The sequence below is a fragment of the Grampus griseus genome (genome assembly GCF_964374135.1).
Source record: "Grampus griseus genome assembly, chromosome: X".
Classification (NCBI taxonomy): Eukaryota; Metazoa; Chordata; class Mammalia; order Artiodactyla; family Delphinidae; genus Grampus; species Grampus griseus.
The window spans coordinates 89283684-89355772 of record NC_138999.1 but is presented as its reverse complement, the minus strand read 5'-3'; the positions used below and the strand labels follow the sequence as shown (position 1 = coordinate 89355772).

Here is a 72089-nt window from a genome sequence, read left to right as displayed (position 1 = left end):
AGAGCATGAGATTGAAAAGGCCACTGTGTAATCAGATCTGAACAGAGACAAAATATGAACATTATGTAAATCATAGCAATGACCAAACTCTACCCCCCCCCCAATTCTGGCTAATACGAGTGACTGCTGCTTCTTTAATTACATCTTTATCTTTGTTTTAATCTTCCATCTTTTTAGATAAGATTTATTGAGATATTCAATTATAGAATTACTCCTGATTCCTGACAGCATCCAATCCAGAGCAAATCCTCACTTCTTTAAACCCTCTCCAAAATCACTGAAGTCCAAATCCTGAAGCACCCCATGATTCCTCATGGTGTGCATTCTCTTTTCACTGCAATAACACATACATTATCGCAATTTTATCCCACAGGAAGAAATTACTATCATCACCATTTTGCAGATAATGAAACTAAGACTCTGAGAATTTAAATAACTTTCCCAGGACTACCCAGGTAGTAAGCAGGGAAACCCACACAAGAACCCACAACTTGTTCTTTGCAGTATGTCATGCTGCTTTTAAAAGATATATGTATATGTATAGCTGATTCACTTTGTTATAAAGCAGAAACTAATACACCATTGTAAAGCAATTATACTCCAATAAAGATATTAAAAAATTAAAAGATTGCTTGAACGGGGATTCTATTAGTTTCCTGGCAATTTCTCTAAAGAAAATTCCATTTTCCAAAAGGCTACATCTTACTTTTAGTTGACATATTGGTATATGAACCCCTCCCTGGCTATTCTCAGCCACTTTGAATGCTCTCATTAACTTGCACACAGTAGTTGCTCACTAAATTGTGTGTGTGTGTGTTGTGTGTGTGTGTGTGTGTTGTGGTTGGATAGGTTGTGATGTATTTTAATGTGTCCTGTGATTTGTCCTGGGGCCTGCACCTGGTTACTTGAATCACCCATCCATTTCTACACAGAAAAAAACCAAACAAACTTCTTTCTTTGGGTCCCTTCCAGGCTTGGGGGCTGAGGAGCTTGCAGGCTGACCCAGCCAGCCTGGTGAGGCTTCTAACTCAGTGCGGGGTTGTGAGGGCATGTGAAGGGAGGAGCCAGAGCTGCCACTGTGGGGCTTCTGACAATTTAGAGCTGACAGTGGCAATGGCAAGGGCATTAGTCTCCCAGCAGGGATGAAGTGAATTCTTCCTGCTTTCAGCCTCCTGCCCACCTCATGTTGGGTGCAGTGGGTGGAAGAGAGGTTTCAGAAGGGATGTAAGATATGGCTTCTGCTCTGGGGAGCTTACCTTAGCCTCCCCCAGCAAGAATACCTCCTGCTTCCTCTTCTCCCCCTCCCATCCAGTGCCATGTGTTGAGTTGCTAAAGGAAGCACTCTTGCAGGGAGCTGCAGATGTGCTGGCTGTTGTGGGCATGAGGCACAGCCCTGAAAACCCACAGATGGAGAAGCGTGCATGTTCATTGACCTAAGCATGTCTGCTTTCCGATAATTACCAGTCAAGAAAATCCCAAGGGATGGTGAGGAGGGAGGAGAGGAAGGAGGCAAGGAACAAAGTTCTAGCCATTTTTATGCATCAGGGGTTTAGGGACAGTGATCTGAAAGGTGTATTACGGGAGCAGGGGAGTTTGCCTGGAGGCTGCATCTGCTTAAAGGTACTTTATTTGGATTATACTTTCATTGGGGATGGCATGGTGAGCAGGTGGCAGCTTACAGCAGCATCAGTAGAGCTGAAGCTGCTCCAAGTCATCCCTGCTTTCAGGTGTGATGAAAGGAGCTCCTTCCCTGGGCCAGCAGGCAAGAGAAGAAGCCAGAGAGATGGGATCAACGAGAAGGGTCTGGAGTCTTGAGAAAAGGTGAGCAGGAGGCAAAGTGTTTCAGAGGCAGTGGCTCCTTCCTGAGAATCAGGACAGTGGCTGTTTATGAACTGCCCAAGACCATTGTTCATGGTTGGTCTTTATTAGATAATCAGAGAATTTTTTCCCATATCAACTCACAGATTTAAGAGGGGAATAGAATCATTGGAGTGATCCATGGCATTCTTGAGATTGGATCCTCTGAACTTTGACCTGGAAGGTTAGAGTGGGGGGCTGACTTGGTCCATCTGGACATCCATCGGCTTGTTTATCCTACAGCCACCAGAGCCACCAGCCCAGTTTCTGCTCCTCCTCTTAGAAAGCCCCAGCTCCCACAAAAACACAATGGCTCTTTCCCAGTCCCCAGCAGCCCAGCTGACACAGGCTGGCATTTTAAAAAAAGAACCTCCCTTCACCCCTGCTCCAAATAGGAGATAATGAATAGGAAAGAAAGTATCAATAACACCAAATGGAAATATCCTCAAAGCACTGACACTGTTCATTGGAGTAGCTTACTGGAAGGAGAGTGGAGTTTCCCAAAGCACGTTTCAGAGAACGCCAGTTCCACTCAGTGCTGAAGGGTGGCTCTGAGGAGGAATCTGCTTGTGAAAGGCTGGGTTACCCAAACTTAAAAATAAAAAATGTTTCTACTTAGAGACTTCTCAGAATCTCCAATATACTAATGTGCATTATGGCCTCTAAAAGATGGAGGGAATAGAGTTTGCCGCTGGATGCCATTTATCATATGCTTACTGTGTGCTAGGCTCTGAGCTAAGTGCTTCACATGTATTAATCCTCATGTAACCCTCATCACATAAGATAGATGCTACTGTTCTCATCATTCTAGAGGTAAAGTAACTGAGCCACACAGAGTTTAAGTAACTTCATCGAAGGTCACAAGCTATAATTAGCAGATTTGATACTTTGGGGAATTGCACTATAGCATATCAGATCTGTGTGGCAGAGACTGTACAGATGCTCGCCAAACGCATTTCCTCTTCTTAAGGGTCCACCACCAAATTACATCACCCAGGCTCCCTTGCAATGGGGTGGTCAGTACTTACCTTTGGAATGTGAGCAGAAATGATGTGTGTCCCCTCTAGGCTGAGACAGGTAAGAATGGGTGTGCCTCCTCCACCTTCTCGCTTTTCCCTCACCTCTCGGCAGAATGCAGAGGATCCAGTAAAGGACTCCAGAGACATAAAGGTGGCCAAGCCACACTACAAAATGAGCTTGGGTCGCTGGATGTCTGTGTAGATAAGAGCCTCCCAGCCCAGCCCACACCCACTCCTTCCAAGCAGCATTGACTGTGACATGGATAAAAAATAATTGTTGATTGCATTAAACCACTGAGATTTGGGGGTTGTTTGTTACAATATTTATCCTATCCTATCTGGACTAATACAATCAAGAAATTCTTTTTCCCTGGAGTGTTTCCTGGGACAAAGATTCTGAGAAGTTGACACTGAGGAGCATCTGTGTAGTATAATGAGCACCAGCTTCAAAGTCAGACAGAACTAGATTCAAATCTCAGTTCTGTACAAGCTATGCCACTCTGGGCAAGTCACTTAACTCTTCTGAGCTTCTGTTGCCTAATTTAAAAGTGGACATAATAATGCCAAACTCAGAGTCATTGTGCAGATTAAGTGAGATCATGAACAGAAAAGTGTATGACACACAGTAGGTGCTTGTTAAAAGGTAGCTATTATCATTTCAGGAAAGCCCTGGCACTCTGTCTGGCACATAATAATAAGGACCTAAGAGGGAGAGGACTGGGGTTGGCTGCATGAACACAGCCTGAAGGGGGCTAGTGTGCCACAGCTAGCCGGTAAGGAGTCCGGGAAAAAGTCTGGAACTGCCTAAGAGGCAAGAGACCATTGTTTCAGGGTGTGCGAGGAGGGGGGATTCAGAGCACCACCTAAACAAGCTCCAGAGACGGGAATGAGCAGCGACTATCAGCACGGACACCAGAGACGGGCATGAGACGCTAAGGCTACTGCTGCCGCCACCAAGAAGCCTGTGTGCAAGCACAGGTCACTCTCCACACCTCCCCTCCCGGGAGCCTGTGCAGCCCGCCACTGCCAGGGTACCGTGATCCAGGGACAACTTCCCCGGGAGAACACATGTCGTGCCTCAGGCTGTTGCAACATCATGCCGGCCTCTGCCGCCGCAGGCTCGCCCCGCATCCGTACCCCTCCCTCCCCCCGGCCTGAGTGAGCCAGAGCCCCCGAATCAGCTGCTTCTTTAACCGCGCGTCCTGTCTGGACAGGGAACAGACGCCCTCAGGCGACCTAATGCAGAGGCAGGGCCAACTCCGAAGCTGAACCCCGGGAGCTGTGCGAACAAAGAAGAGAAAGGGAAATCTCTCCATGCAGCCACAGGAGCAGCTGGTTAAATGTCCACAATCAAATTGATGTACCGTGCATCTGTGGAATACCTGGATAGACAACGAATCATCCCAAAACTGAGGTGGTGGACTTTGGGAGCAATTGTAGACATGGGGTTTGCTTTCTCTATCTAATTTGTTTCTGGTTTTATGTTTATCTTAGTTTAGTACTTAGAGTTTATTATCACTGGTAGATTTGTTTATTGATTTCGTTGCTCTCTTATATATATATATATATATATATATATATATATATATATACTTTTCCCTTTTCTCCTTTTGTGAGTGTGTATGATTCTTTGTCTGATTTTTTCTGTATACCTTTGTTTTTACCATTTGTCCTAGGGTTCTGTCTGTCCACTTATTTTTGTTTTTCTGTTTTTAGTATAGTTTTTAGTGCTTGTTATCATTGGTGGATTTATTTTTTGGTTTGGTTGCTCTCTTCTTTCCTTCTTTCTTTTTTTATTACTCTTTTATTTTTAATAATATTTGTTTTATTTTTTATTTTAATAACTTTATTTTTCTTTCTTACTTTTTCTCCCTTTTCTTCTTAGCCGTGTGGTTGACAGCATCTTGGTGCTCTGTCAGGGTGTCAGGCCTGAGCCTCTGAGGTGCGAGAGCTGAGTTCAGGACACTGGTCCACCAGAGACCACCCAGCCCCACATAATATCAAACGGCAAAAGCTTTCTCAGAGATCTCCATCTCACTGCTAAGACCCAGCTCCACTCAACGAACAGCAAGCTACAGTGCTGGACAAACTATTCCAAACAACTAGCAAGACAGAAACATAACCCCACCCATTAGCAGAGAGGCTGCCTAAAATCATAATAAGTTCACAGACACCCCTACACACACCATCGGACATGGTCCTGCCCAGCAGAAAGACAAGGTACAGCTTCATCCACCAGAACACAGACACCAGTCCCCTCCACCAGGAAGCCTACAAAACCCACTGAACCAAACTTACCCACTGGGGGCAGACGCCAAAAACAATGGGAACTACAATCCTGAAGGCTGCAAAAAGGAGATCCCAAACACAGTAACTTAAGCAAAATGAAAAGACAGAGAAATACACAGAAGATGAAGGAGCAAGGTAAAAACCCACCAACCCAAACAAATGAAGAGGAAATAGGCAGTCTACCTGAAAAAGAATTCAGAGTAATGATAGTAAAGATGATCTAAAATCTTGGAAATAGAATGGAGAAAATGCAAGAAATGTTTCACAAGGACCTAGAAGAACTAAAGAGCAAACAAACAATGATGAAAAACACAATAAATGAAATTAAAAATTCTCTAGAAGGAATCAATAGCAGAATAACTGAGGCAGAAGAATGGATAAGTGACCTGGAAGATAAAATAGTGGAAATAATTACCACAGCATAGAATAAAGAAAAAAGAATGAAAACAATTGAGGACAGTCTCAGAGACCTCTGGGGCAATGTTAAACTCACCAACATTCAAATTATAGGGGTCCCAGAAGAAGAAGAGAAAAAAAAAAGGGACTGAGAAAATATTTGAAGAGTTAGAGTTGAAAACTTCCCTAATATGGGAAAGGAAATAGTCAATCAAGTCCAGGAAGCACAGAGAGTCCCATACAAGATAAATCCAAGGAGAAACACATCAAGACACATGGTAATAAAACTGTCAAAAATTAAATACAATGAAAAAATATTAAAAAGCAGCAAGGGAAAAGCAACAAATAGCATACAAGGGAATCCCCATAAGCTTAACAGCTGATCTTTCAGCAGAAACTCTGAAAGTCAGAAGGGAGTGGCAAGACATATTTAAAGTGATGAAAGAGAAAAACCTACAACCAAGATTACTCCACACAGCAAGGATCTCATTCAGATTCAACCGAGAAATTAAAATCTTTACAGACAAGCAAAAGCTAAGAGAATTCACCACCACCAAACCAGCTTTACAACAAATCCTAAAGGAACTTCTCTAGGCAGGAAACACAAGAGAAGGAAAAGACCTACAATAACAAACCCCAAACAATTAAGAAAATGGTAATAGGAACACACATATCGATAACTACCTTAAATGTAAATGGATTAAATGCTCCAACCAAAAGACATAGACTGGATAAATGGATAAAAAAACAAGACCCACATATATACTGTCTAGAAGAGACCCACTTCAGACCTAGGGACACATACAGACTGAAAGTGAGGGGATGGAAAAAGATATTCCATGCAAATAGAAATCAAAAGAAAGATGGAGGAGGAATACTAATATCAGACAAAATAGACTTTAAAGCAAAGACTATTTCAAGAGACAAAGAAGGACACTACATAATGATCAAGGGATCAATCCAAGAAGAAGATATAAAAATTGTAAATATTTATGCACCCAAAATAGGAGTACCTCAATATATAAGGCAAATACTAACAGCCATAAAATGGGAAATTGATAGTAACACAGTCATAGTAGGGGACTTTAACACCCCACTTTCACCAATGGACAGATCATCCAAAATGAAAATAAAGAAGGAAACACATGCTTTAAATGACACATTAAACAAAATGGACTTAACTGATATTTATAGGACATTCCATCCAAAAACAACTGAATACACTTTCTGCTCAAGTGCTCATGGAACATTCTCCAAGATAGATTATATCTTGGGTCACAAATCAAGCCTTGGTAAATTTAAGAAAATTGAAATCATATCAAGTATCTTTTCCGACCACAACGCTATAAGACTAGATATCAATTACAGGATAAAAACTGTACAAAATACAAACACATGGAGGCGAAACCATACGCTACTAAATAACCAAAAGATCACTGAAGAAATCAAAGAGGAAATTTTAAAAATACCTAGAAACAAATGACAATGAAAACAAGACAACCCAAAACCTATGGGATGCAGTAAAAGCAGTTCTAAGAGGGAAGTTTATAGCAATACAACCAATCCTATGTCAAGAAACAAAAACAATCTCAAATAAACAACTTAACCTTACACTTAAAGCAATGAGAGAAAGAAGAACAAAAAAAACCAAAGTTAGCAGAAGGAAAGAAATCATGAAGATCCAATCAGAAATAAATGAAAGAGAAATGAAGGAAACAATAGCAAAGATCAATAAAACTAGAAGCTGGTTCTCTGAGAAGATAAGAAAAAAACAATAAACCATTAGCTCGACTCGTCAAGAAAAAAAGGGAGAAGACTCAAATCAATACAATTAGAAATGAAAAAGGAGAAGTAACAACTGACACTGCAGAAATACAAAGAATCATGAGAGATTATTACAAGCAACTATATGCCAATAAAATGGACAACCTGGAAAAAATGGACAAATTCTTAGAAAAGCACAATCTTCCAAGACTGAACAAGGATGAAATAGAAAATATAAACAGACCAAACATAGGCACTGAAATTGAAATTATGAGTAAAAATCTTCCAACAAACAAAAGCCCAAGACCAGATGGCTTCACAGGCGAATTCTATCAAACATTTAGGGAAGAGCTAACACCTATGCTTCTCAAAGTCTTCCAAAATATAGCAGAGGGAGGAACACTCCCAAACTCACTCTACGAGGCCACCATCACCCTGATACCAAAACCAGACAAAGATGTCACAAAAAAAGAAAACTACAGGCCAATATCACTGATGAACATACATGCAAAAATCCTCAACAAAATACTAACAAACCAAATCTAACAGCACATTAAAAGGATCATACACCATAATCAATTGGGGTTTATGCCAGGAATGCTAGGATTCTTCAATATACACAAATCAATCAATGTGATAAACTATATTAATGAATTGAAGGAGAAAAACCATATGATCATCTCAATAGATTCAGAAAAAACTTTAGACAAAATTCAACACCCATTTATGATAAAAACCCTCCAGAAAGTAGGCATGGAGGGAACTTACCTCAAAATAATAAAGGTCATATATGACAAACCCACAGCCAACATCGTTCTCAATGGTGAAAAACTGAAATCATTTCCACCAAGATCAGGAATAAGACAAGGCTGTCCACTCTCACCACTATTATTCAACATAGATTTGGAAGTTATAGCCACAGCAATCAGAGAAGAAAAAGAAATAAATGGAATCCTAATCGGAAAAGAAGAAGTAAAGCTGTCACTGTTTGCAGATGACATGATACTATACATAGAGAATCCTAAAGATGCTACCAGAAAACTACTAGAGCTAATCAATGAATTTGGTAAAGTAGCAGCATACAAAATTAATGCACAGAAATCTCTGGCATTCCTATACACTAATGATGAAAAATCTGAAAGAGAAATTAAGGAAACACTCCCATTTACCATTGCAACAAAAAGAATAAAATACCTAGGAACACTCCTACCAAAGGAGACAAAAGACCTGTATGCAGAAAACTATAAGAGACTGATGAAGGAAATTAAAGATGATACAAACAGATGGAGAGATATACCATGTTCTTGGATTGGAAGAATCAACTTTGTGAAAATGACTATACTACCCAAAGCAATCTACAGATTCAATGCAATCCCTATCAAACTACCCATGGCATTTTTCACAGAACTAGAACAAATAATTTCACAATTTGTATGGAAACACAAAAAAAAAAACCCAAATAGCCAAAGCAATCTTGAGAACGAAAAACGGAGCTGGAGGAATCAGGCTCCCAGACTTCAGACTACACTACAAAGCTACAGTAATCAAGACATTATGTCACTGGCACAAAAACAGGAATATAGATCAATGGAACAGGATAGAAAGCCCAGAGGTAAACCCATGCACATATGGTCACCTTATTTTTGATAAAGGAGGCAAGAATATACATTGGAGAAAAGGCAGCCTCTTCAGTAAGTGGTGTTGGGAAAACTGGAGACCTACATGGAAAATTATGAAATTTGAACACTTCCTAACACCATACATAAAAATAAACTCAAAATGGATTAAAGACCTAAATGTAAGGCCAGACACTCTAAAACTCTTAGAGGAAAACATAGGCAGAATACTCTATGACATAAATCACAGCAAGATCCTTTTTGACCTACCTCCTAGAGAAATGGGAATAAAAACAAAAATAAACAAATGGGACCTAACGAAACTTAAAAGCTTTTGCACAGCAAGTGAAAACATAAACAAGACGAAAAGACAACCCTCAGAATGGGAGAAAATATTTGCAAATGAAGCAACTGACAAAGGATTAATCTCCAAAATTTACAAGCAGCTCATGCAGCTCATTATAAAAAAACAAACAACCCAATCCAAAAATGGGCAGAAGACCTAAATCGACATTTCTCCAAAGAAGATATAAATTGCCTACAAGCACAGGAAAGGATGCTCAACCTCACTAATCATTAGAGAAATGCAAATCAAAACTACAATGAGGTATCACCTCACACCGGTCAGCATGGCCATCATCAAAACATCTACAAACAGTAAACACTGGAGAGGGTGTGGAGAAAAGGGAACCCTCTTGCACTGTTGGTGGGAATGTAAATTGATACACCCACTATGGAGAACAGTATGGAGGTTCCTACAGAAAGTAAAAATAGAAGTACCATATGACCCAGCAATCCCACTACTGGGCATATACTCTGAGAAAACCATAATTCAAAAAGAGTCATGTACCACAATGTTCATTGCAGCTCTATTTACAATAGCCAGGACATGGAAGCAACCTAAGTGTCCATCGACAGATGAATGGATAAAGAAGATGTGGCACGTGTATACAGTGGGATATTACTCAGCCATGAAAAGAAACGAAATTGAGTTATTTGTAGTGAGGTGGATGGACCTAGAGGGTGTCATACAGAGTGAAGTAAGTCAAAAAGAGGAAGACAAATACCGTATGCTAGCACATATATATGGAATCTAAAAAAAAAATAAATAATGGTCCTGAAGAACCTAGGGGCAGCACAGGAATAAAGACGCAGACGTAGAGAATGGACTTGAGGACACGGGGAGGGGGAAGGGTAAGCTGGGATGAAGAAAGAGAGTAGCATTGACATATATACACTACCAAATGTAAAATAGATAGCTAGTGGGAAGCAGCTGCATAGCACAGGGAGATCAGCTGGGTGCTTTGTGTCCACCTAGATGGGTGGGATAGAGAAGGAGGGAGACGCAAGAAGGAGGCAATATGGGGATATATGTATATGTATAGCTGATTCACTTTGTTATAAAGCAGAAACTAACACACCATTGTAAAGCAATTATACTCCAATAAAGATGTTAAAGAAAAAAAGAAATACTCTATAATAAATATTCAGTTACTAAGAGAAAAAAATAATAATAAGGACCTAATAAAGAGTAGCTCCCTTCTCTTTAATTCCTTCCCACATCCCCATAGCCTAAGGGCTGGCTTGACTTGGCAAACACCTTGTTGGGATTTCTACCCTCCCAGTTCCCTCCTAACCCTTGTCTTCTTGGCAGCTCCTCCCTTTACCACACCTTCCGGAGCTGGTCCATGCCCCATTCTCATCCTATCCCGGACAACCCACCAAACGGCCAAGCGAAATGACTCTCTACTGAAGACCTGCGTCTTTAAAAGGTTTTGTGGAGTGAATAGTGTCCCTCTTCCCAAATCAAGCCCTCAGCTCCAAGCTCCTCTAGCATCCTCTGAGCTGACTCTGATGGCTGGGGTGTGCCAGGGCTATGCTGCCACCCTCCACTTCCAATGTCCAATCTAATGCTACCTTCAGTGTACTGGGACCAAACGTGAATTCTTCAAGTGTCTTGCAAATGGGCAAGCCCAGGGAAGACCTGAATTTGCAACAGCTGCAGAGAGAAGGCTAGGGGCAGTGAGGAGGGAGTGCCCACTTCACAGAGAATTCTGGCAGTGAGGGGATCCTTGACTTGTGGTGATATGCGACCACTCCAGGCAGTGATCCAGAAAATTGAATTCACATCTGCTCACCTCTTTCTGGAGCAGACAGAACAAATGGTTCTTGCTTCCTGTCCATATCAAGCACCCTCCTAATTCCCCCCAAAAAAGAGGAAAAAAATCCAGCTATTTTTAATTCTCTGCTTCTTCAAAGTTGGCCTAGATCTCTCAACTGTTTTTCCTCTTCCCTCTGTGCTGGCCTTTTCTTTGATTTGAGACTCTCTTATTCCGTTAGACTGATCAACCTCCTGAGATAACGTCTTTGGAGGGTTGCGTTAGTGGGTGTCCGTGGGGACCGTGCTCTTGCTGGGGACATGGAGAGCCTTCCCTCAGCCCCTGCAAGCCATGACCTCCTCCTGGGCTCCCTCTAGTGTTTCTTGTTGTTCTTGACTACGAGCCTCACGGGCACCTATGCCTCCCCTCAATCTAGACCATCTGTCCCCTGTGTGAAGTAGACCAGTGGGCCTTAAGTCCGCAAAGAATGACAGTGTTGGAACTAACAAAGGCAGCACTTGCAGAAGTCTTCAAGGCTTCAAGCTGATTACACTGGGCTGAGGCTGAGCCAGGGATCCCTGGAGAGAAACCTTTAGAAGATTCCATGGCACCTCATCAGGGGAGGCATCTAATAGGAATCCCTGACAGCTCGGGAGTTGGGACCAAATCCTCCTGCTTATTGCCTAGACTAAAACAACAACAATAGCAATTGGATGGGGGTGGGGGGAACAACACATTCCCAAAGGGCAGACATGCTCCAGCCTTAGGAGGGCACGGCTGGCTGAGGGATGGTCCATGATTCACCTCATCCTGCCTTGACTGCAGGTGGAGAATAGGAAAGGGAAAATAATAATTACAACTAATAGAGTGAGTGAAGCCAGTTCTAAAATACCCCATTTGTATGATTCCATTTATATGATATGTCTAGAATAAGCAAATCTACAGAGACAAAAGGTAGATTAGTGGATGCTGGGAGCTGGAGGGAAAGGAAATGGGGAGTTACTGCCAGTGGGTACAGGATTTCTTTTGGGGATGATGAAAATGTTCTGGAGTTAGTGGTGATGATTTCACAACTTGGTGAATATACTAAAAACCACTGAACTGTATATTTTAAAAGAGTAAATGTTATGATATGTGAATTATATCTCAATAAAACCGTTAAATTTTAAAAACTAATTACAGCTAATAGTTACTGAGTGCTTTAGTGTATATCCAGCCCTGTTCTAACTGCTTTATAGACAATAACGTGTTGAATCTGTAAAGAAAAAGACCCTATAAGGAAGATCTTATTATTGTCCTCATTTTAGGCGGAAGGCAACTGAGGCATAGAGAAGTTACACAGCGGGTAGGATAAGAACCGAGGTTTGAACCTAGACAATCTGCCTTCCAATCCCATGCTCCTAACCAGTATGCATACTGCCTGGCTAGTGTGCTGCTGTGTGGATTAGCCCTCTCCCCTGCCTTTAGCCTCCTAAGTTACTCCCTCTCCTCTCAGACCGATTGCCTATGCTTGGGGCTTCATCTACTCCAGAGAAAATCCTAATGATTTTCCCTAGTAAGGCCCTGGGCCAGTATGACCTTAGGGCACAGAGCAGGGAGCCCCTTGCAGTAATCTGAGAAGGGCCAGGAAAGGAAAGGAGGGAGAATAGCTAAATTCCATGTCTGGAGAAGGAGGCAGCTAGTGAAGTAACTGGAAAGCTGGAAAGCCAGAGAGCATCCCCTCCCCTCCTCCTGTCCCCAAGCAATACAACTGCTCCCCCAGCCCCTCACACACACACACACACACACACACACACACACACACACACTCTCACATGCACAGACATCTGTGCTCAATTATTCCAGCAGAAGGGCAGAGCAGGGCTGCCAGAGAAGAGATTGCTTGTTAGTGAGGGAGCTTGGCAAACGTGCCCTCCAGCTTTGTTTTTGAAAGCAGCCTGAGTGTTGGGGGCTGGGTGACCTGCAGAACTCCTGAGGCTCAGAGAGCACCCCTAGTGAGGGCAGATGCTGAGGAGACACTCAGCTGTTGTGCAGGATTGGTTTATTCAAGACTCTGTGGCTAGCCTCCTGGACTCCAAATCAAGTCCTAAGGCTCTATTCTGGAACCTTCCTAAGGCAGACTCAATAGGGTTATGCAGAGGAAGCCTCGTTCCCTGTTGACTCTGCTTATCCTGCAGGACTCCCTCCGTCTTCTCAACCAGTGGGCTATGAGGACACGCTCAGGCCCCGTCAGCTCCCGAGACTTCGAGTCCTCTGTGTAAAAGTACAGTCCTGGTGCCTGGCCCTTCAGTTCCCTGACAATAAGCCTGAAGACATATAGCAAAGCTTCCCACGATGCTTCTCTCCCAACAGCAAACCACCCTGTGTCGTTAGAAGCCGTCCACTTCACATCATCACACATCTCTGGAGTTGCCACCTACTCTTCTTACTTTTCTACCTTCACAGGCACATGGTCTCACATGTACTTACACGACTCAGTTTACTCATCTGTCAAATGAAGGCGATACTGCCCAGCAATCTCCTAGAAGTTTTGAGAATCTGATGAGATACAGTTCCAAATGATCTCATAAAGTACAAAAAGGCTGCACGTGCTAGGAGACAACATTCGTCTCACCCACCAGCCTGTGAGCGTCTCATCTACCTGATTGTTCCTTTCCTAGTGCCCAGCAGAGTATTCTGCACATAGTAAATTACCCAATAAAATGGTGCTTCACGAATTCAAGCTATGCCTAGGAGCGTAGCATTTTAGGGCTGCAAATGACAAACCTCTGTTCCATGAGCTGTTTCCCAGACTAAGCCGGGGACCAAGACTTTCCCATTTCCCCAACAGCAGCAATAGGTGACACCAGGTGAAGCCAATGTCACTCATTTTTCTTCAGAGGGGTCCAGTGGGAGTAGGGTTGTGCTGGGCTGTAAGGAGATTGGAGCAAGGCACAATCTTTCTGCCATTTCATGGCAAGGAGCAGGGGGAAGGCAATACCTGGGACCAGTGCTGTGGTGATAGACGGTGAAAAGGGGACAGCAGCAGACATGGAGACTGGGCTCTGGCTCTGTGTTCGTTTCAAACCATTTCAGACCCAGTCAATGTGAACACAGTGAAGGAAGAAGACTGCATGGGACCATTTCACGCTAGTAGCAGGCAGATGGCCTAAGACTTGAGAGAGTAGAAATAATCACAGACCCACAGACCTGGAGGGGTGGGACCTTTGAAGCCACCTCCTTCATTTTACACTTGAAGCCCAGAAACCTGAAGTCATTCATCCAAGGTCACAGAACCAGAGAAGTTCACAGCCATGACTGCAAACAGGCAGCTCGACTCACAGACCAGTGTTTGTTCTAATCCCCATCTTCCTACAAAGGGGAATAGTTCTTTATCCTTTCATATCCCTCAACCCATTTGATCTTCATGGCAATCCAAGGAGTCAGGAAGGACAAGGGCTGTCATTCCCATTTGGTACCAGAGGAGACTGAGGCCCAGAGAGGTTTTTGCATTAATAGCCACAAATATTGGTGACACGGCCTAGTACTCCTGACAAAGGCAGCTGAGTGATTAAGGGCACTGCAGCTAGAGTCAGACAAACCTGGCTTTGAGTCTTAGCTCCACATATTACTGTCCCTGAAACTTTGGGGTAGTTATCTATCCTTTTGGGGCTTCAGTTTTCTCAACTATAAACTGGGGAATGTTAATAGTACTAACCTCAGAGGCACAGGTAATTAATGCTCTATAACTCTTAATAATTCTTCTTTTCTCTCTGTGCCATGCCCCCCGCCTCAGTGCCTCTCTCTTCAGGAGGAGTCCAGTGGGAAGAAGAGGAGGGGCAGTTTATAACAAAAGCCGAGAAAGTGAGCTTTGGAACACATGACGACAGTGCTTCCCTATCACCTGGCCCCAGCCCCTCCTTCCTCCCTCCTCCCACCAAGGACACTAGATAAAAGAATACTCTTTTATGAATGGATAAAGAAGATGTGGTACATATAAAAAATGGAATATTACTCAGCCATAAAAAGAAATGAAATTGAGTTATTTGTAGTGAGGTGGATGGGCCTAGAGTCTGTCATACAGAGTGAAGTAAGTCAGAAAGAGAAAGACAAATACCGTATGCTAACACATATATATGGAATCTAAGAAAAAAAATGTCATGAAGAACCTAGGGGTAAGACGGGAATAAAGACACAGACTTACTAGAGAATGGACTTGAGGATATGGGGAGGGGGAAGGGTAAGCTGTGACAAAGTGAGAGAGTGGCATGGACATATATACACTACCAAACGTAAAATAGATAGCTAGTGGGAAGCAGCCGCATAGCCCAGGGACATCAGCTCGGTGCTTTGTGACAGCCTAGAGGGGTGGGATAGGGAGGGTGGGAGGGAGGGAGACGCAAGAGGGAAGAGATATGGAAACATATGTATATGTATAACTGATTCACTTTGTTATAAAGCAGAAACTAACACACCATTGTAAAGCAATTATACTCCAATAAAGATGTTAAAAAAATACTCTGAGTGGACTGGCACTCCCCATGCCATTTGTGTTCCTGGGCAGGCAGCCTGCAAAATCTTTAAATGCAAATTAAAAAAAATAAATCAGCAAATCCCAATTGCCTGACCTTGGAAGTAAAGAGACAGACAGGTAAACAACAGATGTAGAGGAATGAGCCAGGAGGACTGTGGGTCCCACAGCTTGGGGGTGGGGGAGGAGGTGAAGGTGAAGATAAAATGAAGGCAAGGAGATAAGTACATAAATACAGATGCTCACCACATGTCTGAGCCTCTTTTCTCCCAGACAGACAGCCAAGCAGCTTTGTGGCCTGGTAGGACCAGGCCTCCATCTCCCTTAGCACCACCAAAACCAAGGTCATTGCCAAGTCCTGACACTGGCCCAGTGAGAATCCCAGGAAGCAGGATCTTGGTTCAGAAGAGAAGAATGGTAAACAATTGCTCTTTCAAGAAGCCCTTCCCCTTTATGCCCTCATGTATACTTGTGTGTTCCTTTCCCATCTATACCATTCGCCAGGTTCTTAGAACACTGGCCTGGTTCTGTCCTGGGCCCTCTACCAAGGAAAGTCATCCCTCAGCTACAAAATAGGTCAGAGCCAGACTGGAGACTTCAGGCTTTCCTGTCTGGTTGCTTCCACTGTCACGACTCAAGTCTCACAGGTTGCTCTTCCTAAACCATACCCTTGGGAACGAGGGTTTTCCCATTCCTTCTCTTACTTCTCTTCTTTGGCAGCAGGTCCCTGAAGGTTACTATAGTCAGAACTGGCCCTGTTCAGGCTGAGCCAGGCTGGGCTAAACTGATAGGCCTCCAGCAGAAATTTAGCGTGAGGCAAGTGAAAAGCAGGTTTTCCAAGTACCTCTCTGCTAGGGACCCTTCAGCTCAGCATGTGGGCTAAGTCTCTTCAACAGTATCACTGCCTTTGGTTTTGTTTCCTGTGTCCCTATACAGGGAATGCAGTATCCTCAAACCACCTGTCAGGTTGTCTCAGCCCTCAGGTTCCTGAGCTATGGAGCCCATTTCTCAGAGCAGCCAGGGGGTCTCTGGACAGGTGTAGTGTTGGATCAGTCAGCAGAAGAGCTAAAGCTTCTCCCCACCCTTGAGCAAACAGGGAGGCTAGTCTCAGTGGATCCAAGACTGCCAAGCTGGCAATGCAGTTGATTGGGCTCCTTGGGTCAAGTTCTCAATACAAAGATGGTGAGATTGTGGACATGAAGAGAAAAGGGAGCTCACATCCCAATGAATAACATTCAGGATGTGGAGGCCTCTTGCTGGTTTCTAACCACGTGTCCTCATTTCACTTTTGCTGCCCTCCAGCAGGGGCACCTCCTCCAGGTGGACCAACTGGCATCCATGGACAGATCCAAATGCCCGGGTGTTTGGCTTCTGGGTTCTTAGTACTCCCTACTCACAGCCACTTCTCTCTCAAAGAAGAAAAAAGAATCAGGAGAAATGAAACTCACATTTACTGAGCAAGTATTGGTTGCCAGACACTGTCTTGGGTACTTTCCTATACCTTATCCAATTTCTTTCTTTCTATTTTCTATTTTTTTTTTTTTTGGTGGGGAGGGGGAGTTGTACGTCAGATGCAAAGAATGGCATTGCTTGGAATTTTGTTAGAGTCACACTATCAGTTCATGCATGGCCCACTTTGTTTTATTTTATTTCTACTTTTTATTAATCTTACTTTTTATTGAAGTATAGTTGACTTACAATGTTGTGTTAGTTTCAGATGTACAGCAAAGTGATTCAGTATATACATATATATATCAGTATATATGTATATATACGTATTCTTTTTCAGATTCTTTTCCATTATAGGTTATTACAAGATATTGAATATAGTTCCCTGTGCTACACAATATATTGGTCCTTGTTTATTTATTCATCTTACTTTATTTCTTTCCCTCTTTATCGTCTTTCCCAGTGCCATTTCTTTTCCTGATGAACACCCACTCTCTTTTTTCTTATGTGTTTGATTTACATAAGTAATATTATCTGTACATCTTTTTTCTGCTTCTTTATTTCACACAATATCACAATTATAGAGAAATAATTATGTTGATATCTATGGATCTAGTGTGATCATTTTGATTACTGAATAGTATTCCAAGATTTGCATATTTGTTCCCCTGTTGATGAACATTTAGGTTGTTTCTAATTCTGCAATATTGCAATGGACATTTTCATACAAGCCACTTTGTGTACCTGTGAGAGAAGTTCTTGTGGGATATACATCCAGAAGTAGAATTGCTCTGTCATAGGGTATGTACAAATTTTCTAAATATTTGCAAATTCCTCTACAAAATAGCTGTATCCATTTACATAATTCCCTGTTTCCCTACATTGTTATTAACACTTGTTATTAGCTTACTCTTTTTAAATGTTTTGCACTCTGATGGATATAAAAGAATATCTTGTTGCTGTTTTAATTTGCCTTTTCCTAATGATAATGAGGTTGAACATTTCTTCAAATGATTACGATCCACTTATTGGAGCTTCCCCTTCTGTAAATCGCCTATTTGTACATTTGCTGTTTTCTCTATCAAATTTCCTATCTCTTTCTTGCCCTACATATTCTGGATATTAATCTGTTTTGCTCATATATATTACAAATATTTTCTCCAAATCTGTTACCTGTCTGTTCAATTTGCTCATTGTGTCCTCTGTAGAAAAGAAATCTTTATTCTTAATGGACTTTAATCAAATCCATCCACTTTTGCCTTTATGGTTTGTGCTCTCTACCCCTTAGGAAAACATTCCCACCCCCACGCTGCAAAGATATTCTCCTACATTTTCTACCAAGAGTTGTATAGTTGCTTTTTATGTTTAAATCTTCAATATCTTTAAGAGTTTATTTTGTATATGACATGAGAAAAGCATTTAATCTTATTTTTCTTTATAATAAGCCAATTTTCCCACTATTGCTACATTATGTCAGTTCTACATAGAATAGACTCTTCCTGTGGTCTTCAGTTTTGATCAGTAAGTCAAGATCCATTATCAAGCTCCTATTGTGTTCCAAAGCCCTGAAGAGGAAGTCTAGTGGAGCTTATGACACAGAACTTGCCTTTAGGAAACGTGCTATCTAGCTAGAAGAATAAAACATGGACACAGGGACCTGAGAATATGCACAAAGCAACACCTAGGTAAGGGTAAGTAAAGACCTTGGAAGCTGAGAATACAAGTTTAGAGGGTTAAAAAGGGAGCAGGTTCCCTATTCCCAGGCTAGGATGGATAAAAGTTTTGGACTAGTGGTACAGGGACAGCATTTGATGTCATCACTCTGAGATACTCATCCAATCAGGCTAGCTTTATGCAGTTGCCACAGGATGAAAGAGATAGGAACCACTAAGACTTCACCATTTGCCATGATCTGGACTTGCTGGTACACTCGGGGTTTCTTTCCCATGACCTTTTCCCTTTGTATAGCTCCCAAGCCCCAGGGTACCAATTAAGAAGGAAGCAAAGTCATTTTTGACTAGAGTCCAAGCGCCCAGTCCACAAAATCCCCCTGAATCAACTTTTCAGAGAAATGGACTGAATTGAAGGGAAACTATTTATAAAATAATAATAATAATAATACCCTCACAACCCTTCTGGAGCCCACATATTTTCCACAAATATGTTCTACCTTGGTCACCACTGGGAAAGGAGGCAGCCGACAGAGGGAGATTTTTGTGGACTGAATGCCTGGACTCTTGTCAAAGGACTTTGGGGTCAGGGAGACACCAGACAGGAGTTCCCAGACTGACAGGACTGAGCTGCCTCCATTTTTCCAGAGGCCTCCCTCTTTCCAGAGGCCTCCCTCCACCCAAACTCCTGGCATCTAAATAGTTTGTCTATGCGTTTCTTATTCTGTGGCCAGAAAACTATGGAGGCTTCAGAGAGAGTCAGCGAACCCTCCTCCCCCAGCAGTCCCCCTCTGCCTCAGGATGCCACATCATGCCACCAAGGTGTAACCTCTTGCCTTCCAAACGTGGCCCTCCCAGGAGTCTGCACTGCAAAGCACACGCCAATTATGCTCAGCAGGGCAGCCTGTATTTAGTGTGGCCCGCATCAGGAGCTGATTTTGCTTCTAGTAATCTCCTTCTGCTTTAGTGCTTTGAGACTTTGGTGGGGTGGGTGGGAGGGAAAGAGGGGTAGGGGAAGAAAAGCCAACAGAACTCATCAAAAGCAACAAACAATAAAGTGCAAGCTCCTAACTCCTTAATCCCCTCAGGGACCAGTCCTCACCATAGCAACCAGTAAGTCTCCAGGCCTCCTCAGTCTCCAGTCCAGTTGTTAGTGAAGAGTGGAGGCTGGCTGCTTCGGCTGGGATGATTGCAATACTAGGCAAATTAAACTGGTCCTGAGGAGATGTGGAAGTTGAAGGAGGGGGCGGCGGCAGAGAGAGGAGAAGGAACACTGAGGTGAGGAATGGCAGGTTTCCATCAGGCAGCATCTCTCAGGAACTCTCTCGGGAAGGTGGAGAGGACCTCCAGTGCCAACTTGGATTAACCCTCAGAGGTCCTGGGTGAAGGCTGGCTCACCCCACTCTCTTCCCCCTTCCCCTCAGGCAAGTCTCTGCAGTCTGAGGGATACTTCAGGTGGGTGGATACCAGTCAGCTCTTTGTAGCCCAAAGTGATACACTCCTTCTTTGGCCAAAAGCAGAAAGAGGAGCTAGGAAGTAAAAGTCGGCAGGGTTCCCACTTTTACCTCGCCCAGGAGGTAGCTGGTCATTTGTGAGAGTCTCTCTCCCGAGAGGAACAGGAGGCATGCTCCTCAGGAAAGATTCCTGGCAATTCAGCTCCTCTGACCAATAACTCTGCCACCCCAGGCCTCCCAAAGGCACCATTGCTATAGCCTTCTTTTGGTTCACTCTGTCCACTAAAGGGCACTGACCCCCATGGATAGACAGCCATCTGCCAAGAAGGGAGTCTTCAAGTCTTATCAGAGTCTCTATACCTCCCGCTGGCAACTGCCTTGGCAACTACTTTCCTAAGAAACTGAGGCTGGAGCTGGGTATGGGGCTGGAATAGAGTCACTGACACACATAATGAGCTGGGCCTGGACTAGGAAATCAGACCCAAGGCTAATCCCCAGGCAGCTCACACTGGCCCTACCCCACAGCAATATGGATGAATTCTTAGTTCTTTTCCTAAATGCATGCTTTGACAAGGAAAGGGGAGGCAGTAAGTTGGGGAGGAAAGACTCAGGGAAGGCCCTTAGGTGTTTTGCTCATGTCCACCACTAGTGAAGGGTTGCTTCCTCAATTTGTTCCTAGTGGGTTTGATTTCCCTTATTGCAAATGGAACTGAATACTCTTTCCTCTTTAAAAACACTACCTTGGGGCTTCCCTGGTAGCACAGTGGTTAAGAATCCACCTGCCAATGTAGGGGACATGGGTTGGAGCCCTGGTCCGGGAAGATCCCACATGCCACGGAGCAACTAAGCCCGCGTGCCACAACTACTGAGCCTGCGTGCCACAACTACTGAAGTCCACGTGCCTAGAGCCTGTGCTCTGCAATGAGAAGCCATCGCAGTGAGAAGCCCGCGCACCACAACGAAGAGTAGCCCCCACTCGCTGCAACTAGAGGAAAAAAAAAAGCCCACGCACAGAAACGAAGACCCAACGCAGCCAAAAAATTAATTAATTTTTTTAAAAAAACCACTACCTTCCTTCCTCTCTATGTGCCCCTGTGCCTGATACCATCTGCACACTCTTTCCATTCCCTTAGTGAGGGGCAGAGTCCCAGAGTGTGAAAATATAATCATCTTCCCTTTAGCCTCAACCTCCAAGACCTTAACACCTTAGACTTACTAATTTCTGAGTCAGGATGGAGTCTTGATTCCACTCACACGCTCACTCAGCATTTATTGAAAGTCACTAGACTAATGTCCATAAGGGCAGAGGTCATGTCTGATTTTGCTCATCAGTGTGTCTCCAGTGGCTGCTTGGCATGCAGTAGGTATTCACTGAAGATTTTTTTGAATGAAACCTACTATGTGTATAATCTCAGAGTCTCTTGATCACTTAAGACAACAGCAGCATCTAAAGCTTCCCTTTATTGAACAACTACTATGAGCCAGATCCTGTGTTAAGTACTTCAGACGCACACTCTAATTTAAACCTTGTGACAACACTGAGGGGTAGAAACTATTATTTAATTCCATTCCATGTATGAGAATAATGAGGCTCAAGGACATTAATTAATTTTTTCCAACTCACATGGTTAGTAAGTGGCAGAGCCTGGTACCAAACACAGGCCCCTTGGACTCCAAAGCCTGCCTCCCTATGCTGGGGTTAGGGAAGTGCCACTGAGATTAAAGTTACTATTTGGCTCCCCAAAATGCCAGTTAACTTTTCATAGAGACAGTTACTCGGCCACATACTTTATTCCCAACACTGGCAAATCAGTTTGTCTGAAGGGCCCCAGGTGAGACAGTGTGGGTTGCTAAGTGTGCCTTTCTACTTGTCAATACCCCTTACCCAAGTACAAAGTTTTATAGTTTACAAACTTATCCCTCTTATAGTCCTCACAGCAATCAGAAAAGTGAGTTCAGTTACTATTCCTCACTTTACAAGTAAGGAACCTGAGGCTCAAAGGAGGTGATACAAATTGCCTAAGATCACAGAGCCAAGAAGTAGTCTAGCTGGGGCTAAAATCCACTGTTTTCTGACTCTAAAATCTCTGAGCATAAGCCACTGGGTCTCCTTGGCACGCAAAGCATTGGAAATCTTGCTTTCTGTCATGTGCCAATTCCCACTAAAAGACTGCTGCCTTCTCTTCAGACAAAGATGATCTAGGGCACAAGTGCTGCGTCCCAAATTGCCAACTGGGAAGAAGCTTGGCATCTCTCACACACCTTCAGAAGTAGAAATGCATCACCTGGCAGGAAAACCTTTTGATGCCTTCTCCTCAAAGGTGCTGTCTAAGAATTAGCCTCCCCCCACCCCACTACCCAACAAACTAGGCAGGGATATGTGCTCAGATGCAGTGCAAGCTGTCAAGGGCTTCTGCAAGGTTTGTTTGTTTTCCCCTGGCACCGAAATGAGGACCAGGAATGCATGTCACTTCTTCCCTCCATCAGTCCTCTTTCCCCTCTGAGAACTCTTAATCATTTCTAAAGTCCAATGAATAAAGAAAACAGGCCACCACCCCTATAGATTACAGCACTGCTCTCTGGAAGTAGGCATTGGTCATAAAGAGATCACTGCTGGATGGGACAAAAGCCAACAGATTAGTGGGGATTTGCACCAGCCTAAGTAGGCTTAACTCCTAAGTGGCAAAGTGGCTTGGACAAGGATCCCTCAGAATTCAGTTAGTGACTTCTGTACAGCCTTCGTTCTCCTCCCCCTCCTCTCCCATATGGCTGTCACCCCTCCCCCATCCCTCCCAGAATAAGATGCAGTCCTTTTCTGTCTCTCCCACTGTCAGTGGACTGAAAGAATAACATTCCCTGAGCTCCCTTTGCTGAATTATTCATCTTTGCTGCCTGAGCATGACAAAACTTCTCATTAAAAGCCCTGGGTGGGGGTGACCCACCGGGCCCCAGGCCACACAGCTAGCCAGCGAGAAAGCCAAGGGGAGGAAGAGACGCAGTGGCCGGCGTGGAAGGTTCCCCCAAAGGGCCTGTGAGACGGAGTCCTTGAGACCCGGGAACTCGGGAGGGTGATGGGGCACAGGCAGGCTCTTCACTGTAGGGTGACCAGCGTGGTGGTCTGGGGTGTCAGCCTTCTCAAAAGCTTTGGACAAACACAGAAGGCCTGACCCACCATGCTTCTCAGCCCTAGAACGTCCGAGTGCTGAGCAGTCAAGGAAATACTGTCACGGAATTGAAGAGAACTCGGTCTCTGCCGTTAGCACTCTGCTTGGCTGGGTAAAGTAGGACAAGTTGTCCATCCCTATTGTACCTAGAGGGACAGAGCCATGTGGGGTAGAGAGCCGGAGTGGGGAGAGGAGACCTAATTTCTGGTTCCAGCTCTGCCATTAGCCAGCTGTGTGACCCTGGGCACACCGCTTGGCTTCTCTGTGCCTGAGTTTTCACTTGTACAAGGGAGGCAATACAGATGGTGTGGCGATTCAGGGCGTGGGCTCTGGAGCCAGGCTGCCCGGGGTTCACATCTCAGCTCTGTCTCTTCCGAGGTACGTGACAGTAACAAACCTGCTTAGCCTGACAAAGCCTCAGTCTTCTCATCTGTAAAACAGGGACAACAATAGTGCCCACCTCAAAAGATTGCTGCAAACTGTACAGCAGTCAGCACACAGCCTTGAGAGACTCTCAGTAGACGGTAGCTATGTGCATCTCATCAGATCCTCGTTCTCCAGAGTTTGATCTGTTCAAGTCACTGGGACCTGGCTTTTCATTCCAGAAGGAGCACGACATTCTGATGATGAGAACATGTGGTTTGCAAGTTGCCTGGGCCAGCCCTTCAGGATATGTCCCTATGGGTGCACACCCCATGTGATGTCCTGCAAACGCTCGTGTGGGCCTCCTCATTTTCGAGGCATCCTGGGGAACACTGCCATGGAGACCAGTGCTCGTGGGCTTACAGGACGTTTGCCCACAACTCTGAATAGGACAGAGCAAGGGCTGTGGGGGAGGAAACATAATTTCCCTCTAACCTTCTGGGTTCTTGGCTGAGACCACCCCCACCCTGTAATAAAAGACAGATTAACAGGAGAAAAAGGGACTGCTTCCCTTGGCCTCTTACCCCAGACCTGGCTGCCTTGGCTTCTGTTTGCTTTCCATTTGGGGAGTGACGGAGGATTCTGCCAAGAGCCAGGAACCTTCAGAGAAGGGCCCTGGGCCCTGTCACCTTCAAGCCCATTGATGGTGTTGTAGGCAACCTCGCCAACAGAGCAGCCAGGACTGACTCCGCAGAAGATTGCCACTCAGCACTGTCGTCCCAGCTGGGGCTGCCAGCAGTGCCTCCCCAAGCACCCACCCACCCACCCACCCATCCATCCACTGATGCATGCATTCATCCCCAAATATTTACCTGCCACGTATCCTGTGCCTGGCCCTGCACTAGGTGCTGTGGGAGCTCAGCAATGAGAACAACACAGGCCTGGACCTCAGGGAGCTTACAGTCTAGTTGGTGGGGAACTTATGAGGAGCCACACACATGGACGTGTGATTACAAATCATGAGAAACACAAAGAAATAAATAGAGAGGTGTTGTGAACACGTGTAAGATGGAGTAGGAAGCCAGGAAAGAAGTCCAAGGAGGTGATGCTTAGGCCTGACCCCGAGGGAGAGAAGGTACCAGCCAGGCAATGAGTGAGGGGAGAGGGTGCAGGAGGGCCGGGTGTGTCCCTGCCCCGGGTCAGGGTGTTTCCTAGCATTCTGCCTTTGTGGGTCAGACTCTGGGGTCTGGATGCCTGCTGGCTTTCACTTGACAAACAAACTGTGACTGCTGCCGCCGAGGCTTTTCAACACCTAGCCCTCAGACCGTGGGCATGAGAGTCTGAGAGACAACTTGATAACAGGTAGATCTCTGGGCTGCACAGCCCCCCAGAGACTTGGATTTAGCAGGTCAGGGCGGGCTCAAGAATTTGTATTTTTAACAAGGTCTCCAGCTACTTCTAACACTGGAACTTGGAGAATCTCTTTACATACAATAGCATGGGGAAAATGGTTTGGTGGCAAAAACCGAGCTATTAAGTTGTCTATGTTTATGAGCCTGGGTTAAATAGTGACTTTCTCTCAAGAGCCTTCTGTGGTCCCTGCATGTGATTGTTTAATGTCAGGCTCTGAAGAATGTGGGCTCCCTTCATCTTGGACTTCCTGAGTGGGCTTTTTCTTAGGGTTACCGCCTGTCCCGGTTTGTCTCTGACTCTCCTTGTTGTATAATTGAAAGTTCCATGTCCCAGGAAACCCCTCAGTGTTGGCAAACCAAGGCGATTGGTCACCTTATTTTCTTAGAGAAGAGCACACCTAGATTTACCTTGGAAACGAAGGAGTCACTAGGATAAGAATTCCCTCCATATCTCTCTGACAAAAGTGCTCCCTAACGTGCTAAACTTGCCTTCTCATCTATCTGCAAAGAGCCACACAGAATGCTTCTCCCTCTCTCCTCCAGCATACACCCTCTCTTCTTTTTCTTTCTGGACAAGTATCATTTCAAAAAGAAGCCATGACAACAAGCCAATAGGTCCCACAGCATATCCAGAGTGCTGGAGATGGAAACCAAAGATGCACTGAGGGCTAAGCCCTGTACTTAGAAACTAGAGCAGAAAGAAGCTATCAGCTGCCAGATTCACAGGGTAATAGAAAAAAAGATGTATAGCATCACCATGGCAGCCAGCCTCCAAAGGCCCCCAGCACCTGCTCCTTTCTATACAAGATTTCCCCAAACAGGAATATTTCTTACTTCCTTGTTTTTCTTTTCAATAAAGATGTTAATTTTATTTCCCCTCATTTGTGCTTAATGTTCTAGTAGAAAGTTAGCTTCTCCTTGGCTCTCCAGCCCCTCCCTGTCTCTCCCAAACTTTTTCTTCCCCCATCTCCCCAGCCTCCCTTTCCCTTCTGTCTATCTTCTCTGGTTTATTCTGTCTGTACTCACAGCTTCCTGTCCCACCCCTCAAGGAATATTTCTAACCATCTCTTCTCCCAGAGCTAAGCCCTCATCCAGGATATTTTCCAGCTGCAATTCTAACTGGCCTAGCAAGCACTGGTCTTTGCTCTGGGTGAGGGATAAATGGTACTCCCTCCAAAGCCCACATCCTCTGTTCTGGCACCCCTGGCTGAGGGGGCACAATGTAGCAAGACCACTTCAGCCCACAGAGCAGATGAAGGGAAAGAACTACTCCAGGGCCGAGAAGAATAATAATAGCTTATCAAGTGCTGACTGTGTGCCTGGCCCTAGGCTAGAGTGTATTATCACATTTAATCTTCATGACAACCCTGAGGGCACAGGTCTAATTTATTATCTCATTTAGCAGATGCGGAAACAGAGGCTTAGACTGGTTAAGTCACTTGTAGAGGGTCACACAGCTAGCAAGTGACAGAGCAAGGATTTAAACCTAGGCAGTCTAACGCCAAAACCTGTCCCTTCCACAACGACCTTCGGAAGAGGTTTGGGGGAGGAAGATTCTGTCCTGACTCACTCAGTGGGAATGGTCCCAGGTATACTCTTTAATCAGCATTGTTTGGAGGGGTCTGGTCAATGGAAAAGTCCTGGATAACAAACATATGTCTTTCTGCTTAGACCCAAGGGACTAGTGTGGCAGAAAGGAAAGCAAGGGAGTTGAGGAGTCCTTTTTCCATTCATCCAACACACATTTAGCAAATATTTCCCGTGAGCCAGGCTCTATTCAGCCTATCCATATGCATCTGTGTTGTTGTGGAAAGACTGTTGGGTGCTAGGAGCTCTGTTTATGAGACCTGGCTCTCCACTTTTCATCTCTGAGCCTGTTTCTGGGAATAATGATACTTGTGAGTTAATGAAAATCATGGCTCTGGAGGTGCCTGACACGAGAGCAGTCAACTTTGTAGAGGCAGAATCACTTCTACATGGGAAAGTTCCACTGAAACAAAGGTGGGTGGTGCTGAATTCTCCCACAGACAGGATGGGTCTGGGGGCGCTGGGACCCTCACCAACTCTCTTAGGAATGAGCGCTCTCAAAGCAAGGGTACCCAAGGTTGCCCACGGCATCACCTGCTTGCCCCTTGGAGCACACAGCTTCCTCTTTCCAGATCACTTACTTCTTGTGGTCAAAGGAGAGACCCAGGCCTCTGTGGAACACAGCATTTGGATCTGACACCAAACTTCTATGCTGATGAGGACTCTGGATAAAGACGCTGCTGAGCAACATTATTTTTATCATTATCGTTATTAGAGTGGGACCTTGTGTGCCCAGGCTTGCAAGGGAATTTGGCCCTGCAGAACGAGGGTTAAAGAAATGCTTTAGGTAAGGGGGGGAGCGGGATGCCAAGAAATTCTAAGGAAATCCACTCATTTCATTCCTCTCTCTTGCACTCTTTCCTTCTCTCATTTCTCATCTCAGCTTTGTTTTTGTTTTGTTTTGTTTTCTTTTTTTGGAGGAGAATGAGTTACTGAGTAAACAGTGGAGGAAGCAGCTTATGTGTGCATAATTTAGCGGACTTGTGGCTTAATTAAAAGGACTCCCTTGGCTCTGCTGCTGACACTTTACAGCAAAGTAGCAACTCGGGAAGACATTTGCCTGGGCCTGTGCTTAGCCGGGAAGCGGTCACGGTTACCAGGTGCAGGGCAAAGTATAGGTGTGCACACGTGCACCTTGTGGAGAGGGCCAGGGGAAATGTCACAGAGCACAAAGCAGAGGACTGGTTTCAGCTTCCAGTGGAAGGCAGGAATGTGATGGGGAGCAGGTTGTTCGGGAGCCAAAGTTTCTGAGATCTACTCCAAGCTCCACACCAAATAGCTGAATCACCTCCAGCCCGTCATTTCACCCTTTCAGTACTTTCTTGAGCCTTCAAAAAAGGAGATTGGATTTGATCTATAATATCCTATCCATTTCTAACATTCTATGACTTGGTGGTTTTGCATGAGATTTTGAGGGGAATTCTAGCGCTTCTTCATTTGCCCCATGCAAGGCTCTGCTGTTGAATTTTAGTCTTTCCCCTCATTCCTCACCAAATAATATGTTTCAGGGGCCAAATGGAAGCCACAAGGCACTTTGAAACCACCTCTGAGGGCAAGTCAAGGCTGCCACCATCTCTGCTCATGACAGACTGAGCCAAGCTTCCGCACAAAGACATCAGAGGGAACCTGAGAGTCAACTGCACTTTCCTTCTTCTCAGCTCAAGTACAGAGAAGGGTTGAAGAGGATTGATGACAGGGGGCAGGAAGCGGCGGAGCAGAGCAGAGAAGAATCAAGCCCTTTAGGAAAAAATATATCTGCTGCGTTAATTTCAGCCATGATTCATCTGGTAGCTGAAAAGATCCCCTTACTAGGGTGGAGACAACTTCACCGCTAACTACAGCAAAGTTTGATTTGGAAGGAAGTATTGATTATGGACTATCTACTGTCCCTTAATGTTCTAAGGATCTAGTTTGTTCTGACTTGACTAGAGCAGCCAGTTGGGGAATAAGCCTGCCTGGCTTTGACTCCTGGCTTCATGGCCAACTTTTTTGACCTCTGGGGGGAGAAAAAGCCTATTCCATGGCCAGGTTCTGTGGAATGTAGGCTGGAGAAAATGCAATTTCTTCCTACACAAACCTCTAGAGTGGCCTTTGATTTGTAGGAAAGCAGGATGCTGTCCTTTCTCCAATCTGCACTCACCTCCTGAGACCAGGGAGATCTGCATGGCAGAACCAAGACCCATGATGAATCAATCATTCTTTACTTCTTATTCTCCTTTTCTTCAAATGATCCTCACTGGGCATCGGTAGACTTCAGTTCATCTCTGAAAAATGACACTCTTAACTCACAGGTAAGTAGAGGTCTGAGTAGATGCAGAGCAGTGGAGAGGCCAGAGTCTGAATATAGAATTGGACATGAGACAGACATCTAAACATTTCCTGGACACTAACTGCAAAAAGAAGCCTAGTTTCATCTCTGCTTTAGTCTATCTTATTGGTTGGCTTGAGTTTCACCAACTTGTAAACATAATATCTTTATGCTTGGGAAATTGGAGGTTGAATGAGAGTAGAGGTACAGAGAGGACAGAGATGTGAGGCAGAGAAGACAGAAGTAAACTGTGTTGTGGGTTTCATTTTCCCATCTGTAACATGGATCTAGGAAGAACCAATCATAGCAGATCAGATTGAAACAAGGAGTTAAAATACAGTGAAATGTATCTAATAATAATTATAAATCCCACCAACTTGGAACAAAGAATCTTCTCTGCCTCTGACAAGTTGGAAGCGCTTGAATGCCAGAAATTTCTCTACCACAGTAACTAGAACTCCTTTCTAGTCTCCATGGAGATCAGAGAATCCTCTCAGAGTAAGGGGATGAGGCTGGCCCTTTGGTATCATTAGAGTCTATGGTGGACTCAGTTCTACCCCAGGATTCAATCAATGCAAGTAACATGAGCTAAGACTCGCCAGGCACTGGCCTTCTTAGCACTGATTAACAGCTTCTCCAGGACTTGGTCTGTGGTATGAGGAGTATCTCTTTCGTTTCACTTTATGTGTTAATCTTCTGACTTTTGCTGGTGGCTGCTTGATCTGGAATGGAATCTGAGTCATCGAAAAAGAGCCACTTCAAATTCTCTCCCTCCAGTAGCTCAGGATGAGCTGAGCTCCCCTGCCCATGCTTCCAGTTTTCTCCTGGATGCTTCTCTGAAGAGTGAAAATATTCATCCTTACTCAGTGAACCTTCTAAATGGTCCTCTTCTACTCCATTCTACCATTTCATAGACCCGGTTCTGTACGTGGAAAATAAGTTAGTCTCCTAAGTGTTTTTGCTTAAGGTGATGCAACTGAGTAGACTTCCCTGGCTCCATGCCACTGCTTGCCTGAAAATGTCAAGACCTCAGCATCCTATTTGTCTATGCTGAAACTGCACCGTAATTGAGGCTGGTTGTACTGGGCTTGCAGTTGTGAAACAGCACCTGCCTTTGACTCAGCAGTGGGCACACTGCTGTGGAAAGTGAGGGGATTATAGAACACGTGGGATGTAATACACGGTAGAAAGGCAATGTGAAGGTTACAGAAAGAAACTGACAATGGGCAGGAAAGAGAATTCAGAGTTCTCAAAGCAGCACTCTCTCGGTGTTGGACGATGATGTTGCTGACCGTGCAGGAGCGGGTGGCAGCAAAAGCTACTGTGTGTGACCTGCTGAGGTTTGTTGTCTGATTAGCAGCTCAGGAGTGCCTGTTATTGATTAGAATATGTCGCTTTGGGCCATATGCCCCATAACTTTCACAAAATGTGTTAACCCACCCTATACACAGAGAAGTGGTTCAACTTGGCACCTTACCAAGGGATTCCAATTTTTCCCGTGTAAGTGACTGTGTCGAAAAGGGCTTCATTAGTGCAGTATATGTAGAAACACAGCCACAAATCAAAGAACAACATCCACCTGCACTCAGGAAGAAAAGGACTACTCATCACACCCCAACTTCATCACACCCCACAGTCACACTCTGAGATGATAATTGCTAGTGGCAGCGGCATCATCTTCACACTATCAAGAGGTGCTCTGTGTGTGTGTCTGCATGCACACACATGTATATATTCAGATGATGAACACTACAGGAGTGCAAGGTTAAACTATTACATCTTTTCTAATGTTAAATTCTAGTTCCTGCCATATAAAAATTGCTGATCTAACTATAACTATATAACTGGTATCATTAATGCAAATTCAGCTTTCTGCATATTTCTATGTTTAGTCACCAACTAAATTCTTCCTTACTTCGGTGTCCAATATCCTATTGCAACAGACATTGAATTTATTCATGGGAAAAAAAAGGCTTGAGGACAGACAGAAAGACAGACTGAAAGAAAGACAGAAAGGAAAAACAAAGACAAAAGAGAGGCAGAGAGGCAGAGAGAGAGAATGAATCCTAAATAATTGGAGACCACTTAGAGAAGCACCACAGCAAGAGTGCTAAGAGTGCCGTTAATCCCCCTAACTATCCTTCAGAGGAAGGTGCTTATTATCAGTCACAGACAAATCTGTATGCACCACCAGAGATACTCAAGGGACTCGGACATGTATATTCTGTTTAGGGTTGGATTATTGGAGGATAAGCTTCTTGGGGTGGTGTCTAGCAGGTGATGACCTCTTGTGATGTGACTAGCAGACAGATTCTGGGATACATGGAAATGAAGTTCATTCCTGTCTTCTGAAAAGTCATCTCTCTTTTTTTTTTAATTGAAGTATAGCTGATTTACAATATCGTGCTAGTTTCAGGTATACAGCACAGTGATTCAGATATATGTATAGATATATATAGATAGATAGATATTATTTTTCAGATTCTTTTCCCTTATAGGTTATTACAAAATATTGAGTATAGTTCCCTGTGCTATACAGTAGGTCCTTGTTGATTATCTATTTTATATATTGTAGTGTGTATATGTTAATTCCAACCTCCTAATTTATCTGTCCCCCAACCCCATTTCCCCTGCGGTAACCATAAATTTGTTTTCTATGTCTGTTTCTATTTTGTAAATAAGTTCATTTGTGTCTTTTTCATCTCTATTTTTTCTAGACCATGTAATAAATGTCCAGATCAAATGCTTCAAGAGGTACTCAGGCCCTGGCGCACTGCTGATGACCCATGCAGAACCTTCTTTGGGAGGCAATTACATCATTACCCCACTAGAATGTAAGCTACATAAGGGCGTGGACTTCGTCTGCTTTGTTCACTGTTGTATCTACAGCACCTAAAACATCTGGCCTATGATGTGCACTCAATAAATATTTGTTAAGTGCATGCATGAATCAGTGGGAACACAGTCCGTTCCACACGGTAAATATTTATTCATCTTTCCAAGTCCTATTACTTTTATGTTATGTAAGGGCTTCACAGCTTACACATCATGGATGATCACAGTCTCCAAGTGAGCGAAATAAGATATTCATGAACATGATCACCAGCAAAAACCAATTTACTTTTGAGGAGAAGCGTGACATGGTCCTATCATCCCTGAAAAAGAATGTTTCAGAGTTATGAGAGCCAAGAGACAAGGAGAGTCAATGCAAACTCTGTGGAAACCTTAATGAAACTCTCCTGCATGCCTAGTGAATCACTCTCAAGTGGCTGGTGGGATGAGTAATGATGCTGAGGGTCCAGCAGGAGAATAATGGTGCCTATCTGGGTGCTAGTCAATACACCATCCCTGCCTGGAGCCCCACTTCTCTGTTGACTCCTAGACACTGAACAGAGAGCCAGCAACAGAGGCAGGACCATTGTTCACTGTGCTATCCTGGTGCTGATAACTGGTTCATATTTGAGGTCTGAGAGAAGCTCAGTCAACCTCTCCACAGGCTCCCCCAAATTCAGATACCCAAGGCTTGGTCTGCAAAACCCATGCCGGAAATATTCCATAAAAGAAGGAAAGGTAATCTTGGAAACATGGGACTTAAATCAATTACTCTCCAAAAGTCTTAGGAGAGCACTGAACATATCTAACACATCTGCCATTTTGTTCTTTCTTCTTCCTTCCTCCAGCTGAATAGAGGACTGTGAAACTCCCACCACCACTATTACCTCACACACACTGTGCATATCTCCTTGAGTCTGAAGGGCATGAGGGCTTCCCGCCTCTGCCGGCAGCGCTCCGTCAGCACCAGAAGTTGAGCCCCCACTTTCAAGTAAACTGTCACCTAATTGGAGGTTGAAAATGTCCCTGAAAAGAAAAACTCACACACAGCAACAAGATGCAGCCTTGCTCCTTGGAGATCCAACCGAAACGCCCCTGTCCTTGTCAGCAGACATTTTAAAAGACGTCTTTTTTTTTTTTTTTTTTTTTTTTTTTTGCGGTACGTGGGCCTCACACTGTTGTGGCCTCTCCCGTTGCGGAGCACAGGCTCCGGACGCGCAGGCTCAGCGGCCATGGCTCACGGGCCTAGCCGCTCCGCGGCATGTGGGATCTTCCCGGACCGGGGCACGAACACGTGTCCCCTGCATCGGCAGGCGGACTCTCAACCACTGCGCCACGAGGGAAGCCCCAGAAGACGTCTGTCTTTTATTTCACACATGCCCCCAACTTCTCACCCCAATGCTTCTGAAAAGTAGCTAATGCTTTGAGAGTTTCCTCAGCTTGGGAACAGAGTCGACTTTTGAGGTACCACCACAGACCACTTTATACTTAAATAAGTGGGATAAATAGTATGGGGGAGTTGGATCCAGGACGGGATGCCAAATGACTCTCCAACTCTGCCCCCAAAATTAAGCCCTAAAAGTCACTGAATTCACCAGATAATACCCGATCCTGCACAGACATGCTTCTCCTCAGACTGAGGTTGCAGAAGCCTGCTTGTCAGGAAGGCACAATTGTAATTTTCCTTGTATTGGGCTGAAATGTGACAGACTCTTTCCTGTAATGAAACATTTATGAAAATGATGTGCTTAATCCATTTTTAGCAGCTCAGTAGTTTTTTCATGATGAAATCATCTTTCATCCAGTAAAACATTTTACTTATTGTAGCTTCTACGCAACCTCCTGCTGCAATCCAGCCACTTCTCGTGGCGAATGGGAAAACCAATTTCAAAAGAGGAAAAGGGTGCAATACATTTTGGAGCATGGAGATTCCCATATACCATAGTTTGATAATAAGAAGAGAAAAAATTTGTGGGACGAGGCTGGACACAAATTTGTGCCCCTCCCACACCAGAAAATGCTGAAGTCACCTTCAGAAACTGTGGCTTCCTATTAGTAGAGGGAACTCTTGAATGGTCATCTCCCCTGCTTCTTGTCACCTCCTAGGAGCAGCTTATCCAGTTCTTTGCCTCCCTGGCCTCCCTCCTTCTCCCAAAGCCTTTCAGCACCCTTGGGAAGCCGTATCCCTTCAACATATCGGCCAGACCCTTGGTCATGGCGGCAGCCTTTCATAAGAAGGGATCTTTCCTCCCAGGAAACTGATCCCGCTGTGTTCTCAGCACTCAGGGACCCCACGGGACACATCAGCGGAGGAGCAGAGTGACCAGGTCATGCAGCGCCTTGAACTTCAGCTTGAAAGCAATAGGGAGGAGTTGAGGAAGGGGAAGAGACAAAATCAAGCTTGTCAGAGGGAATGAGTTAAATAGGATCAAGTGCTTCTGCTGCCCGCCCCCCTTAGTGCCCTAGCCTGCAGCTCTGCCCTGAGAGGTGGTGTAAGACTTGATTCCTGCCCACGGAGTGGGGATTGTGATGCTTACAGAAAACACGGAGGGAGGGTAAGCAGGTGAAAGAGCTGCTAAAGATATTTTCAGGAAAATTAGTACTTCGTATTTTGTACTTACTGGCCATATAAGCATGATATCAGGCTTGTAATGTTTCCAGTCCCAATTCCAAAAGCCCAGCTCCGCCATGAACATTTTAGTGTGTAATCTTTAAAATTATCTTCTTTCCCCTTCATTGGTGGTTTAAAAATTCCTCTTCTTTAATAATAACACAACCACAAGGGAGATGCAGCACAAGTTCTACCCTTCATTGCCTCTAAGTGGGTCCCTTTGAAGAGCTTGCAATCCCCGCACACCCTTCTCTGGTGGGGCTGAGGGGCCGCAGTCAGCGCTGGATTTGACCCCTATAAAGTGACACCGACCCCTCCCCTGAGTACACACTCAAGAACTCAGATGAGCTGTTGTGAGAGTTTCCACTGCAGAATAAATGAAAACATTTTGCTTCTCACAGTCGTAATTTAAAAAGAGAGCGTGAGAAAATGGAGATAATGGGAAGTTGAGAGAGCAAACAGGAATGGAGAGAAAGTGAGGGTAAAAGAAGAGGGGGAGACAGACCCTCACAAAAGGTGAGACCCAGAAAAGAAACAGGAAGGGAGATTAGAGATGGAGAGAGTAAAGATGAAGGAAAGCTTCAGGGAGAGAGGGAGGAAGAAAGTAAGGAAAAAGAGGGAGGGAGGGAGGGTGGATGAGGCACTCGCGGAAGTCCCAGAGCGGTTCAGGTGGTGCTTGAGCAAGTTTGGGGAAGGGTCATCAAGAAAAGAACTGCTCAAGCACCTGGATGCTGTAAGCAAATGGGAAGAAGCAAGGGGACGGGGAGCGGCCCACACTCCCTGCCTCTCTACTCCATCCTGGGCTTCGGGGCTGCCGGGTCATTGCTCTTGGCCCCCTTGACTTCTCTGAAGCTTGCAAAGCCTGCTGTGCGCCAGGCCTGCCCTGCCCCTGTCAGGGACACCTATTCCTCCTTACAGCCTCGCCAGGCTGGGGAAAAGGGGTTTCAGAGAGCTAAAGAGAGCCCCCCAAGCTCAGCAGAGATGAGCTAAGGGAGGTAAGCAGGCAGGAAAGAGGATGCACAACTACAAGGATGAAGATGGGTCATGCAGACAGACAGATGGACAGACTGATAGTCAGGCAGACATAGGAGAACTCCGAAGTTCCTCTGCCTTATACATCCCTTGTGTCTCCACCCAGAGGGTTGAGGAAAAGCCACCCCTGCCCTCGGCCTCCTCCTCACCTCCTCTCATCCCTGAAGCTGTCAGCTGGAGGAAACCCACTGGCTCCCCTAAACCCTCTCAGGTCTTTGTCCCCCTTACAAAAATCATTAAGCCTTTAGAGTTCGGCCACAGCTTGGCTCCAGGCTAAAAGGGGAACTGCTGGGGAGGTTGGGGAATCAGGGCAGCCTGCATGCACTCCTCCAGCTGGACAGTTAGAAGCTAGACAGAACACCTCCGGCCCTCTCCAGGCTGCAGCGGCAGCCCAAGCTCCTCCCCAGCACACAGCACACAGGCTCGCTCGGAGCCCCACTCCAGCTGCTGGCGACTGTGCCTTTAAATTGCCGCTTTCAGAGGGTGCATCTCAGGGGGAGGCGGGAGGGAGGGAAACATCTTCCTACAGTCTCCCTCTTCCCTCCCCTCCAAGACTCTCCAGGGTTTAGAGAGTGATTGCTGCCCAAAAAGAATCTCCCTCAGCACCCCAGCAGGCAGGCTGAGGCCCTCCGGAGCCCCAGGCGAGCCAGAGCAGGAACAGGTTATCTGTGTCAGAATCACTTCCAGGGGAATAGTTCTGGCCCCTGACTGGTAAGGACAGGGCAGAGAAGAGAGAAGAGGAGAGAGCGTGCAACTCCTAGCCCGGCCCTCCTTGGGTTCCATGCAAGTGGCCCAAGTAGGAAGAAGGCTCTCTACTTTCGGCGTTCCCGCCCGGATACTCCCTCTCACCTTGGCAGCCAGGCTGAGAAAGGACTCCAGGGTCCCCGCAGAATGACAGCTCTTGTTCCAGCAACCCTCTCCTTCCTTCTCCTCTGGACCCTGCCGGGGCAGGTTCTCCTCAGGTGAGCTGAGTGGGGGTAAGAAGGAGATGCATGCAAATACTGGCCGGGGGTAGCAGGGGCTCTGGCACAGTTTCCTTGAAGTTTACAAAAAGCCCACAGTCTGGAAGGCTCCAGGAGAGGACACATCCTCCCCCAGTCAGATCCCAGGAGACTTTCATAAAGGATGTCAAAGCTCCAGAGCAGGTGGGAAGGCTTCTGCATAGGTGAGACTTTCCTGGGCCAGGGTAGGGGCTCGGGAGTGAGCCCCAGAACAGAAGCCATCTGTCCTGTCATGCAACCCTATCTCCCTACCAGCTTGGCCACACGTTCCTCAGATCCTTAAAAATGACACCAACATCTGCCAGCTGTTCACCCAAGAGATTTCAAGGAGTAAGGATTTTCCCAAAAACACATCACAGTGATGTTGGCTGAACAAACCTTGGCCCTCTGCAGTCACCTTACCCTGCCCAGGGGGGAACCTGTCTGCTCGCTGTCCCTGGAGGGGCACTAAGTGGCCATCACTTCCTGGGCTTGGGGGCAAGACATGCTTTGGGCTCCTTGTAAATGGCCTCCTACCCATTCTCACTTTCTCATTAGACCAGGAGCCATTCTAGGTGGATAGGGTGAGCTGAGGAGGAAAGATGGCTGTGCCTTAGGCTGAACTGGTCAAAAGAATGCCTCCCAAGGTGGAGGCAGGTGAGTGCCACCGCAATATCGTCCTCCTCCTCTTCGTTCAAAGAGCACACCAAGATCTGCTTGCTTCTGAGGAGCCTCCTGCCTCACTGCTGGCAGACACATTAGGGGGCAATCAGGCAGGGATGCAGTGTGGGGGGCAGTGATAAACTTCTTCAGAGTGAAAAGCAGCCCGAAGTGCAATGGCAGCTCAGCTGGAGTTGATAGGAGGATGCAGGCAGAAGGGGGCACCCAGCTGACGCTTGCTGGCCCTGCTGGAGGGGAAGTTGCCTCAAGGCCCAAGCTTTGGTGGTAGCATTCCCACTTGAGTGATTGGAGCAAGGCAGGCCCTTAGGAAATCTTGAGACCAAATCCTTCATTGTATTTATGGAAACTGAGGCCTAGAGAGGGCAAGTGACCTGGCCAAGGTCACTTAAGTACCCAGCAGCAGAATCAGCGTTCTCCCCTTATCCCACCCCAAGGCCTTCCATGAGAAAGATTTCCAGCTCTGGAACCTCCCTAGTCCTGCCAGTGTTTGGAACTTTCCAGGAATGAAAGGGAGCAAGGAGAGGTTGCACACAGTGACTCTGCTTTCAGGTCTGCAGACAAGGTAACCTGGAAAAGCGGGGCTGCCACGGCGGTTGGGGCCCAAGACAGCTGAGCCCACAGCCAGTCCCAGGGTCCTGGGGCTGGAGCTAGTGGGAGAGGTGACATGAGAGTGAGGTTGAGGACAGTGGCAAGGGTCTGGCTGCTCCACCTGCAGGGCCACGTGGCCTCCCGGCAGGCAGGTGACAAGCAGCCAGCAGCAGCACCTGGCCAGTGTGGACGTCCCATGGTGAAGCCACGCACTTCTGCTTGCACCAGCACCACCACCCGCCTCCTTGGGTTTTCAGAGCCTGCTTAGGCCACCTGCTCTGGCCGCCCCCACTCAGGGCCAAGGTGGCCTCTGTTCCCAGGGTAAGAGCTCCCTCCTGCTCATGGGATTCAAGGAAGTAAGACTCTAAGGGTCAGGGTGCGGCGGCTGTCACTGACCTTCCCCCACTCTGGTTGCTTGGCAGCCCGCCCTGGGCTGCTTGCATCATGGTATTATGGTAGATGGACTTAGTTTTGAAGTCAATAGCTCTGGGTTGGAATCTCGGCTTTACCATTTAGGAACTGTATGATCATGAACAAGTCACTCCATCTTGCACTCCTCAACTATAGCTGGAGGATAATAAGAGTGATTATTGAGAAGACTGATGTGAAAACTATACTAGATAGTGTTTAGCATGGTGCCTCAGCTATTTGTATTATTCTATCAGTCACTGGCAGGTACATAGATTTACTGGGAAAGAGGAGCTCGCTGGTTCAAAGGAGACTCAGACCCAGAAGGACAGCAGTCACCCCACCTCCCAGCCCCAGCAGTGCAGCAGCAGTAGTGGCAGCAGGGGAGCTGGCTCTGGTGATGATGGCAGGATGGAGCAGAGGGCACAGGACCCAGCCAGGAGTCCAGCCTGAGCTCAGTGTGAGCCCCACCCCTGCCCTCAAGCCCCTGCTGAGCTCCTGGTCCCTGGTCTAGCTATTGGCTGCTAAGCAGACAAGCAGGCATATGGAAGGAACTTTGCTGCTCTTAGAGGGAAACTTGTCAGGGGAGAAGGGGGCTGGCCTCTAGGCTAGGCCAAAGCACACTGGCCCCCTCCTCAAAATGAAGCTCTTAGGAAGAAAAGATGGGAGTTGACCTTCACAGCATGGCCACTTTACTGGGAGGCTTTCCCATGCTTTTCTAGAGCCCTGCTTTCCTGCCTCTTTTATTGCCAAGGTGAGATGACCTGCCTGTAGCTGCCACAACCCTGAACTGAGGTTCAGCTCAGAATATAGCTTCTTGCTGGAGCAGACACCAGAAGCCAAGCTGCCCTCTCCAGAAGCTGGGTCCTAGCCCCTGAAGGATCAGCATGAAGGCCAAGCAACTAAAACTATCTCTCAGGGGTGTAAATTGCCCTTGAGCCCTTCCCATCCTTGGCTAGGCCAGATGTACAAAGCGTTGCCACAGCCACATTATTTCTGTCACTCTTGTTTGAGCATGTTCAAGGCACCCTCAGAAAGAGAATACTGGATGAGACCTCAGCCTTGGGTTCAAGTCCTGATCCTGGGCCCTGTGTCACTCAACAGCTGTGAGACTTTGGGCAAGTCACTTTTCTTTTGGACGGTCGATCTATCTATCTATCTATCTATCTATCCATTTGTTAGATTCCACATATGAGATCATATGGTATTTGTCTTTCTCTGTCTGACTTATTTCATTTAGCATAATACCCTCCAAGTCCATCCATGTTGCTGCAAATGGCATTATTTCATTCTTTTCTATAGCTGAGTAGTATTCCATTGTATATATACACCACATCTTCTTTATCTATTCATCCGTTGATGGACACTTGGGTAATTTCCATGTCTTGGCCATTGCAAATAATGCTGCTATGAACATGGGGGGGTGCAGATATTTTTTCAACATAGTGATCTCGTTTCCTTTGGATAAATACCCAGAAGTAGAATTGCTGGATCATAAGATAGTTCAACTTTTAATATTTTGAGGGAACTCCATATTGTTTTCCACAGTGGCTGCACCAATTTACAGTCTCACAGATTACTCCTTTGGAAGCCTCAGTTTTCTCACCTATAAGATGGAAATAACAGTTTTCACCCCTATCACGCTGAGAATTTTGAGGACAGAAAGATCTAATATATGTGAAAGCAATCTTCTAGGACTAACTATTGAGCTGCTGTGTTGGCTTATGGGTTTCTGTACTTCTCATTTTGCAAGTGGGCACCTAGAAACCCATCTCCTAATCCTCCTGCCTGATGGAGAGATCAGCCAAAGTGGGGAGGGAACAAGGAAGGAGAGGGTCTGTGATAAAGACAGAATACAACAGATCTCAGTTATTAATTCTTTATCTCTCCTGTGCAGGGTGGCCTTGGCAAAAGAAGAAGTCAAATCTGGGACCAAGGTGTCCCAGCCCATGTCCCCCTCTGATTTCCTGGACAAGCTTATGGGGCGAACATCTGGATATGATGCCAGGATTAGGCCCAATTTTAAAGGTAAGAATCATTCATCCTACAAAATACCCTTCCCTCCCCACTTCTTTTGGGGACATACTGCCGAGCTAGCCTCCATTGCCTACCTCAGGGCCAGGAGGCTGGAGGTACAGGGCTGGCTCTCACAGCTCAGAAGGAGTGTCCCCTCCCCATCACCCATGGGCCTGTGTGCCAGGCACTGCCTTCTCCCAGCAGTACCCTAACCTCAAGCTCAGGGAGGGAGTCTTGGAAATTTCTCCCAAATTCCTGGAATGCCCTGCCAATATGGCTGTGCTTTGCTACTCTTAGGACCACCTGTGAACGTGACCTGCAACATCTTCATCAACAGTTTCAGCTCCATCACCGAGACTACCATGGTAAAGCATTGCCCTGCTCCCGCTTCCACTCTGGTGTGAATGGGTGAAGCCCAGCAGATAGCAAGACTTTCCTCCCTCTGCCATCCTCTTCCTGTTTCAGGGTCATGGCTAAAGCCATGGGATGTCCAAAGTCGGTCACTGGGAGTTTATCTTTCCCCAGCCCATGGTTTTAGTGGCTAAAGGCAGACTAGCCTAAGCAGCAGATGGTCCAGTTTGGCAGGTAGCTTGATGCATAGCATCAAGGCTTGGAAATCAGATAAACCTGCGTTCAAACCCTGACTCTACCATCTCTTAGGCAGGTTACTCAAATCTCTCTTTGTCTCAGTTTCCTCATCTGTAAAATGGGGATCTTAACAGCACCCTCATCTCAGGATTGACATGAGATTTAAATGAGATGATGCATATGAAGAAAGCACTTAGCAGAGAGCCTGGCACATAGTAAGTGTTTAATAAATGTCTTTTCCCTTCCCTTCTTTGCCATATCAGCCCAAAGCAGGCTCCTTCTACAGTGGAAAATGCCCACTGCCCCTGAGACGTGCTCCCAGCATTTCCTCCTCATGGCCCTCCTGCCCAGGTAGGCTTGCTAGGCCCCTGCAATAGCACTGCCTCTGATGGGCCCATCTCTGTTCAGGACTACCGGGTGAACGTCTTCTTGCGGCAGCAGTGGAACGACCCACGCCTGGCCTACCGAGAATATCCTGATGACTCGCTGGACCTTGATCCCTCCATGCTGGACTCTATTTGGAAGCCAGATCTGTTCTTTGCCAATGAGAAAGGGGCCAATTTTCATGCGGTGACCACAGACAACAAGTTGCTGCGCATCTTCAAGAATGGAAATGTGCTCTACAGCATCAGGTGCAGCTGGCGTACAGCCAGGAGAACTCGGGGCAAGGGGTAGAGGCTGAGGGGTGGGCGGAGGGTTCCCTGTGCTGTGCTGAGGCCCAGTAAGCCAGCCTAACTTCTTTCTTACTGTCCCTGCCAGGCTGACTCTCATTTTATCCTGCCCAATGGACCTGAAGAACTTCCCCATGGATATCCAGACTTGCACGATGCAGCTGGAGAGCTGTAAGTGTCCCTAGAAAGTCATAGAGTGAGGCCTGAGATACCAGCTAGTTAACCCCATGCTATGATATTCCAGACAGGATAAGGGCAGCCCAGAGTGGGGATGAACTTCCCCAAGCACACACAGTGAGCTCTTGGCACAGGTGAGACTAGAAGCCAGGGCTTGCTAACACTCAGCCCAGTGTGCTTTTCCATCCCTTCGCTATTGGCAGGTCTGGCTGCCCCACAGGGCCGGGGAATGGGAAGGCTCCAGCCTTACATACAAATGTGCTTATGCTGGATATGGAGAGTCATTTGAGGGGTACCTCCTCTGTCCAGATATAATTTCCATCTCACAGTGCCTGAAGTAATTCTACCTTTACTTCCCCTGAGTTAAGACATTCAAGATGCCTATAAAAATCCAGAGTTAGCAGGGAAGGGGGGAGTCTTTGAACCCTGATTCCTTGTGAACACATAATTTTTTTAACTGAAGTATAGTTACAATGTTGTGTTAATTTCAAGTGTACAGCAAAATAATTCGGATATATATATATATATATATATATATATATTCTTTTTCGGATCCTTTTCCATTATAGGTTATTACAAGACATTGAATGTAGTTCCCTGTGCTACACAGTAGGTCCTTGTTGTTTATCTATTTTACATATAGTAGTATGTACAGATAGCTTTTGTAGAGAGGTGGGAGAGGACAGTTCTAGGCATAGGACAGTGCCCAGGATAGCAAGGTCAGCCAAGGGCTACCAAGGGCAGGGGGTGCCAACCTGCAGAGGCTGCCCTAAGTGCAGAGAAGCTAAAGGATAGCAAGACTGGACCATCGCCCATGTCCATTCCTTTGCCATCTCCTGAACAAGTGAGACTGTGAGATCAGGAGATATCCATTTGATCCTCAAAGAAGAAGTCTTGTCAGGCTGTTTCCAACATATAATAACAGTAATGGATAGAATATGTCCTATGTGGTCAGCTTTTTAGAGTTCATAAACCACCTTCACATCCAGGTCCTCATTACCCCCTCTGAAAAGTAGGTGGAGCATTTTACAGAAGGGGAAGTGACTTGCCCAAAGTCACAAAGCTACTCTGGGCCAAGGCCCTACACTGGACATCCGTGAGGCTTGGTGTTTCTGCTCCCATTTCTACCCAACTTGTGAGTATAGTCACCTACGTGGCAAGAGCCTTCACGAACTACTAGCTATCTGTGAGCAACTTGGCATTTTCAATGTTAGCTCCCAATTTGCCCCAGGTCAGGACTCTGGCTGGAAGTCTGTGGTATGCACATTGTCCCGTGCATGACTGGCAAGGTATAAATAGCTCTTTCCTCCCTGGAGTGAGGTGGCAGAAGCCCCAGCTCTGAGGCTGGCTCAGCTCAAGACGTGGTCAGTACACATGCTTACTCCCCTGGGTTTGAGATGGGGCAGGAGGTTCCCAGCTGGTTTCCTTGACATCTTTCCAAGCCTTTTGATGTGCTTTCTAGGTCTGCCAGAATAATTTCTCTTTGGGCCTTTCTAAAGCTTGAGAACTAGGTAGAAGAGGAATCTTTCTGATTTACCCACTTAGGCTGGGCCCATGAGGCAATTGACCCTCTTCCGAATGCTTTTCCTTTCCAAGATGAGCATGAAACTCCTAAAACCCAGGCCTTATTCCTCATTTGTTCTTTCCTGCCAGTTCTAACCCTCTCCCTGCCCCCGTCCAGCCACCACACTCTGCAGTCCTCTGCCATCTCTGTCACTTTCAGTTGGCTACACCATGAATGACCTCGTGTTTGAGTGGCTGGAAGATTCTCCTGCTGTCCAAGTGGCTGAGGGGTTGACTCTGCCCCAGTTTACCTTGCGGGATGAGAAGGATCTAGGCTATTGTACCAAGCGCTACAACACAGGTAAAAATCCAAGATATTTACTGGCTGTGGGCCACAAGAGGGCCTCCAGATGGGAGGGAAAGGGGCAAGGCAGCTAGCCTCTACTGAAGGTCCAGTCTGTACCAGATGTAGCGCTAAGTGCTTCATATGACTTATCTCATTATGGTAGGGGTGATCAGCCCCGTTTCTCAGAAAGAGAAAACTGAGGTTCTAAGAAGTTGAATCAGTTGGCCAAGTCACACAGCTAGTAAATGGCTGATTTAGAATTCAAATCCAGATCTGTCTAATGCCAAAGCCCTTGTTCTTGTCCCTATCACACGCTGCAGAACAAATGGTCCTGTGCCAGTGAGTGGCAGGAGTGTTCCACCTGTCCTGGGGCCAACTTCACGTGGAAAGTAGGGAATCTACATCTGGGAGTAGTCAATGAGTTCACTGAACCAGGAGAGAAGAGAATTCAGGTCACCAGCTGGCTTACCGTCCACACCTCCTACCACTGTCCCCACTGCTCAACTCTCATGAATTGGCTTGGTTTCCCAGGTGTGAAAAGCATGCCAGGAAATGGAGAGGAGCTGGTTTTCCAGCCTGAGCGTCTGCCCCCTGCAGCTTCCCTAATCGCTGCTAGCTCCTCATTTCCCCTGGCAATTTGGCTGTGAAGAGCTATGACCCTGAGATAGAGGCCACAAGCTGAAGAGGGGAGATCACACTCCAATGGTGTGCTGATATGCTTTGGGTGCAGCCCTATGAATTTGTGTGTGAATGTGGAGGTGCAGGTAGCTGGAGAGATGAATGAGCCACTGAATTTAGAAAATGCTGGCGTGAGTGGAAATTGGTATAACCTTTTTTAGGGGAAAAACTGGCATTTTGTATATAGACTGGTGGGTTTTAAATTTTGGTGTGCATCATATTTCCCTGGGGAGCCTGTTAAAATATTGATTCCTGGGTTCTGCCTCTCAGAGATCCTGATTACATGTGCTTGGAGTGATGCCCAGAAATCTGTGTTTGAACAAGCATCCTGAGGATTCTGATGCAGATGGTCCAGGGGGCACGCTAAGAAACTTTAGTCTGGAAGCTAAATTTGTTTCCCTACCTGTTGATCCAGGAATTCCACTGCCTGGAATTTATTATGAGGAAATATTCCAAAATATCATATTGACTTTAGACCCCAAGAGGGTTCCTGGATCACTGTTTATACTAGCAAAAGCTTGGAACTGCTCTAAATATCCACCAATAGGGTGGAAGTTAAGTAAATTACATAGCGCATCTGCTTGGTGGGATATTATCCAGACATTTAAAAAGAATGCTTGCAAGGTGCTTATATCAACATGGGAAACTTCAAGTGGAAAAGGGTAAGATTCAAAGTTGTATACACAGAATGATTCTACTGTGATGAAAGAAACAAACCAAAAGCATGTGTTTAAAAACCCTGGAAGGAAATAGCACTAGGCATTTCTAAAGCAGTATGATACAACAGGTAAGAGCAAGAACTCTGGAGTCAGATAGAGCTGAGTTTGAATTCTGGCTGCACCATTTACTAGTTGGGTGCCCTTGAGCAACATAACTTAATCTCTTTGAGCCTCAGTATCCCTGTCTATAAAATGGGAAATAATAATTTGACCTGCCCCAAAGAGTTGCTATGGGATTTAAATGAGATAAACTATATAAAGTCAGGGCACTTAGTAGGGGCTTGACAAATGTAAGCTTATGAATATTATTATTCTTTCTCTACTCCTCACTTTCATTCTGTGCTAAACAAGTGTTAATTTTGTCATTGAAAACAAAACTGCTATCATCAAAAAAAAAAAAAAAAAAAAAGGAAGGAAGGAAGGAAAGAAAGAAAAGAAAATATGGATACCTAGCCAAAACATGTCACGGCAAGAAGCCCAGGGTGGGTGGACTCAGGGAAGAGTAAGAGATCACAGCATCACACAGCATGTCAAAGCCATAATCAGTCATTGATGAAATCACTAACCTTGAGGAATCAGACAGTCCTATTAAGAGTAAGCCTAGGCCAGAATAAAATGATAATATACACATCCTCTGTTTTTTGCTTTGGTTAGCCTAAGCGTCTGCTTCCAGAAGCTCTGAGCTAGTGTTTTCTTAGCCTTGGGGATGGAAAGCAGGGTAAAATGAAGATGGCTGGCAGAGGAGGCGAGCATTGGCACATGTGCCTGGGGCCAATGCACTTTTTGTGAGTGGAATAGAATGCTGCTGCCAGATGCTTTCTGGGAACCCGCTGCCTGCTGTCCAGAGCTGGTCTCTGTTAGACATTGTTTCCAGATGTTTGCTATCCTGCTCTTACGTGCTTAAGACACAGACGGTGTTTATCTCAGTGAATCATTGCCAGAGAGCTTCAAGGGTCCCAGCACGCACAAGCTAGGCTGCTGAGATTTGAGTGGAGTCTAAGCTCATTTTGTTAATCATGATAATAGTACCAGCTACCTACTGTGCTCAACACCTCAAATACATTATCTCATTTAATTCCTACAACTGCCCAGTGATGGAGTTGATATTGTTGTTACTCTATTTTACAGGCAAGGAAACTGAAGCTTTAAAAGCTTAGGTGTTTTGCCTGAGGTCACACAGCTAGTGAGTGGAAGGTTCAGGATTCAAACCCATACAGTCTGGCTCTGGAGCCCTCCCACCCTTAATCCTCTTGCAGTGATGTCACGGGGAAGGCCTTCTGCTGGCAACTAAAGTGCTGGGAGCAAGAGGTCAAGTCCCCAGTGGCTTCTCTGCATGTTTCTCTGCATGTTTCCTCAAAACATGCATCTGGTGCTCCCTGGGGCCATTTCGAAAGGCTCATTTATTGGCACAGGTTAGGTGCCCAGAGGCTGGCCCACAGAAATAGAGCTGCCCTTGTCCTGCCTCTCAGGCTCAGCTGCAGGCTGGGGACCTGGGGCCTGATACCTCACCTCTTTCCTTGCAGGGAAATTCACCTGCATCGAGGTAAAGTTTCACCTGGAACGACAGATGGGCTACTACCTGATTCAGATGTATATCCCCAGCCTACTCATCGTCATCCTGTCCTGGGTCTCCTTCTGGATCAACATGGATGCTGCCCCTGCCCGGGTGGGCCTAGGCATCACCACTGTGCTCACAATGACAACTCAGAGCTCTGGCTCCCGGGCCTCTTTGCCTAAGGTGAAGAGACATGCAAGGGAACTTACTTGCCATAGAGCTCCCCATTTCCCATTCATCCCCTGTTCCCTCCTGCTGACTATTTTCCTTGGATTTAAGGTAGAGAAGAGCCATCGAGCAAGAGCAGGTGGCCTGTATTCTCTTCCCCCAGAACATACTGCTAATAACATTGCCAACAGTGTGGAGGCTGGGGTTGCAGACCCTGTCTGGCTGGGGAACGAGTAGAGACAGTGCTGACTTACTTTGACTTTCATCAGGAAATACTAGCATGTCCAAGATTAAAAGACCCTTAGCAAGTAGAAAGTCCCACTCCCTCATGGTACAGATGAGGGCATTGCAGCCCAGAGAGATAGAATGACTTTCTCAAGGTCATGCTCCACAAGAAACAATCAAACAATCTGACATCTGTTTCTTGCTATGTCGGAAATCGGATACTATTACAAAAAACTCTAGAGACAATGTCCCTTCTTTTGGGGTCAGAAAACTTTGAGGTAGCAAATAGCAATGAAAGTCAGTAGACTCTGATCACCTAGGGCCTGGTGATATTTTGATTATGCAGAGAGATTTGTGCTGATGGAACTTGGCCTAGGTTCTCCCTGCCTCATGTCTTCATGTGCGGAATTTAGAGGTCGTCACCTCAATGTCCTTACAGTCAGCAAGGCTCTGAGAAAATCAGGGAGCAAACTCATTCATTCATTCAATAAATATTTACTGAGCATGTACTATGTACCAGGCACTGTATTAGGCCATGGAGAAATAATGGGAAACCAAAACAACACAGCTTTTGCAGATCTTCCAGTGAATATATTCCCTCTTGCTCTGTATTGATGGAAACCAGGCCCTGTGATCGCCCATCCCCCAGTGTTTATTTTTAAGAAGATTTTTACTGGGGACTTAAACAGGGGGTAATCCAGACACCCAGAGTTAATTTACAAATTTGCTATATAGTGGGGAGGTGGGGGTGGGGGTAATAGTGGTTAAGAGTAACAGAATAGAGTCAGGTAGATTTTGATTTAAGTCCCCGCCTTGTCATTTACTAATGGTGATCTTAGGTAAAGACCTTAATGTCTCAGTCTCCTCACCTGTAACATGGAAATATTACCTCTTCCATAGGGTTATTGCAAGTAATAAATAAGATAATGTATTAACACAGAGAACAGTGTTTGCCACATAATAACCACTCAATAAATGTTAACTATTGTTATAATTATTAGGAGTCTAGGTGGAAAGAACTGGGTGGTAGACCTAGGCCTAAAGCAGCTGGTGGTGTTTCCAATCATTTTTGAGTCACCAGGAAACCTTTGAGGTGGTCCTAAGCCCTCTGGGGATAAACAGTGACAAAACTCAGATTAAGATCTAATGTCCTGGGCTTCCCTGGTGGGGCAGTGGTTGGGGGTCCGCCTGCCGGTGCGGGGGGTGCGGGTTCATGCCCCGGTCCGGGAGGATCCCGCATGCCGTGGAGCGGCTGGACCCGTGGGCCATGGCCGCTGGGCCTGCGCGTCCGGAGCCTGTGCTCCGCGGCAGGAGAGGCCGCAGCAGAGAGAGGCCCGCGTACCGCAAAAAACAAAAAGATCTAATGTCCTAGGGGAAGTTGTCAGAGATCACTTCGCTTTATTGCACATAGCAGATACTGCGTTTTTTCACGACTTGAAGGTTTGTGGAAACTCTGCATTGTCAGATGATGCTTAGCATTTTTTTAGCAAAAAGTATTTTTTAATTAAGGTATACACAACGTTTTTTTAGACATAATGCTATTACACACTTACTAGAGACTACAGTGTAGTGTAAACATAACTTTTATATGCGCTGGGAAACCAAAAGATTTGTGTGATTCGCTTTATTGCAATATCTGCTTTATTGCAGTGATCTGGAACCGAACCCACAATATCTCTGAGGTAGGCCTGTAAATGTATTTCTTAAATGGACAAGGGTATTGAAGAGGCTCTGAGAGGCATACTGGGATTAGGCGAGGGCTACAGGACCAGGTGGAGCTGCAGTAGTGGCCTTGTATGAAGGCCAGAGGCAGAAAAGTAGTTTAGACCTAAGAACCCTGCCCTTGTTTATTGCCACTGCCACACGAGAAGGAGATTCTCCTCTAACTCAGGGAAATGCTGCAATTTATGCCTTATTCTTGCTGAGAGAACTTCTTCCTCCAGTCCCCTCCTGTGAGCAAGCACAATCCATCTGCTCTCAGGAATCACTTCGTTTTCTCTTATGGAAAAAATGGACTTTGTTGGAGGATTGTTTGATTTGGTTTGATTTGGGGTGCGGGTTGCAGTATTTGATGCCTTATCAGATTTTGATGACCTTTTCTTTTTACATATATATATTTTTATTGAAGTATAGTTGATTTACAATGTTGTGTCAGTCTCTGCTGTACAGCAAAGTGATTGAGTTACACATATATATTCCTTTTGACATTCTTTTCCATTATGGTTTATTACAGGATATTGAATATAGTTTCCTGTGCTATAGAGTAGGACCTTGTTTTTTATCCATTCTATATATACCAGTTTACATCTGCTAATCCCAAACTCCCAGTCCTTCCCTTCCCCACCCCACCTCCCCTTTGGCAACCACAAGTCTGTTCTCTATGTTGGGGACCGTTTCTTGGCCTCGTTGGCCAAGAAGCAAAATATGTAGGCATGCACCCCGAACTAAATAGCTTCATTGGCCAGCCCCACAGAGCAAGGGACTAAGTCAGGGCACTTCCGCTCACTCTTGAGTTTCTGCAACATTAGATTTTATGGGAACCCGAAGGAAAAAGGTAGTGCCAGGTCAGGGGCTTCTGAAAGCCACAGCAATTCCACCCCCAGTACAACTCTAGTGTCCAGAATGAGAGCAGCAGAGGCTCGCTTTGTAAGGGAACTCAGCTGGGATGGCCATTCCCCATGCTCCCGGAAGCCACTCCTTCTTTGCCTTTATGAGGACTGGGGCTCTCAAAGGCACCCATGGCTGTCCCTTTGCCAGGTTCTTGATCTACACAACTGCAGGTGGCTCAGTGCATAATGGAAGGGTTAAATGGAAGTTTCTACCAGACACTGACAGATTAGACCTAAAGTTTCAGTGAGCAGGAGGGACCCAATTCTTTCAAAATCTTGTAATCTAAATGGCTCACAGCGCTTGGGGCAAGTAGTAACAAGGAGGGCCAAGAAAGCAAACAGAAGCCAGCAGAGACAAATACGAACTATCCATCCATTCATTAATTCAAAAGATACTTACTATGTGCCAGGCACTCAGCTAGGCACAGTGAACACGATGGAAACAGTCCCTGCCACTGAAGAGCTCACAGGCTAGTGAAGGAAATAGCCAGATATATTTGACGGATGCTAAGAAGGTGTAGGTAACCTGAGCACATACAGTAGGGGCAACCAACCCAAACTAGGATGATTAGGGAAGACTTCTCAGAGGATACGGTATCTGAAGTGAACGTTTAAGTAAAAGTTATCGAGGTAAAGGAGAGATACAGAGAGAGGTTATCTCCTTGGGAGACAACTGAAATTGATCATCATGGCAGGGTCATAGATTGCAAGGGGCGAGACAAGGCTGAAGTAGTAGGCAGGGGCTAGATGTCATGCTAAGGGGAGCATTGACTGTATCAGAAGGATAATGGAGAACGACTGAAGGGTTGTAAGCAGAGGAGTGATATGATCAGACTTACATTTTCAAAACAAAATTCTGGCTGCTGTTTGGAGAACAGATTGCAGGTGGCAAGCGTAGATGCAGGGAGACCATTTAGGAAACTGTTGCACTCCTTCAGATGAGCCAGGGTAGCAAGTGGATGGATTCCACAGATATTTAAGGTGTATTGTTGACACATGTATTGTTAACAAGACTTTCTTCCTGCTGCTTGAGGTGTCCTTTTCTTTTGATGGTCCAAAGTCCTTAGTGGACCTCCCTTGTCATTACCTCATTAAGGATTTTTGTAGCACTTAACATCCCTGTGGGCACAGTGGAACTGGGAGATGGTGAATGAAATAGGATGACCTCTTAGTAGGTGGCAAAGTGGAAACACCAAGGATGCTTAATCAGGGTTGCCTAGCAACCCATCACTACCATCCCAGTGGAACTGCCTTAAAAGAAAAAGAGCAGGGTTTCTCAATCTTTTATTTTTTACACACACTCACTGTACTTTATTTTTACAAGAGATAAATAAAGTGACACCAAGCATTGTAAATGGATGACCACAACAAAAGCAACAATGATTGCAATTACCAAACACGAAACACACTCATACTAGGTCATAATATTGACATTCAGTCCAGTAATCCTCCACTGTTAACAGCTCCTTTACTTTGCAGTGAAACTTGATTTGTATATTTTTGCCTCTGAGTCCTTGTGGGATTTTTTTTTATTCAAAAAGAAAGTCACAAAAATTATAATCATCCTCATCAGTTCACTCAGTCCCATGCAATTAATTTTTTTTCATCTTCATATTTTGTTAGCACTTTTATGAATCCATCAGTTTTCCATTAGAGTTCTGAAAATGCTTATTCATTCAGTTCGGCAGTATAGTCAGTTACCAGAAACCTGTACTTGTCAGAGTCTTTTCCATGAATTCCTTGAAGATGAAACACTTTTATAGGAACATTTTTGCAAAAGCATCAGAGTACACCCAGAACTGTCTGTAAATGACAAAAGACTTTAAAATGACCACGGTTAGAGATGTGATGAAAGTTCATAATAAGAAAATTGACAAGGAAATTTAGTTATTTCTGAGATATACATTTTAAAGTAATAACTAGAATTATGACTTATAACATTATACCAGAACATATAAAATTTTTAGAAATTTCATATAATGTCTGAAACATTTATATTAACATATTTCCATACAAATAACCCAAAGAAAGTTTAGTATTAGTTGTTTTTTGTTTGTTTGTTTGTTTATACGGCAGGTTCTTATTAGTCATCAATTTTATACACATCAGTGTATACATGTCAATTCAATCGCCCAATTCAGCACACCACCATCCCCACCCCACCGCAGTTTTCCCCCCTTGGTGTCTTTACGTTTGTTCCCTACATCTGTGTCTCAACTTCTGCCCTGCAAACCAGTTCATCTGTACCATTTTTCTAGGTTCCACATACATGCATTAATATATGATATTTGTTTTTCTCTTTCTGACTTACTTCACTCTGTATGACAGTCTCTAGGTCCACCCAAGTCTCAACAAATGACTCAATTTCGTTCCTTTTTATGGCTGAGTAATATTCCATTGTATATATGTACCACAACTTCTTTATCCATTCATCTGTTGATGGGCATATAGGTTGCTTCCATGACCTGGCTATTGTAAATAGTGCTGCAATGAACATTGGGGTGCATGTGTCTTTTTGAATTATGGTGCTCTCTGGGTATATGCCCAATAGTGGGATTGCTGGATCATATGGAAATTCTATTTTTAGTTTTTTAAGGAACCTCCATACTGTTCTCCATAGTGGCTGTATCAATTTACCTTCCCACCAACAGGGCAAGAGGGTTCCCTTTTCTCCACACCTTCTCCAGCATTTGTTGTTTGTAGATTTTCTGATGATGCCCATTCTAACTGGTGTGAGGTGATACCTCATTGTAGTTTTGATTTGCATTTCTCTAATAATTAGTGATGTTGAACAGCTTTTCATGTGCTTCTTGGCCATCTGTATGTCTTCTTTGGAGAAATGTCTATTTAGGTCTTCTGCCCATTTTTGGATTGGGTTGTTTGTTTTCTTAATATTGAGCTGCATGAGCTGTTTATATATTTTGGAGATTAATCCTTTGTCTGTTGATTCCTTTGCAAATATGTTCTTCCATTCTGAGGGTTGTCTTTTCGTCTTGTTTATGGTTTCCTTTGCTGTGCAAAGGCTTTTAAGTTTCATTATGTCCCATTTGTTTATTTTTGTTTTTATTTCCATTACTCTAGGAGGTGGATCAAAAATGATCTTGCAGTGATTTATGTCAAAGAGTGTTCTTCCTATGTTTTCCTCTAAGAGTTTTATAGTGTCTGGCCTTACATTTAGGTCTTTAATCCATTTTGAGTTTATTTTTGTGTATGGTGTTAGGAAGTGTTCTAATTTCATTCTTTTACATGTAGCTGTCCAATTTTCCCAGCACCACTTATTGAAGAGACTGTCTTTTCTCCATTGTATATCTTTGCCTCCTTTGTCATAGATTAGTTGACCATAGGTGCATGGGTTTATCTCTGGGCTTTCTATCTTGTTCCATTGATCTATGTTTTTGTGCCAGTACCATATTTTCTTGATTACTGTAGCTTTGTAGTATAGTCTGAAGTCAGGGAGTCTGATTCCTCCAGCTCCGTTTTTTTCCCTCAAGACTGCTTTGGCTATTCGGGGTCTTTTGTGTCTCGATACAAATTTTAAGATGATTTGTTCTAGTTCCGTAAAAAATGCCATTGGTAATTTGAAAAGGATTGCATTGAATCTGTAGATTGCATTGGATAGTATAATCATTTTCACAATATTGATTCTTCCAATCCAAGAACATGGTATATCTCTCCATCTGTTGGTATCATTTTTAATTTCTTTCATCAGTGTCTTATAGTTTTCTGCATACAGGTCTTTTGTCTCCCTAGGTACGTTTATTCCTAGGTATTTTGTTCTTTTTGTTTCAATGGTAAATGGGAGTGTTTCCATAATTTCTCTTTCAGATTTTTCATCATTAGTGTATAGGAATGCAAGATTTCTGGGCATTAATTTTGTATCCTGCAACTTTACCAAATTCATTGATTAGCCCTAGTAGTTTTCTTGTGGCATTTTTAGGATTCTCTATGTATAGTATCATGTCATCTGCAAACAGTGACAGTTTTACTTCTTCTTTTCCAATTTGTATTCCTTTTATTTCATTTTCTTCTCTGATTGCTGTGGCTAGGACTTCCAAAACTATGTTGAATAATAGTGGAGAGAGTGGACATCCTTGTCTTGTTCCTAATCTTAGAGGAAATGCTTTCAGGTTTTCACCATTGAGAATGATGTTTGCTGTGGATTTGTCGTGTACGGCCTTTATTATGTTGAGGTAGGTTCCCTCTGTGCCCACTTTCTGGAGAGTTTTTATCATAAATAGGTGTTGAATTTTGTCAAATCTTTTTCTGCATCTATTGAGATGATCATATGGTTTTTCTCCTTCCATTTGTTAATATGGTGTATCATATTGATTGATTTGTGTATATTGAAGAATTCTTGCATCCCTGGGATAAATCCCACTTGATCATGGTGTATGATCCTTTTAATGTGTTGTTGGATTCTGTTTGCTAGTATTTTGTTGAGGATTTTTGCATCTATATTCATCAGTGATATTGGTCAGTAATTTTCTTTTTTTGTAGTATCTTTGTGCGGTTTTGGTGTCAGGGTGATGGTGGCCTCATAGAATGAGTTTGGGAGTGTTCCTTCCTCTGCAATTTTTTGGAAGAGTTTGAGAAGGATGGGTGTTAGCTCTTCTCTAAATGTTTCATAGAATTCACCTGTGAGAAGCCATCTGGTCCTGGACTTTTGTTTGTTGGAAGAGTTTTAATCACAGTTTCAATTTCGTTACTTGTGATTGGTCTGTTCATATTTTCTGTTTCTTCCTGGTTCAGTCTTGGAAGGTTATACCTTTCTAAGAATTTGTCCATTTCTTCCAGGTTGTCCATTTTATTGGCATAGAGTTGCTTGTAGTAGTCTCTTAGGATGCTTTGTATTTCTGCGGTGTCTGTTGTAACTTCTTTTTCATTTCTAATTTTATTGATTTGAGTCCTCTCCCTCTTTTTCTGGATAAGTCTGGCTAATGGTTTATCAATTTTGTTTATCTTCTCAAAGAACCAGCTTTTAGTTGTATTGATCTTTGCTATTGTTTTCTTTGTTTCTATTTCATTTATTTCTGCTCTGATTTTTATGATTTCTTTCCTTCTGCTAAGTTTGGGTTTTGTTTGTTCTTCTTTCTCTAGTTACTTTAGGTGTAAGTTTAGATTGTTTACTTGAGATTTTTCTTGTTTCTTGAAGTAGGCTTGTATAGCTATAAACTTCCCTCTTAGAACTGCTTTTGCTGCATCCCCATAGGTTTTGGATCGTTGTGTTTTCATTGTCATTTGTCTCTAGGTATTTTTTGATTTCCTCTTTGATTTCTTCAGTGATCTCTTGGTTGTTTAGTAACGTATTGTTTAGCGTCCATGTGTTTGTGTTTTTTACGTTTTTTTCCCTGTAATTCATTTCTAATCTCATAGCGTTGTGGTCAGAAAAGATGCTTGATATGATTTCAATTTTCTTAAATTTACTGAGGCTTGATTTGTGACCCAAGATGTGATCTATCCTGGAGAATGTTCTGTGTGCACTTGAGAAGAAAGTGTAATCTGCTGTTTTTGGATGGAATGTCCTATAAATATCAAGTAAATCTATCTGGTCTATTGTGTCACTTAAAGCTTCTGTTTCCTTATTTATTTTCATTTTGGATGATCTGTCCATTGGTGTAAGTGAGGTGTTAAAGTCCCCAACTATTATTGTGTTACTGTCGATTTCCTCTTTTATAGCTGTTAGCAGTTGCCTTATGTATTGAGGTGCTCCTATGTTGTGTGCATATATATTTATAATTGTTGTATCTTCTTGGATTGATTCCTTGATCATTATGTAGTGTCCTTGTCTCTTGTAATATTCTTTATTTTAAAGTCTATTTTATCTGAGTATAGCTACTCCAGCTTTCTTTTGATTTCCATTTGCATGGAATATCTTTTTCCATCCTCTCACTTTCAGTATGTATGTGTCCCTAGGTCTGAAGTGGGTCTCTTGTAGACAGCATATATATGGGTCTTGTTTTTGTATCCATTCAGCAAACCTGTGTCTTTTGGTTGGAGCATTTAATCCATTCATTTTTAAGGTAATTATCGATATGTATTTTCCTATGACCATTTTCTTAGTTGCTTTGGGTTTGTTTTTGTAGATCCTTTTCTTCTCTTGTGTTTCCCACTTAGAGAAGTTCCTTTAGTATTTGTTGTAGAGCTGGTTTGGTGGTGCTGAATTCTCTTAGCTTTTGCTTGTCTGTAAAGCTTTTGATTTCTCCATCGAATCTGAATGAGATCCTTGCTGGGTAGAATAATCTTGGTTGTAAGTTCTTCCCTTTCATCACTTTAAGTATATCATGCCACTCCCTTCTGGCTTGTAGAGTTTCTGCTGAGAAGTCAGCTGTTAACCTTATGGGAGTTCCCTTGTATGTTATTTTTCATTTTTCCCTTGCTGCTTTCAATAATTTTTCTTTGTCTTTAATTTTTGCCAATTTGATTACTATGTGTCTCGGCATGTTTTTCCTTGGGTTTATCCTGTATGGGACTCGCCGCACTTCCTGGCTCTTTCCTTTCCCATGTTAGGGAAGTTTTCAACTATAATCTCTTCAAATATTTTCTCTGGCCCTTTCTCTCTCTCTTCTCCTCTGGGACCCCTATAATGCGAATGTTGTTGTGTTTAATATTGTCCCAGAAGTCACTTATGCTGTTTTCATTTCTTTTCATTCTTTTTTCTTTATTCTGTTCTGCAGCAGTGAGCTCCACCATTCTGTCTTCCAGGTCACTTATCCGTTCTTTTGCCTCAGTTATTCTGCTGTTGATTCCTTCCAGTGTAGTTTTCATTTCACTTATTGTATTGTTCATCTCTGTTTGTTTGTTCTTTAATTCTTCTAAGTCTTTGTTAAACATTTCTTGCATCTTCTCGATCTTTGCCTCCATTCTTTTTTTTTTTTTTTTGCATTACGCAGGCCTCTCACTGTTGTGGCCTCTCCTGTTGCGGAGCACAGGCTCCGGACGTGCAGGCTCAGCGGCCATGGCTCACGGGCCTAGCTGCTCCGCGGCATGTGGGATCTTCCCAGACGGGGGCACGAACCCGTGTCCCCTGCATCGGCAAGTGGACTCTCAACCACTGTGCCACCAGGGAAGCCCCTTTGCCTCCATTGTTTTTCCGAGGTCCTAGATCATCTTCACTATCATTATTCTGAATTCTTTTTCTGGAAGGTTGCCTATCTCCACTTCATTCAGTTGTTTTTCTGGGGTTTTATCTTGTTCCTTCATCTGGTACATAGCCCTCTGCCTTTTCATCTTGTCTATCTTTCTGTGAATGTGGTTTTTATTCCACAGGCTGCAGGACTGTAGTTCTTGCTTCTGCTGTCTGCCCTCTGGTGGATGAGGCTACCTAAGAGGCTTGTGTAAGTTTCCTGATGGGAGGGACGGGTGGTGGGTAGAGCTGATTGTTGCTCTGGTGGGCAGAGCTCAATAAAACTTTAATTCACAGGGCTTCCCTGGTGGTGCAGTGGTTGAGAGTCCGCCTGCCATTGCAGAGGACATGGCTTCATGCCCCGGTCTGGGAAGATCCCACATGCTGTGGAGCGGCTAGGCCCGTGACCCATGGCTGCTGAGCCTGCGCATCTGAAGCCTGTGCTCTGCAACGGGAGAGGCCATAAGAGGCCCGCGTACCACAAAAAAAATAAAACAAAACTTTAATACGCTTGACTGTTGATGCGTGGAGCTGGGTTCCCTCCCTGTTGGTTGTTTTGCCTGAGGCAACCCAACACTGGAGCCTACCTGGGCTCTTTGGTGGGGCTAATGACAGATTCTGGGAGGGCTCACACCAAGCAGTACTTCCCAGAACCTCTGCTGCCAGTGTCCTGTCCCCACGGTGAGCCACAGCCACCCCCCACCTCTGCAGGAGACCCTCCAACACTAGCAGGTAGGTTTGGTTCAGTCTCCTCTGGGGTCACTGCTCCTTCCCCTGGGTCCCAATGCGCACACTACTTTGTGTGTGCCCTCCAAGAGTGGAGTCTCTGTTTCCCCCAGTCCTGTTAAAGTGCTGCAATCAATTCCCACTAGGCTTCAAAGTCTGATTCTCTAGGATTTCCTCCTCCCGTTGCCGGACCCCCAGGTTGGGAAGCCGGACGTGGGGCTCAGAACCTTCACTCCAGTGGGTGGCCTTCTATGGTATAAGTGTTCTCCAGTCTGTGAGTCACCCACCCACCAGTTATGGGATTTGATTTTACTGTGATTGCGCCCCTCCTACCATCTCATTATGGCTTCTCCTTTGTCTTCGGATGTGGGGTATCTTTTTTGGTGAGTTCCAGTGTCTTCCTAGGGTTTCTCAATCTTAGCACTATCATCATTTTGGGTGAGATAATTTTTCTTTAATGTGTGGGTTGGGAGGGGCTGTCCTATGCACTGTAGGATATTTAGCAACTTCCCTGGCCTCTACCCACTAGATGCCAGTTGCCAGCACCACCCCAAAATTGTGCACCCAAAAATGTCTCCTAACATTTTGAAAGGCCCCTGGTGGGGTGGGGTTGGGGGGAGTCAGCCCTGGTTAAGAACCACTGGGGTGGAAGATTTCTCTAGTGAGACCTGCTCCTTAACTGGAACCTGCAGCAACCTCACTGTCCAACATAGCAGAGGCTGATGAAAAAAGTTGCCTGTCATTAGTCCTACTCCTGCTGGGGAGCCCCATAAGGTGAGCTCAGCTGCTCAAAACAATGTACGGAGGTGATCTGATTGAGGAAGTGAAAGGACTTCATAAACCTGAGCTCTGGCCTCCCTTCTGGTCCCACCCAGCCACAACCCTGCTTCAGGAGAAGTGAGCATTCACTCTTCACAAGGGAAATGGGAGAGAAAAGTACAGTCATCCCTCAGTACCAGTGGGGGATTGCTTCCAGGACCCCCTGCAGATAGCAAAATCAGCAGATGCTCAAGTCCCTTACATTAGGCCCTTCGTATCCTCAAACGCAGAACCCATGAATACAGAGGGCTGACTGTACTTAAAGGCTACCAAGGCAGGTAGTAGAGGAGAGCACTAAGGAATGGATAAGCAGAAGCCAGCAGTGCCTTGAAATGAGAGACGCATCCATAGCCGGGGGTGATTTGTACACTCCATTGGGATCCCTGCCCTGTTCTGCTCTTCATTGTAAGACATGAGGCACTCACTCACCACTCAGTTCAAATCCCCACCAGGGTCTCTCACAAAGAACAGCAGGAAAAAAATCACAAGGTCAAGGAAGAATAGGGTTGGAGGAAGCAAAGGAAGGACCTCCTAGTCTGATATTGATACTACAGCCTAGGTAAAGGGCAGCACCACTGAATTGAAAGCCCAGGATCCCCAAGCCCTACTGCTATCTTCTCACTGGGTAATCTTGGCTAAGATTTTTCCCCTCAAGGCCTCCAATGTCCTCATGTGTCTCACATGGGAATAACGCACCCCACCCAATTACCACCACAGCTGTGATGACCCTAGGAGAGAACAGAAGGCAAACAAATACAGCATTCATGTTCATTGCTTTTTATTGAAGGAAAAGAATCAGAAGACAAGAGTGAAAAGAATAATAAGAAGCAGAAGCAGAAGTAAGGAAAGAAGAAAGAAAGAAAGGAAAAGAAGTGTAGGGAGGAAAGGCAGATGGAAGAGGAGGGTGGAGAGGGCAGAGAGGTGAAGGATGATGGATAGCCCGATCTCTTTGACATGGGTCTTCAGACAATGGGATATATCATGGGAAGCTTCTTTAAAAACCAGAATAAATTCAGGATAAAACTGAAGAACAGCAGGCAGTTGATATGGGTTGGCAACTCACTGGACAGGCCATGGAAGGACTCCTGGAAAGTTGACTGCTCCATTGGTGGATGTTGCAGGTGTCCTACGTGAAGGCAATTGATATCTGGATGGCTGTGTGCCTCCTCTTCGTGTTCGCTGCCCTGCTGGAGTACGCTGCTGTCAATTTTGTCTCCCGTCAGCATAAGGAATTCATGCGACTTCGAAGAAGGCAGAGGTGCCAACGCATGGTGAGTATAACTAGGGAGGGGCCCACTTCCTTTCTCCTTTGGACTCCTTCCTCCCTACTACTCCTCCCACAAACCAAGACTTGACCTAGGCTGCAAGGACTAGACAGGCAATCAGGACCCTGGATTCTAGTCCCAAGCTGGTCACAAATAAGCTAAGTACTTTAACCTCTTTGATTCTATTTCTTTTTCTGTCCAATGGGACCTTAATTCCTGTAGGGCAGTCTAGCAGACTGATTAAGAGCATGGGCATAGTAAGCACTGAAAAAATGTTAGCCAATATTAGAACCTTGTCAAGTTAGTTAACATGAGATTGCTTTGAGAATAATTAGTGGTTGCTCCTGACTCTCCTCCCACCCAGGAGGAAGGTACCCCAAGTTGTCATATACTGTTTGGTGGTTAAGAATTCAGATCAGGCATTGTTGCCTTTCTAGGGGAGCATTATAAAAGGGTCCCCATAACTAAACTGGAATTGAAAAACCACCACTTGCCTCTTCTGGCTGTTGGATTTCTTCACCTTGATCTTCATTGGGCGCATCAGAGTTGTTGGGCATGAGCTGTTGTTCTCCCTCGCTCTTGTTTGTTAACCCCATTTCTTCTACAGTAGAGTGATCACCTGGGGAAATAGAGCAGGGATTTTGTCATCATGACAACAGAGGCAGTTCTTCCTCCCCACCGTTACCCAGACCATAGGTGCTAGGTATGTTGCCATGACAACAGAGGTGCCTGGGCCACTCTCACAGAAGCCAGTGCCCAATTATGAGCAAAGCTAAAAGCCTTTGCTGAGCTACATACTGGTCACTTAATCATCAGACACACAGAGCTCTGGCCTGTCTTGAGCTCTGACTCCTTGTTTTCTGCCTTATCTGGAGGCTCCAAAGCCAAGCGGCAGGCACATATGATCTCTTGGGGGAGAGGAAACAATGTTCTATCTAAGCCCACTGGCTCTAGCCTGTCGGGGCCACTGTAGCACTAAGGTTCTTCTCTCTTCTTAACATCCCACCTCCCACTTCAGCTGCTCCTGGAGTACCCTTACCATATGTCTGCATTAAAATTATCCTCCGGGATTTCATGTTCCTTGCTAAGGTCCCTTTCTGCTGAGGGCAGGGCTCCTGCCTCATCTAGTGGTTTGTCAGAATTTATCAATTCTTGCCTGGCTTCAGTCCTTGAGTTGTGTCCTGGGAAACCCGCCCTCTAGTGGATTGATCCATAACTACATCTCCTTGAGTAGGACCGATTCTTCAAGAGACCTAAAAGCCTTCCTATCCAATGCTGAGACTTAGAAAAAATATATGGACTTGGCAGAAGGGCAAGAAAAGTAGATGCACCCTTTTCTAAGCTAACTGTCCCCACCTCCTTTTTAGCTGTGTCAAGCCTGCCCGCAGGTACCAAAATCTTATCTTTATAGGGGTTTTTATCTTGATGCCTTCTCAATGCCTACCTTGGGAAAGAAGAGCAGGCTGCCAACCAGTTCCAGAGTCCTTTTGCCAGTTAGATTGCCTGTGTGGGTGTCCAGGCAACAGAAGACTGCTGCAGTTACTGTAGAGCTACTCCAGGTTGACACTAGTCCCGCCCCCTTCCCTGCACCTCTCCAACCTCCAACTGCTCACAGCCTATCCCCTCCTGGTCATGTATAGGGTGATCCTGATTTCATAATGAAGTCTGTCATAACCCGTGCTCAATATTTGCGAAGTTATAACATCAGCCTGGGCCCTGCTTAGGCACCTGGATCCTGCCTCAAAGTGGACTGGGCTTATGATTAATATAAATAAAACCTGAAAACCAAAACCTGTGCCATTAGTCCTGTCCCTTTTTGAGTTTCCTAAAGCCACTGCCATCCCAGAAGAAATGTAGCAGAATCCTAGAGGTCACTGAGCAGGTAGAAAAAGTTGATGCAGGGTTAATCCATTTCTAGAACCTCTCTCTGGGCCCTGCTGTTCCAGCTAGAGCAGCAGTTTTTAGTCTTGAGAGGAGCCCTCTTAAGGGAGAGAGAGAATCCATATGATTTTCAGGGATCCCTTAGTCAAGAACAAGTTAGGAGTATTCTAGAAGCCAGCCAGCTGTTCACCCAGCTCCAGACTTCATTCTGTTCTTCTCAAATCTCTCCTCAACCACCCATCTCCACAGCATGGTGATCTCCTTCAAAGTCACGGTCTAAAATATTGGCTTGGCCAAAAAGTTCGTTCGGGTTTTTGGGCACTCCAATAGCTCAATTTTTTCCCCCAGACATTTCCACTTTGTCTTCCCAGCTAGTCTAGAAACCCCACAGGGAAGAGTCTGTCTCTCCTTTTTTATAATCTCAACAGGCCCTGGCACCAGGTTCTGGACACAGCAGCCACAGAATCTACTCCACCAACCTTTGCAGGCTGATTGGCAAGGGCTCTCTTTCAAGATGGAAAGAGAAAGAGCCTTACCATTATCAATAGAATAACTTGAGAAATGGAAGAAATTTCAAAATATTGCCAAATCCTCTCAGGCGCTTGATCCCAGAACCCTGCTTGCCTCTTTCCATCCCCCAAGACCCTCCCCCATTCTCCAATTTCCTCTCTCACTTCAATATATATCACTCAATATCTATCCCCCCTTCCCATCTCCACACCGTGCATTCCCGCCTCAGCTTGGTTTTGGAATATCTTTCCTCTCTAGCTCCCCAGCCCTCCTCCCCTATAGATATCTGCCACAGAAATGTTCTATTTCAACAGCCATGGAAGCCACAAAGTGGAGTTTAAGCCTCCACTGTCCCTCACACACACACACACACACACACACACACACACACATACCTCAGAATTTCGCCTAAATAGGTAATACCCAAATCCAGGATCCCCACCCTTGAATTTTAGGCCACTCATGTTTGCTCCCCCAACTACAAGTGGTGCAACATGTTAAAATTAAAAAGAGCCAAGGATGACATTCTATTGGCCATATTTTCTCTCCTGTGTGAAATAGCTTTTTCCAGCCTTGGAATATTTCCCAATAATTCCCTTTAGATTTACTGTGATTGGAGAAAAGGGGAAATAATCAGATCTATAGAAACAGAAAGAGCAGTTGGATTCAACTTTCTCTTTCAGAGATTTTTGCAAACAAATATATTCCATGCTTGTATCCTCTGGCTGGAGAGCTGAGAGGATCAGGATGAGCAGCAGGGAACAGGGAGTCTGAGGGACTCTGAATTGGAAAGCAAAACGAAAAATCATTTTATTTACCCCCTCATTGTTCACTTATGTGGGAGATATTTTGTTTGCCTCTAGTTCTTCATCTATAAAATGGGTCCAGCACAACCTCTCTGGTAGAAACAGTGTGAAAATGAATTACAGAATACAGATGAGGTGAGCCAAGGCCTGTGGTGACAGGTTATGTAAAGAACTTTCAGGAGAGAACTGAGGCTGCCTCACCACAACAACTCAGGGTCAAAGCACCACCACAGGAGTGAATTGCCTCTGGCCTACACGTGTACAACTCTCTTCACAAAGACTGGAAAAATCGAGGATTGAATAGCAAGGCTCTCTGGTGGGCAAACTTAGAGAGACCCTTCTCTATGCCAAAGGTGCCACTTTTTCTAAAGGCCGAAGGGCATCACGCCCTTGTGCAGTGGTGGGGCAAGGAGTAATTGCTTTTCCTGCCAAGTACTCTGTAGCTAAGATTCTCTTCTGAGTAGACTCTTCAGTCTGAGATCCTGAGAGGAGGCTGGCTTCATGAGAACAAAGCCGTTCCCTGTCCTTTACTCTGAGGCATGTGGTTCATCAGTCCATTCATTCATTCAACTAATGTCTACTGGGTGCCTATTGGATGCCAGCTCTGTGCTAGGCACTGGGGACACAGCAGTGAGCAAGACCGATGCCCTTTCCCACGTCTGTACTATGAGCCCACAGGAAGCAGAGAAAGAGGTGGAATCTGTTGATAAATCTCTAACCTAAGCTTGTCTGCCTCTGATGCCCAGTGACAGGCTAGGCCTTCTAGTGCTGTCATAATCAAGGCTCACTGGGGCCCACCACACCAACATCTCATCGATTAAACCACTTTTCAGTGGGTTACTATAGCTACAGAGATCTCATTATAAACACCCTATGATGTCCTTCTAACTGCATAGCATGTGTAAAATCTACTTTTATCTACATTTTATGTATATCTGTCACATCCATTCAACATACATGTGCCTTATTCTGTTTTAGTACTGAAAGCCCTAGTCTCAGGAAGCCCTCAGCCCTGGACAAACTGAGAAGATAGTTGGCACCATCCCACAAGGGGGCATTTCACTTCAGGTTATTTCTTACATAGCTGAAGCTTTTACTCCTGTAAACATCAATACTTTACAAAATTATAACCATCTTTGAATGAAGTATTTCTAGGTTTTGGTATATACTTACCTGTCCTCTGTCTAATTTCCAGGCTGTGAACCACTACTTCTGATGGCAGTATGTCCTTTAGAAGTAGCCAAAATTGGGCAGGTTTGGGTTATATAGAAACCAAGAGTAAATAGGCTCTGAGTGGGGCCCTGAAAGGCTCTTATATGAGTAAAGTTCTCTCTGTTAATCACTGAGGGGCTTTGGTTCTCTCTCTCTCTCTCTCTCTCTCCTTTTCCCTCTCCTTCTCCCTCTCCATCTCTCTCTAGATCTCTATCTATCTTTGTGGCCTTACCTTCTGGCTCTCAGCTGTGTTATAGCTACTTAAGATTTTCAGCTGTCATTTATTAGACAAACTTTGTGTAGTCTGCTACATTGCTTAATGCTTATATAAAAATTTACCTCTTCAGTGTTAATGTGTTCATCAGAATGCATATATTGTACATGAATGGAATGTGTATTGGGTAATAAATGTTACCCTAGAAGCACACGTATCTGCAAGAGCATGATCACCTTTACGATAATTCAGATAGCCCACTAGGTTATTTGAAACTTTTGGAATTTTCAGCTTTAAGTCGAGATAAACATTTTTGTTAAGATACTATGTACAAGCAGAATTAATTTTGCAGCTTTTGGAAGTCATTAAAGTCAAGTTCCCAAGTCTAAATATCTCAGCTGTGCTTTCTAAAGGTTTCATTGTTCTGTTTATTCTATTTATTACCCGTCAGAGATAACTTGACATTGAGATGTCCCTCTTGCGGTGAGGTGGCACTTCACTGAGTTTTAGATGGCTCTAAATGATGTTATGCATTTTAAAAAGGCCGCTCGGGGTTTATCTGCAAATGGAATCATAACATATACCATCCATACCACATATAGCTGCTTAACATACATCTATCTCATGAGTAGTTTTGTGGTCATAAAAAAACATGCAGTGGGCCTGTGTACCCAGCCACCCTGTCTGCATAGCACCACCTGAGATATTTGTGTGGCCTGGTCTCTATTCCTCTGCCTTAGAGCTGTGACCTCAAATTCTGCCTTTTCTTCCATGTAATTCCAGGAGGAAGATATCACCCGAGAAAGTCGCCTTTATTTCCGTGGCTATGGCCTGGGCCACTGCCTGCAGGCAAGGGATGGAGGTCCAATGGAAGGTTCTGGCATTTATAGCCCCCAACCTCCAGCCCCTCTTCTAAGGGAAGGAGAAAACATGCGGAAACTCTACGTGGACCAGGCCAAGAGGATTGACACCATCTCCCGGGCTGTCTTCCCTTTCACTTTCCTCATCTTCAACATCTTCTACTGGGTTGTCTATAAAGTGCTACGGTCAGAAGATATCCACCAGGCACTGTGAATAGGAGCTAAAGAGTCCAGCTGTTGGCTTCCTGCTTCCTCCTGGGTGGGCTTTCCCCCTGCATTAGATTCCATCAAAGGCTTGAACAGTTCCTCCCTGATCTCCCACTCAGAACTTCAGCAGCCAATCCCAAAGCCATGTGGGTCTACAATGCAGGGTGCCAATGGTGGCTTTACTTAGAAAGATGGCTTACCTACCCTAATTCAGATTTTCTCCATACTATCCCATTTCTCATGAGAGTAAGGTTTGGACATGTTCTTGGGGCCAGGATGACCTTCTTCCCTGACAGGAGCTTCTCTGTTTTTCAGTTCTCTGGTGGAGACTATTCAGACCACTGCTACTAGATTCTGGCATTTGTCATCTTAATCTGTACCAATCTTTGCCCTGCCACGTCCCACCCAGAGCCTGACCTTTACTGTGCCCTCTGTACCTTCTACCACAGGCTCAAATAGGGAGTCTTTCCCATCCACAAGTGCTGTCCTGTGTGACCCAGTCAGGTTTCCTTGACTGTGGAAGGAAGGCAAGGGGATAGATTCCCCACCTCTCAGCAAGGTTGGAACAGTCATCGGCTGCACTGGGGTAGGGCATTGCTATATGACCCAACAGAGAGGTCTTCAAGCTTCCTTGGAAGCTCAATACTGTCAGAATGAGGTCAGAAATCTTGGACTCTCAGAGAGACCACCCTTCCAGATCTACCTGAATTTCCTGGTCTCAGAAATATTTGTTTTATTCCCTAACTAATTAACATGGCAGCAGGGTGTGTTTGACTGGTATGGAGTATAAAAAGAGAAAAATGCTTGGTCTTCAAGAAAGTTACTCAGCGATGCTAGAAACCTTTTAAGAAAAGTGAAATCCAAAGCAGTAGGACCTAGGAGGAGTACAATACAGAAACTGTCCTCAGGGAGTCTTCTGTTAGCTGTGGTTTTATTTGTTTCTTCTTTTTCTCCAAAGTCTCTTTATTTCCCAGGACCCCTCATTTCCAACTTGCTCCTTTTAGTGAGCATATAATAGTGCCATGTAACCTCGTCTGGGATAAAGTGGGCTTCAAGGTTCCTAAAGGAGGGAGGAACTAGGTATATAGAGGACCCCTATCCTGGACAAATATTGACTTGGCCAATCTCAGGATGGAGTTGTGGAAGTTAGAAGGTTGGAGTTATTTCTTAATCCTTCTCTTGCTTCCTTTCTCCTTCCACAGTGAGGAGGGGAAGCAGTCAGTTGAAGCTACCAGAAATGTCAGAATAGAGGGGGTGTGAAGGGCTCATCTCAGGCCTGACATACCACTGGGACATGGGGAAGCATGGGCTTGGTACTCTGAGTCCCTTGAAATGACCCACTGTGAAGAACTGAAAAAGGGAAGATTAAAGTGCTGAGCTAAACAACTGGAAGACAGATGTGATCAAATGATCTCTAACATCTTGACTTTTTCTCTGGACCTACAATAATTAACTATGTGAGTCTAATCTCTCTCTCTCTCTCTCTCTCTCTCTCTCTCTTTTTCTCTCTCTCATCTTCCTCGTTTCCCCTCCCTCCTCTATTCCCTTTCTCAAAATGGTGTTCAAAATGGAAAGTCAATAAATCCAAAGACCAAAGCAAATCCTATAGTCAAACCAAGAGCTCAGCTTCTTTCCCCCTTTTTTTCCTATTGAGCTTGGCTGCTCTTTCCTGTTCACTGAGATACTCTTCTTGTCTCTTGGCTTTGAGGAGAGCATTCTGGGCTGATCAGGGTAGCTGGACCAGAAATTAACCTTATTGAAAATATTAATTATGACTCTGGTGGCCAAGGAGATTTAAAACTAAAGGACTGGCTAAAGAAAGGAGATTAAATTGAGAGGGCAGAGAATCCCTGTTTTCCCATTTCTGCCCAGGTAGTGCCAATCAATGAGAGGCCACAAGCAATACCCCTTTGAAAGGAGCAGAGAGTATCTCTTTGATACTCTCTATGGTGGGGCTGGGGTGTCAGGCTGCTGCAGCCCGAAGGCGGGGGTAGCGGGGGGGGTGGACTATGGAGATGAGCTTATTGCACAGAGCTCTACTTGTTATAGACCTTGTCCAGATGGGTCAACTGCACAAATCTGCCCTGTTGGAAGTCTCACGAACAATGCTCTGGAGACAGCTATAGCACTGAGCAATAGAGCCTGCCCAACTGGGACTCAGCTCAGGGCATCAGCTGGTGCTGGGAGCCAAAGAAGCCAAAGTACCAGCCAACATAATAGCTCAAAGGAGTTCACAAAGCTACTCAGAAGCAATGCCAGGTGGAAGGTACTCTCCCTCCCCATTGGAGCTAGCAAGTGGAGAAGGGAGACACAGGGTGTCAGAATTCGGTGCAAACAGCTTTCATTTTCCTCACCCTTCCCACACAAGTTTGGTGGGGGGTGCGGGTCTCACTAGAAGTGTCTGACACCTAGCAATCCATTCCAATCATGGAATTCTTGAACTTTGACCCTTCTTACAGTGAGTTGGCAGGAGGCAATATAAGAGACTCATTTGGAGGTCATTTCCATCTACCTCATTCTGATAGTACTCACCGCTAGAGATCCACACTGCTTTCTCCCTGGATCACGTATGAAATGATTTTAAGTTTTAAAACAGTATATTTTCTAAAGGGGAAAAAACTTCCTACATAAATAAAGTGTTTTGGTGTTTTCATTAATTCTTAATATTTAATGTCAGTTAAATATTTTATACATATGTTTTTCCAGAGAAAGGGCTTTATTTCTTCAGTTGTTGTTGAGGCTATCAGCGCCTTCATCTTCTCTTCAGTTTGCTCTGCTCTTTGGAGAGCCAGTGGTCTGTCTTCCTCTTTCCTCTCAATCCACTAGCAGGGCCACTTGCTCTCCCAAATTTCACAGTCATACTTTTTTTTTAATTTTCTATGTTGAAGAAAGGTAGTGAATAAAATTTATTCCTTTTACTTTCTCCCATAAGCCTCTTTCCCCACCTGTCACCAAAGAATTGACACTCTTCTAGCTGAAATGTTGACTGTTAACATTATTTTTCCTTTTCACTGAGCCATGCAAATATCCCAACTTAGTCCAGAACATATCACCTCCTAGGAACCTTTACATGTGTCCCCACTTGCCTCTCACCATTCTCAGTTTACTATTATCAATGTTGTAATTATTATTAATATCTTGTCATTTTGGGCTGTCAAAATCTTAAATTCAAATTCACTATGTTGGGATTAAAGATCTTCCTAGGCTGCTTTGCTGGTGAAAAACAAATCAGCCAAACATGGGAACCACCAAGGGGTTAGGAACCCAGCTAGTATTATCCCTTGCTCAATGGAAGAAATGTAGAACAAGCTCTTTGAGGGCAGGGACTGCATCTTACACAACTTTCTAACCCACACAGATCCTGGTACATAGCAATGCTCAGTATGTATATGTAGAATGAAAGCATGACTTTTCATATGACCTATTATATACCACATTTCTATTCATTTGCTTTCCATTAACCTGTTGACCACAGAAAAATAGACTTGGAAGGGAACTTATAAAATCAAATAAAATTTACACACACGTGTGCATGCACACACACATAACCAAGCTGGTCCTTGGGTATAACAGAACCAAAGTTCAGAAGACATCAAAACCTGGTAAATTGCATTACTGAATAAAGAATGATAGCGATCTGAATAAACATTAATAATATTCTAAATAGGAAGACCAGTATCAAGCTATATTTCAAAACCAATCACCAAATGAAAACTCTGGTAGTGACAAGAGAGTCCAGGAGCAAGGATTCTGGCAGTACAACCATCTGCCTCTCCCTGCTCCATATGCTGTCCCACCAGAGAGCCAGTCATCCCTGAAGGGATAGCAATTAGGCTGTTCTTTCCCACCTCACATTCCTTGCTTCATTATACTTCACATCTAGGATAGCGCTTATTTACAGTCTACAAACTTGGACTGGTGGCATCAGAACAACTTGTTATCAAATCTTAGGCCAGAAGGAGGAAGGACATCTGAGCCAAGGGCTATCTTGCTCACAGAGCATTCTCTTCATGGAAGAACAAAGTACTACTGCTGTCATAAAGCCACCTGAAAAAGTCACATGAGAACTCAGCTATTGCTGCCCCACCTGAGTAGCTCTGTTTTTCTCAGCCTCTCCTTTCACCATGATGCTTTCTACAAATGCCCTGGCTGCATTATACCGTGTACATTACCAAGGAAGTACATGCTCTCGCTCTCAGCTCCCTGGAATAAGGGCAAGTTTTACTATTACTTAAGTTCAGGGAACATTTTGCCTTACAGAGCTGGATCTAGAAAAATGTGCACGTATTGTCTATTTTAATAGCTACCATTCATGACAGTGTAGTGATTAAGAGAGTGGCTTTGGTACCAGACAGAGCCTGGGCTTACATTACAACTCACTAGATATGGGTTCTTGGACAAATGGCTTCATCTCCTTCAGCATCAGTTTCCTCCTCTAAGGGTTCATTTGAAGGCTCTGAAAGATCCAGCACACAACAACTATGTGGCCTTGAATAAATCATTGAACGTTTCTCTGATTCAATTTTCACATCTGTTCAATGAAGGCGATAACAGTACCTACCTCATAGGGTTGTTGTGGGAATTATATGTGTTAATGTAGATAAAGTGCTTAACTCAGTGTCTGGCATGTAGTAACTGCTCAACGAAGATTAGCTATTATATGACCACACCAATCATCGTAGTCTGTCAGACTTTTAGCACATGGACCTGGTTGGAACTTCAGATTGCCATTTTGTGTGTCTCATCTTGCTGAGTCCACACTCACAAAAAAGGTCAAGTGAAAATCACCTCTCTTTTATATTTTCAGTCTCTTTGCTGTAACTGGGTTCTTCCTGCTGGCATATAACATGCTTATAAACTATGTAACCACGGCAAGTGGCTGAATCTCTCTGAACCTCAGCTTTTTCAGAGAGAGAGAAGGAGAAGAAGAAGGAGGAGGAGGAGGAGGAGGAAGAGGAGAAGGAGGAGAGGGGGAGAGGGAGGAACAAAAGGGGAGGAGAGGGGAGACAGGGAAGTCTCTCCCATTCAAAATGAAAAATAAAAGTAAAAACTACCCTCTATTTGACCCTGAAGTTCTCTCTAGCTATTGATTTATTGCCCTCCTTCCATTCATCATCAAGTTTCTTAAAGGGATGTCCTTATTAGACATTTACACACCTCACAGCTACCATTTACTCCTTAACACACTGCAGTCTATCCTCTGCCTTCTTCCCCCTCATTCCATCTCATGTTCCTCCCACTGCCTTCCTATTTGCTGTGTGTCAGGTCAACATTTTTCTGTCCTAATCTTTCATAACCTCCTGTAACATCTGTCAGAGCTGTCACACCTTCTTTGAAATTTTCTTCTCCCTTGGCTTTAGTTCTCCAGTTTCCTCTCTCAGCCCTCTGAGAGGGCTGGTCATTGCTTCTTGCTGTTCTCATACTCCAGTATTTCATCTTTGGCTGTTTGCACGCCTACTGCTTGGCTGTTCTCAACTATTTCCGTGGCTGTGATAACCTGTATGCTGATGATTCTCAAATTTCTATCTTCAGTTCTGAATCTCCACAGCTCTAGTCTTATTTTCCAATTCTCTGTTGAACATTCCGACCTGGGTGCCCACAAGGACCTCAAACTCAACATGTCAAGAGCCAAGCAGCTCAGAATCTCCTTCAAGCTTCCTCCTCCATTCTTCCAAATCTTCATGAGTGGCACTTCCACCTACCCAGTCACCTAAGCCAGAAACCTGGGAGGCAGCCTTGACAACTCCTTCTTCCACGACCCTCAGATCAAATCAATCACCAAGTCCTGTTGAGTCTACCTTTCAAATATTTCTAAAATCTGTCCCTCCTTTTCTATCCTCCCGGATCTCATTTTGTCTCAGCTTTTGATTCCAGTATGATTTCCTATCCTCCACACTAGTGCCAATTTGACCTTTCTAAAACAGAAATCTTTGGGAAACTCTTCCTTGCTTTTCATCCTTCAATAGCTCCCTATTATCTTCAGGAAAGAGGCCACATTCCTTAAACTGACCTCCAAGAGATTTTCTGCTCTGGCCCCAGCCAGCGCCTCCAGCCTCTTCTCTCGTCACTCCCTCGCCCCTCTAAATGCAAGCTGCATTTGACCAAGCTGATCCACCCACAGATCCCTGAACCCAATGACTCATCCTGTCTAATGCTCTGTGCCTTTGCACATGCTGTTCCCTAGCCCTCCTCTGACCTCTTCCACCTGAGGTACCCCTACTCATCCATCAAGACTCTAACCAGATACATTTTCACGCAAACTCTAGTGACAACCCCAACATCCAGATTTGGGTTCTCCAATAATGCCTTGTACATAGCTCTATATTTGTACTTGAGAGATTATATAGAGTTTTTTTTTTCTGTTTCCCTCACACACAAATATGAGTTTTAAGTAAAGAATTAAAATGTATTTATCTTTCAATTCCTCATAACAAGCTCAGAGCATGAAATGAATTAGTTTTTGCTAGCTAATTTTTTAAGTAGTGAGCACTTAAAGTTTTAAAATTAAAAACATTTTAAAAATTTTCAACCACTCGATTTCAGCATTAGTTCTCACCAACTATACTTACTTTGCAAGGGTTGTGTCATGAGGGACTATACTATCAAGGTAAAAAGCATCCTTATAATTTTTTCCTTTTCAAAGCACTTAAGTGGCATGTCATCCTCAGAGCAAATCTTTTAGGTAAAATACCTATGTATTCTTGCAAGAGATGAGGAAATGAGGCTCAAAGATACCAAGTGACTTACCCAAGTCTCTCAACGAGTTAGTGACAAAGCCAAAACCCTATTTCTCAGTTTTCCTATTTCTCAGTTTAATGTCTTATTTACTGGGCCAGGAATTTTTAAAGTCAGCTTCAAGGAGTCCTAGAACAGGTAACCACCTCCTCTCCTCCCCTCACATACACACTATTTGCACATTCAGTCAGAGTAACTCTACTTTCAGCTGATATACCTACTTCACCATAATACTTCATTTGGGGTGGGAGTGGGGTGGGAAAGAGAGAGTTTACTGCTGCTTTTATAATTTTGGGGGAAAAAAACTGCATTATCTAAATACAAATTTCAGAGGTAATCCATTTAACAGTCAATGGGTGTTACAACTGTATTATTTGGATACTAGTA

At 44.7% G+C, this 72089-nt stretch overlaps 1 protein-coding gene across 2 annotated transcripts; it reads left to right on the top strand.

Moving 5' to 3' along the window:
* Positions 1–36270: 36270 nt before the first annotated feature.
* Positions 36271–67106, top strand: LOC309839669 (glycine receptor subunit alpha-4; the record flags this gene model as incomplete). 2 transcript variants are annotated; one of them, XM_082681526.1, is made up of 9 exons in its annotated part: positions 36271–36394; positions 39987–40117; positions 40403–40470; positions 41102–41325; positions 41453–41535; positions 43265–43405; positions 46311–46525; positions 59134–59283; positions 64684–64974. In XM_082681526.1, 9 exons carry the CDS (start codon positions 36324–36326, stop codon positions 64972–64974), a joined length of 1374 nt encoding a protein of 457 aa, XP_082537652.1. The 2 variants fall into 2 exon arrangements, with proteins under 2 accessions (XP_082537652.1, XP_082537651.1); XM_082681525.1 differs by lacking the exon at positions 64684–64974 and adding an exon at positions 67017–67106 and having other exon boundaries at positions 36324–36394.
* Positions 67107–72089: the final 4983 nt, after the last annotated feature.